The sequence below is a fragment of the Pan paniscus genome, chromosome 17, assembly GCF_029289425.2.
Source record: "Pan paniscus chromosome 17, NHGRI_mPanPan1-v2.0_pri, whole genome shotgun sequence".
Taxonomy (NCBI): domain Eukaryota; kingdom Metazoa; phylum Chordata; class Mammalia; order Primates; family Hominidae; genus Pan; species Pan paniscus.
Window position 1 is genome coordinate 39,587,204 of NC_073266.2, and position 71,461 is coordinate 39,658,664.

Here is a 71,461-nt window from a genome sequence, read left to right on the forward strand (position 1 = left end):
TTACCCGCGGCGCAGCGAGTACATTAAGTCACGTAAACAGCGCGGAGAGGAATGCCACCGCGGTGACCTTTCGTGCGTCGCCGCCGCTAGCCCACCTCCGCGCCGTGCTGGCGGCCGCCGGCGGCGCACGGGGGTCGGCCGGGGGCTGCGCCGGGCAAGGGGCCTCCGGGCCGGGCCTGGCCTGCGCAACGCGCCGGGCCTCGATTCCGACGGACCGGGGACCCCGGCGCTGGCTCCGCGCGGTCCTTCCCCGAAGTGGCCGGCGGCGGGAGCCGGCGCTGGGGGTGGGGGCGACCTGCAAGTTTCCGCCGCCACCACCTGACGTTTCTAAAGAGTGTTTTTGGTTTCCCGAGATTTAAACTTAAAGAAAATCACCGCCAGGACTCTGGTCGACGGCCTACCGTGCAGTGCGGCCGCTGAGTGGGGGACACGCCGCCCGGAACCCACCACTGGCCCCAGACGCTGGCAGGGGTGGGGGGCTCTGAGGTGACCCCGGGTCCTTGGGTAAAAGCGTCCCGGAGACGGGAAGAAATATGGTATAAGCGAGAAGGCCTCATAAATCTGGGCTGTTAAAAATCTAAGTTAAAAATATGTTTTAAGTCAGAAATGCATTCTTTTTCCTTATGAAACATCGCCGAAGCAGCCAGTTTTGTGACAGGATCGTAAAATGAGCGTGAGTTTGCGGGGGTGGAGGTGCACGGGGACGCGGGTCCTTGCTGGGTCTCGCCGCTCCTCCGGAAGCGGCGCAAGACTGGGTCCCCAAACACCCTTCCCGTTTGGCAGCCAAGCCCCCGCCCCCTGCCCAATTGGCTGCAGTGTTCTGGGTGGATTCGAATCGCGAATAGTGGTGTGGCGCGGCCGAAATAAATCAACCCTGGGGACAGGCCGCGCCCGGGAGCCAGCCCTCTGTGAGGGTAAGGGGGACGACTTGCCCAGGAGGGGCCGCTCATTGGGTCTAAACAGTCCGGAGAGAACAGTTTCGTTCAAGATTAGCAAATCCCGAAAGAGGAGACATGCGAGGGTGAAAGAAAAAAAAAAAGGAAAGGAAGGAAAAGAAAAAATATATATCCCCACGAAGAAAACAATAACTTTTAAGAGCTGTCCGCGTACTTTGGACACTAGTGGGGGCCTTCTCCCCAGCTCTTGGGTTTCTCCCTAGTTTGGGGTGCACCTCTTCCCTCCAAACTTCCTAATTTGCCGGCCTTCCAGACCAGCTGGGGCGCGCCCAGGAAGCTCCACGCGCGGGTCTGGGGCTCATGGGAGTGGCTTTGAAAACATGCTTGTCTTCCCCAGAGCGGTCCCTAGCGCCAAAGATGCATTGGGGAAAAGGCACATTGGAGACGTCAGGCAGCCTGGTTTTCTGTCTGAATCAACTGTACGAGTTAAACAGTTTTATTTCGAAATTAACCAACAACAACAACAACAACAACAACAACAACAACAACAACAACATTCACTACCCATTCCCTCGTTAGGTTGGAAAACCAGTCTGAAAAAATAAATACAATCTGTGACCATGAAAAGGAGCAATCACTTATTTTTCCCATATGTTTTGAACATTATTTTAAAAAATAGATTGGGAATCTGGAGGGTAAAATGCCGGGTCCCTTCCCGAGCCCTTAGAGCCCGAACGTTGTCGAATCGGTCAATGTCCACCCCGCTGCTCACCTCTGTCCCAGCAGCGCCGGGGCCAGCGCGCCCTCCCGCCGCGTCTGCGGAGCTGCGGGAAAAGCAGGTCCCCGGGGGGTATCGAGTGTCCAGGGATATCCACGCAGACATCCTTGTACTTGCAAATACAAAGAAACACACAGGACAGAGATCAGGCTCGCGCCAGGGCTCGATCTCCTCGGGGCTCAGGGTTGGAGGCCGTACACAGCCTGGACACAAACTGAGCCAAAGAGTTTATTTTTAGCAAATAAGATATGAGTTTTTAGAAAATTGCTTCGAATAGCAAATCCGAGAAACATTATTTCAAAACGTTGGAATCAAAGGAAATCAAATGCCCACAACCCATTTCCGTCAGTGCTTACAAATGAGCTTCTGCAAAACCCAGTCCACTTAAACATTTGGTCGGAACTCACGAAAAGAACCAAAAGCAAGGCATTCCGAGTCCTGGCAGGGGTTGAGCGGCCGGGCGGACGCCTGGCTATCTCTTCTGGGAGTCGCGCATTCGATCGCACTCAGGTTAAAATTTAAAGCCCCTGGATCCTGCTCCAGTCGCCAGCCTCTCCATTCCAGAGTTTTCTACCTTCAGCCTTTTCCAAATGCGGCCACGCTGAAACTGGGAGCCGCAGTGATTGGGGGAGGCAAAGTGGAATGTAATAAAAGTGACTAAATTGGATGAGAACGGTTTCTGGACCTTCTCGGTAGCAATTTAAAATTCAGAAGTGTTTAGAAGCAATTTACAACGAAGAATGAAAAACGAAGAATTCTCGCCAACTTCCTGAATTCCTTGCCCCCTCCCCCGCACTGCCAGGCCCTGTCCCGCTCCCCCAGGAGCCACAAGTTCACAACTCACAGTTACGTGCAGAGGAAACAACGCTTAGCTACGAGGTCTCACCATCTCTGGAAACCATACTTTACAAGGCACCTCTCCACCCCACTTCAACTCTGCACAGGCTCCTCTTCCTTCCCTAACTGGGAAAACACGAAAATAAAAACAAAACAAAAAACCAGAGCCTAAACGCTTTCTGGGAGACCGACCTTCAGAAAATCATTTACTTGGATTTACCTGGGCGGGGGGTAGGGGGTGGGGTCGGGGTAAAGTATAAAAATTCATTCTCACAAAAACAACGCCTCTTGTCCTAAAGTCTCCCTCGGCAGCCTTCTGGGGTCACGTCTGTCGGAAGAAATCCTTTCTGTAAGCGAAAGGGAGCGAGACATATATCACGGCTCCTGCAGCGGACGAGCCTGCGGCCGCGCGAGTTGCCGCTGACAGATCGGCGCTGATAACCCCGCGACGTTCATTTCCAGTCCCTTTTGCCCGCTAGGGACCGTATCAGTTTGTACAGAGTTGTGATAACTGTTTGGAGGGAGCGAAGAGGGGGTGTGTATATGCACGTGGGGGTGGGGAAGCAGCATTTAGCGCTGGGTCCAGGGAAGGTGACACCCCCTCTTCGCAGTGACTTATCTGTGACTTACCTGAAACTCTCCAGGGAAATATCAGAAACTCTCCAGGGACATCGAAAGTTGGAGAGCGTCCTCGGACACGACTGATGTGGAAGCCCTTTTCCATTCTGCGTACCCCATAGACTACCTTTCCGTACATGACGACCCGAGTTAAAGTTCCCAAAGGTCAGCTGGGGAATGTTGTCTTGAGGTTCCCGAAACCACCACGACCTGAGCCGTAGCATCCCGAGATAGGGTCGGAGAAAGTTTAAGGTCGGTCTCACACAACTTCAGGGCAAAAAGCGCATTTGCTGTGAAGGGGCTAGGCGGGGGTTGGGGGGCGGGGGGGCGCAGAGCACGTTCCCCCTTCCTTCTGGGGGCGTGCTGACCCAAGGTCTGGAGCGCCCCTCCCGCCGCGGCGGCGGCGCGGGGCTGTGCACTGCCAACTCCTCCCGTGCCAAGGCTCCCTCCTCCTCCCTCGTGTGGGTGTGTGTGCGACTGCGGGAGCGGGAGGGTGCACCGCCGCTGGATGGGTGCGGGTCGCTAGCCAGGTCAGGCTTTCTGTGGCCTCCGCCCCTCCCCCGGGGTCCCTGGGCTCGGTGCCCCCCGGGTGGACTCGCCCCCACTCCGGGGACAGGGCTCGCGGCTCAGCCCACGCCCGCAGGCAGCGCGGCTCTCATTGTCTGCCTGGGCGGCGCGCTCCCCTCCCCCCTCGCCGTCCCCTCCCCACCCTCTTTTCTCTCCTCCCCTCGATCCCTCCTCCTCCTCTTCACCTCCAGCGCCCAGCTGCTCGCTGAGCGCAGTTCCGACCCACAGCCTGGCACCCTTCGGCGAGCGCTGTTTGTTTAGGGCTCGGTGAGTCCAATCAGGAGCCCAGGCTGCAGTTTTCCGGCAGAGCAGTAAGAGGCGCCTCCTCTCTCCTTTTTATTCACCAGCAGCGCGGCGCAGACCCCGGACTCGCGCTCGCCCGCTGGCGCCCTCGGCCTCTCTCCGCGCCTGGGAGCACCCTCCGCCGCGGCCGTTCTCCATGCGCAGCGCCCGCCCGAGGTTCGGCTGCTTCCTCCTCGCGCGATCTCCCCGCTTTCCTCCCCTCCACCCCTACTCGTCGCGGGCCCCTGGCCTCCGGCTCTCCGGCCCTCTCCAGGCCGCGGTCGGCTCCGACGGTGTTTCCCTCCTCCCCTCCGGGCGGGCTGAGGCGGCTCCCAGGCTCCCGGGACACCGCGGACCAACTTCTAGTCTCTTTTCCTCTCCTCGAAGCGCTTATCTGCGCGCAGCCTTATCTCCGAGTTATCTCGGCGCAAAGGGGCGGGAGCCGGTAGTTAGGCAGGCAGAGAAACTTCTTTCTTGCTATCTAGCCAGGTCTGTGTGTGGGCATTAATTTTAGTGTGGTAATCTCCGATGAGCCGAGGCGATTTGGAAGAGCAGCCTGGAGGAGGCCAGCCCGGCTGCATTTCACCTCCCTCCCCCACTCCCTCCGAGTCTCCCTGTCATTCTTCCTGCTCTCCCATTTGGGGTCGCCTCGGCTCTGGGGCGGTCTCACGCGCCCCCCCCAGCCCGTTGCGTTCCCCCTCCTTTTCTCTGCTCTCCGCTCCACCCCGCTACGTCCGATTCCGGAACGGTCCGGCGTTTCTGCTGCTGGAGATGACCGCGGGGTGGGCCGGGTGGCCCGGCCGGCGTGAGCGTGCACGCTGGTGGCTGCAGGCGCGGGCCGTGTCTAAGGTGTGCGGCGCCGCGGGGACGCCGGTGGGGCTGGCGATTCCTGCCCCACAAGCTCTCCGCATTGCCTCTGCTGGGAAGGACCCAGACTGCTGCCCCCGCCCTGGCGTCCCACTTTCCCTGGGCCGAGTTGCATTTCTCTCTGGGGCTCGCGTTCGGGCTGGTCAGCGCAGTCCGGGAAGCTCTGGGAGAGCCAATATAGGAGAACGCGGCGGTTTCGTTTTCGGGGACAGGTTGCCTTCCTTACGCGAAGGGTTTTCCCGTGGGGAACCCTCACCCCGAGGCATTTCGGGAGAGGGGCATCCGCAGAGAGGCGGGATGCGGCGGTGCCGACACGCACAGCTACTTAAATTCTTTTGTGTGTCATCAGCCCGGGGGAGACACTTTAGGGCGGAAAGAAAGCCTCAGCCAGCTTCTGCAGATCACTCCTGGGATCTGGCGCGCGCACGGAGAAAGGATGCGGCCGAGGGAGTGGGCGGGGAGGACGCGGGGACCGGAGCGGTGCCTTTGAGGGAGGGCTGGTATCCCAGCCCTTCCAGGGCCCTGTGGCGGCTGCGCAGGCTCCATTCCCCTCCCTTGTTGATCTCCACGCCCGGGGCAGAAATAGGATCTTTGAGAAGTCTCAAATGGGATCTTTGAGAAGTCAGATCCCATTTGAACTAGAAAAAGGAGTGGAGGCGAGGTAGTGTGCAGCCTACGCTCTTGGTAACCCGTCGATCTCCTACCATACCCGTCTCCCCCACCCCACCTCAGGAGCTAGACGTCAGCTTGGAGCGGCGCCGGACCGTGGATGGCCTTGACTGACGGCGGCTGGTGCTTGCCGAAGCGCTTTGGGGCCGCGGGTGCGGACGCCAGCGACTCCAGAGCCTTTCCAGCGCGGGAGCCCTCCACGCCGCCTTCCCCCATCTCTTCCTCGTCCTCCTCCTGCTCCCAGGGCGGAGAGCGGGGCCCCGGCGGCGCCAGCAACTGCGGGACGCCTCAGCTCGACACGGAGGCGGCGGCCGGACCCCCGGCCCGCTCGCTGCTGCTCAGTTCCTACGCTTCGCATCCCTTCGGGGCTCCCCACGGACCTTCGGCGCCTGGGGTCGCGGGCCCCGGGGGCAACCTGTCGAGCTGGGAGGACTTGCTGCTGTTCACTGACCTCGACCAAGCCGCGACCGCCAGCAAGCTGCTGTGGTCCAGCCGCGGCGCCAAGCTGAGCCCCTTCGCACCCGAGCAGCCGGAGGAGATGTACCAGACCCTCGCCGCTCTCTCCAGCCAGGGTCCGGCCGCCTACGACGGCGCGCCCGGCGGCTTCGTGCACTCTGCGGCCGCGGCGGCAGCGGCCGCGGCGGCGGCCAGCTCCCCGGTCTACGTGCCCACCACCCGCGTGGGTTCCATGCTGCCCGGCCTACCGTACCACCTGCAGGGGTCGGGCAGTGGGCCAGCCAACCACGCGGGCGGCGCGGGCGCGCACCCCGGCTGGCCTCAGGCCTCGGCCGACAGCCCTCCATACGGCGGCGGAGGCGGCGCGGCTGGCGGCGGGGCCGCGGGGCCTGGCGGCGCTGGCTCCGCCGCGGCGCACGTCTCGGCGCGCTTCCCCTACTCTCCCAGCCCGCCCATGGCCAACGGCGCCGCGCGGGAGCCGGGAGGCTACGCGGCGGCGGGCAGTGGGGGCGCAGGAGGCGTGAGCGGCGGCGGCAGTAGCCTGGCGGCCATGGGCGGCCGCGAGCCCCAGTACAGCTCGCTGTCGGCCGCGCGGCCGCTGAACGGGACGTACCACCACCACCACCACCACCACCACCATCCGAGCCCCTACTCGCCCTACGTGGGGGCGCCACTGACGCCTGCCTGGCCCGCCGGACCCTTCGAGACCCCGGTGCTGCACAGCCTGCAGAGCCGCGCCGGAGCCCCGCTCCCGGTGCCCCGGGGTCCCAGTGCAGGTAAGGGTCGCGCCTCAGGTTCGGGGTGCGGGTCCAAAGCGCTGGGGCGCACGGGGGACGTGGAGCAGCTGCTCCACTCGGGCCCTGTTTTCAGGACTTTCTCGTCCGGGTGCGCGGAGGTCGGCCTGGTCCCAGGAAGGATTTGCAGGCCTGTGGCTGGGTAACCGAGTCCGGTAGCGCTGAGGCGAGTTGTGCCAAGACTTGAGTCTGTTGTGCCAAGTTCCTTTCCACGGATGAGACTAAATGCACATCTGTACCTTCGTGCCTTGGGGAAGCTCAGGGCCTTGATGAGTAGTGAATGGCATCTGCTATTGGGGAAAAACGAGGCTGGGAGGGAACTAACAGCGCTTGAGCCCCATCGCAGACCCTACTTTGGGTGAGTGGAAGAAATTCCACGATGGGAGTAAGTTTAGGAGAATGGCGGGCACTTGATCCACCCCCAAACAGACACACAAGCACATGCAGGCTCACCCAGTTTAACTCTCCAAAGGGTGCGTGTTTGTGTTTTCCTAGAGAAGGGTATTTAGAAGAGCACAACAGAAGAACCTAGATGTTCCTAGGGAAGCTAGTTGGCGTGTCCTCTCCCACAAGGGAGAGAGGGAAAGAAGAGAGGGCACCTGGAGTGGTCAGACTTGTGACTTCATGGTGAAGGAGAGCTGGTGGATAGGCCCTTGGGCTTGGCATCAGCTGGGCCTTGGTCTGGGGCTGCTGCTCACATGGCCAGGCTGCAACTCAGGGATCCTGGAGCTGGGGCACCTATTCTCCCTTCGAAGTTTAGCCCGCCAATTTTTCAGTTTCCAATTTGACTCATTTTTTCCTGTGTCTGGGAGCCATTAGGGGGTAAACCGTGAAAACGCTATTGTCAAAAATACCTGGAAATACCTCGTTTTGAAAAGTGTTTTGTTTACTCCAGCACAGGAGTGTGGGAGCCCTGTTAGGCTGTTTTTCTCAGATGCAACATTCTGCGTCCTTGGTGATTACAACTGGCTTATCTTACCTTATATTTCACCTGTTTGATAATCTTTCTAAGGAAACAACATCTTTTTTTATTGTTGTTTGTTTGAGGGGAGGTGTGGGGGAGGCCCCTTGAGTCACAGAGGTGGCAGAGTGGAGGAAGGCACATTACTCCAAACAGTCCTACCCCGGTGTCTTGTGTATCCCAGGTCTGTGCTTCTCGTGGGAGCCTCGACGCTACCTTTAGGACAGCAAGTCAGTCCTAGGGGCCAGGATTCCTTAGGATAAAATGGGACATTCCCAACCTTGTCCGCAAAAGACACGCTGGAAATGCAAGTGGTCTGAAAGAGAGGGAACCAATTTGAACAGCTCTCTGATAGCCTGAGTTCTTTCTGTCTTCTTCCAAGCGCTGCAAGACTTGGTCTCAAAATTCCCTCTTTTTAGTTTTGTTCTGTCGCCCAGTCTGGAGTGCAGTGGCTCACTGTAATTTCTGTCTCCCGGGTTCAAGCGATTCTCCTGCCTCAGCCTCCCGTGTAGCTGGGATTACAGGCGCGCGCCGCCACACCTAGCTAATTTTTGTATTTTTAGTAGTTTTTGCCACGTTGGTCAGGCTGTTTTTGAACTCTTGACTTCAGGAGATCCATTCGGCTCAGCCTCCCAAAGTACTGGGATTATAGGCGTGAGCCACCGCGCCCAGCGAAATTCCCTCTTTTTGCTTCTGCTGCAAAGCTGGTCCTGGAGACCATTTTTCCCGTGTGTGTGGAATGGGATCGGGGGACCCTGTTGAGATTTGCACTGTTGGCTTGGGACTTGAGAGTCAGGGCTCTCATCCTTACCTCTGCATAGGGACCCATGTTTGGCTCCCAGGAGCAGAGAGATGGAGAGGCTGGGAATCTCTAAGGAGGTAATGGTTGGGTGTGAAGCTTCTTTTGTCAGTCGGGGAGTTCTGTAGGGAATGTGCAAGGGTGTTGTGAGTTGGGTGAGGGGTAGTATCTGCAGATTGAGCCAGCGCCTGCAGCTCTGCCTATTTCTTGACACACCTTAGCCTGATCTCCAGGTTCCTTTCCTCCAATCTTCCAGCATTTCATATGGCTGAGAGAGTCTTTTGATGTTTACAGTAACTGGTCCTGTATGAGAAATCCTTTTAGAGGCAGTATGGGGCAGTTGTGGGCAAGTTAATATGTTTCTTTTTGTTTTAAATTTAGCCTACACTTTTCCTAATTTTTTCATCTTCTGGGCACACCACAGTTACAGGAATTTTCTGTAGACCCAGAAGATTTGTTATTTTTTAAAGTATTTTTTAAAGTATGTTTTAAAAAATGGGAAGGGATTTGGGAACACCCAGCTTTTGCATAGAGTCTGTTAGGAAATCAGGAAGTGACTGGGACCAAGCCAGTATTGGGGTGAAGGGTGGGGAGTGAGTGACCCTAACTTTGCTTGTCCTCACAGGTATTCTGAGGCCAGCTTCCTAGCTAGATTTCCTGTTTCTTAGATTTTTTTTTTTTTTAAACAAACCGTTTTTGGAGACAGACACTTTAAACACCAGAGCTAAAACCTGAGTGCTGAACTTGATCAACCCGCACAATTTGGAGGCTTCTGGAAACCCACACTATGCACCTCTCGCTGACTGGGTAGATAGGGTGAGCTTACTCTGGGGTGAGCTCAGAGTCCTCACACTCCTTTATTTCCTGGGTCCTACACCCTCCTAAGCGCCTGCAGAACTGTGAGTCCCTGTGTCTTGGTACCACACACAGAAAGACAGGTGGTGGTGCCCTTCTCCCCTGAATCTATCACTCCCCAAGGGCACCGCAAACAGCCATGTTAGGAGAGAAATGGTGAGTTGAAAAGGGGAAACTTGGTGAGCAAGCCCCCAGCTTTTATATCTTATAGCTTTTATAAAGACAGCATTTTTTTTTTTCCTTTTTAGTCACTTACAGGATTATAGCTGCCTGGTGGGTTTGGGAAAGAGGTAGGGAGGGAATGAGAGAGATTTTATTCAACTAAAAATAAGCAAGCTTCCTAGGTTGTATTTATCCAAAGTGGACTTTTAATTAAATTTTGTCTTTGGGTTTTCAGATGACTAAATAGTTCTACCTGGGGAGTTCACACTGTCTTCTAATAGGATTCTTATTGTTCCCAGTCATAGGACTGGGTTTTCCAGGGAATGCCCCACTCCTCTATCCAGAGGGGCTCTGATAGGTAACATTTTAAAGTCAACAACAAAGACAAATACCTTGTTTAACTTCAGTGTCCTTGAAGTCCTGAGCATTTTACTGATTACCGTAGTCAATAGTGGCTTTTAGGGCGGAGAAGAATAAATCTTTGTGATGTGTTATAAGTTGCAGTATCCCCATGACAACTTTGAACTCGGGTTGTGTAGGATGCCAGTTTCTTTAAAACTTAATAAGAAATGAGAAAAGAGACTTGTTTTGTAAATAGTATTAATGGAATTAAAGTTTTTATGCTAAAGTCATATTTAAATATCGTTACCACACAGTTGATAGTAGACACAAGCAATAAACTGCAAGGGGATGAGAAAGAACCAAAAGGTTCACTAGCACATAATCTTAAGCTAAAACTCTGAAGTGTAATGTTTATTTACTTTAAAAAGTGATTCAGGAATGCTTCTTCAATAATGCAAAACTAGGACATTTAAACCTTCTATAATCTAAAGAACCTTAAATGGTGGTCTATACTTTTTTTTGGTCTATACTTACAATAAGTACCTTTCTCATTTTTAGAGACATTTATTCTTCCATATTTAACCTTCTTGAGAAGTAATAAATGTTACATTTACTCTTAATTAGGATTTGTTTTTATTAGCAGGTTTAGGTTATTGTGAATTCTGAAAACTAACCAAAGAATAATAATAATAAAATTATGTAAAATAAACACATTTTAAATAGATTGCATAACTCAAAATGATCACTGGGAAGGTCTTGGTAATTTTCTCAATCAGTAAGGTATCAACCTTATATAAAAATTTTGCAGATAGAAGCAGTTGGACCCACTTCTAAATCGGGATTTTAGCATTTGATCTTTGTGGCATGAAAATAAAACTCTGTGCTTAATGTTAGTGCATTTTTCCCCTGAAAAGATGAGAGTAATCTCATTTCTAGTTTCTAACTAACGTAGGTGCCTAAGAATAGTACTTTTAATTTCACTTGTGTATCTTTAATTGGAGAAGAGGCACATATGGACGGGTGGCAGATGTAGAAAATACTTTTTTAAATTACTTGAGATAAAAGTGAATGAGGCAGCCTCGCTGTGTCCCCGGATATTTGTGGGTTGCAGCGGGGCTCAGTGGTCAGTATTTCTGTGTGGCTTGCTCGGGTTTGGCAACGACGTACTGTAATGATGATGGATTTCAGTCTTTAAAAGCTCCGGGACAGCCTGAGAGTAGGGGTCAGGGGACTCAAGCCGACCTCCCCACCGCTCATCTCGGACTCTGACGTCCTCTGCTTCCAGCACTGTCTCTTTCCCGGGGTCTCTACTGGGGCGCTCCGGGTGTGCAGAAGTATTGGACAAATGGTCAGTGGAGCAATAGTGACGAAATAACCCTGCTCCTGGCTTTGCGGCCAAGGAGAAAAGCGCAGCCGGGAAGGGCACGGGCAGGGAAGCCGGGCACCGGGGCTGGGGGCCGGGGTCCCCGGGGTGACGCGGGGAGGGACGGGTCCGGCGCGCCTCTCCCGCCCTCACGCACCGCTGTCGCCGCAGACCTGCTGGAGGACCTGTCCGAGAGCCGCGAGTGCGTGAACTGCGGCTCCATCCAGACGCCGCTGTGGCGGCGGGACGGCACCGGCCACTACCTGTGCAACGCCTGCGGGCTCTACAGCAAGATGAACGGCCTCAGCCGACCCCTCATCAAGCCGCAGAAGCGCGTGGTGAGTGTGACCCGCCCTGCCCCTGGCTCGCGGCCGGCCCCGGGCTCTCCTGGCCCGGCCGGCCCCGCCCTGGCTCGGCCTGCCTTGGGCGTCCCCCTCCCAGGGGACAGGTGCGGCCGCTGCGGTCCCACCCTAGCGGTGACCCAGCGGTACCATCCTGTCCCGGCTGTTCCAACGCCCACCCGCTGGCGCCCAAGTAGAGGTTACCCCGAAACTGGCGTCTGGGAAGCCAAGATAGCCTTTCCCCATGTTTACGCGCAGGGGATGACGTTCGTAAATGACAAAAACAAAAACAAACAAAAAAGGAAGGTGCAAAATGTTACCATGTTTTAAGCAAAAAAAGAAAAAATAATCTATATATCTCTAGGTGTACTTGCCAAAGCACCGTAATAATTCTGGTAAGATAGGCAAGAAATTGGTGATGGTAACCCGAGGAGAAAAACAGTAGACCTACCGAGGCCGGGCGAAGGAAGACTTTTTTCACTGTGTATGGTTTAGATTTTATGCTTGAAAAACCACGCTCACTTATACCATTCGTCCCCCAAATAGAATATGCCAGAAATCCACCCACTCACGCCTCCTCACAGCCACATTCTTTTGGGTGCCGTTTACTTTGTCCTTTCCACCTTCTTGGTCACTTCTACCTCCTATCCTCAGGTGTATCCCCAAATACCATATCTTGGATTGCCCTTGAGCCTGGTGAAAATTTATTTGCTCTAACTTTTGTTATTTCAAAATCAGAGAACTTTGTAGAACTTGAGTAAAAGTGTGGTTTGTATGTTCTTAAGTTGAGCATTTTCCCCAATTCGCACACGTTTTACTGTTTTTTTTTTTTTGAGACGGAGTTTCACTCTTGTTGCCCAGGGTGGAGTGCAATGGCGCGATCTCGGCTCACCGCAGCCTCCGCCTCCAGGGTTCAAGCGATTCTCCTGCCTCAGCCTCCCGAGTAGCTGGGATTACAGGCATGCTCCACCACGCCCGGCTCATTTTTTTGTATTTTTAGTAGAGACAGGGTTTCTCCATGTAGGTCAGGCTGGTCTCGAACTCCCGATCTCATGTGATCCCGCCCGCCTCGGCCTCCCGAAGTGCTAGGATTACAGGCGTGAGCCACCGCGCCCGGCCACCATGTTTTAAAGTAAGGGAATCCTGATTTCAGGGATTAATCTCGTATTGTCATTGTTATGTGTGCTTCCTAGCCGGAGAGAGTATTTACCGCTGTAATGGTTAGAGAAAATAAAGGAAAGCTTTCACCAGTCCCACTCTAAGGTTAACATTTGTTTAGCGAAGTACTCATAATCTAATAACCCTTTAAAGCTAAATATGTTACAGTTAGATGCCAGACGTCTTAAGTATCCCAGTAATTTATTTGTTATACTCTAATTAGCAGGAACAAATGCTACACATGTTGTTTGTGTTAAATAGATTAGAGTGAAATTGCATCACAATGTAAGTCTGACACCTTAAAGAGAAGCAATTAGTTTTATGGTTGGTTTTGTTTTAATGCATGTAAAATAAAGTGGCCGAGGTTAATTTAATGAGTGTATGTGCCTTAAACTCGTTACAACCTCCCACAGCTTAAAATTTTCTTTAAAGGGTACCCTTAACTGCAGTGTGTGACTGTGAGTTTCATTTTTTCTTAAATGCATCATATTAAAGAAGAAAAAGTAGTAACTGGAAAATATCCCACAGAAGTTCCTTGTTTTCATATAATAGACAACACATGAACAATGAAACCGATTTATTTTTCTGGAAAGGCACATTGAGCTGAGTACTAACCGAACTTTCAAAGGTAACATTTTCTAGAGATTGAGCAAAAATTTGGTGGAATAGTAGTCATTTAGGTTCCAGTTGCATTATAAATTTGATCTAGTAACATTTAGATAGTGCCATTTGTTTTGTGCATGTACCAGTAAAAATAACTTAGAAGAAAAAAAAGAACAGTTTTTAGCATTTCTGAATCGTTAGCTTTCTTTGTGCTTAGCAGGTGTCTTGGCCATAACCAAGGTCAGCAAATATGCTTTGTAAATGGGTTATAAATGATACCAATTGAAGGGTGTGTCACTATCAATTAGGTCTCCTTGTGGGCTTCTTATTTATGGTTTTGATGGATCTGGCTTAGTTCTCAGAAGCAGAATGTTGAACTCAAGTTTGTTTAGCCAGCACTATAGAACCAATCACTGTGAATCTGAACTTGCAATACATTGCAAAATAAGAGATTTATGGTGTAACTTGAATTCCTTGTCAGTGAGGAATATGACTGAGATCACTTGTTACAAGGAACTTTTATAACCCATTCACCTGCATTTCACATGTTTATGAGGACTGGCTTCACTTATGATCTGCAGTTGACAGTCATAAAGTCCTTTGTTATAATGGCAAATTCTGATAAAAAGTTTGCTTCACATTGGCTCCAAATTCCACTGGAAACTGTCATAAATGGCTGGTTTATAAACTGAACCTTCCTGTCCCTTGTTTACTGATTTCACATTTATGAAGAGAAAGGAATCCTTTCCTAAAAAATTATTTTCTTTTAACCACAAAGAAAGAAAAAAGAAAAGCCTGGATGTGTAAAGTTTTGTTAATATGTTGTCATCATTTTAGCAAAGCAGTTTCCCAGGTAGCTCTCCTGTGAGCCAAGCATACTCATTTCAACTAAAGGCAAATTGATTCTTAGCACTGACTTCCTAGAAATGTTGTAGTGCTAAAAGGTTTGCCAGTGTCTCTGTTTATAACTTCTCTGTAGAGTGATGCTAAGTAATGCAACCGGATGTAAACCATAAATGCAGATTTTAATTTCATCTTTTAAATTTCCCAGCAAAGGTTTTGGAAGTCTCTGTCCTGTAATCTGTGAATATTCGATACATACTCAATTTACATTTCTCTTCTTCATTCTTTACAATTGATCTTAACTTCCCAAATTTTGTAATTTTCAACTTGATTTGGTCCTGAATCTTTCTCTGATTTTTTTTTTTAACTATGGAAAGCTTCACGAATTTGGGTGTCATTCTTGCGCTGGGGCCATGCTAATCTTCTCTGTATCCTTCCAATTTTAGTATATGTGTTGCTGAAGCAAGCATCCATTTTTTTTTTAACTGAAGCTGTGTCACAATTTTTAAAGTAATTTACAACATTTGAAAGGAAATCTAAGCTTGGCAACTTAAAAACAAGTTTTATATTTTGCCATTCTGGGTAAGAAGTTATATTAGCTTATTATAATTAACATGTAGTAATCTAGAGGTAATAAATTCCCTTTAAGGCTGTTATGGGCATAAAGAAAACATGGAAATGGGAGTGACAGTGGCAGACAGGTGGCCTTTTACCTTTCCTGGTAATACCAATTAACCCTTTGCATGAACGAAATTGAGAATAATACTGATAGGGCAAATATATTAGTATCACTGCATCTAAGACAGTGGCAGCATTAAGATTATGCCATAAAATTTGCTCGTATCCTTTGTAAAATAGATAAAACAAAAATGCAGGCAGCAGGCAATCATGATGGTAATTATGGAATGTATTCAAATATATTTCTTTAAAAAAAAAAAAAAACTTTTACCCCTCTTCTGAAATCCATTTCTAATAATGTACTTTCAAAGTTTCCATTAACGTACTTTCAAAGTTTCTGGTTTACTCCTTTACATATATCTGAGAAATAGACCTGGTGATCTCCGGTTTTCAGGGGAAGTGGAGACTGCCCAGAGCCATTTAGCACATTAGCAAGTGGCTTGTGATTGCATTTCACGACCTAAATCTTAGACCTGTGACTATAGTGCATGGCCAATTGCTGTCCACGGTGGGGGGCGGGCGGCGGGGAGGTGGGGCACTTTCATGTTAATGTCTACTTGTGTTGTTACTTCTGGTGTGTTTTGAGTATAACTCTATTTGGCGGGCAGCGGGGAGGTGGGGCACTTTCATGTTAATGTCTACTTGTGTTGTTACTTCTGGTGTGTTTTGAGTATAACTATTTGGCCAACTTTTAGAAAATCTTTTAATTCCCCTAAAAAAGATACCAGTAGTATCTGGGAAACTCTAAATTGGAGAAGAAACCATGGGTGAAACTCTCCTTGATATGATGCTGGTAAAAGCTTTGCATGAAGTTATTGGCCAACTATATGACTGCTCCCGGGTATTCTTGAATTCACGGAGACAGGCTAGCTGGAGAAGTAAATCAAATCTATAGGGTCCAGCACACTATGCAAACCTCAAATTTCTTGGCCCAGAAAAGTCAGTCTAAGTACACTGCAATTTTTTTTCTCAAGGACCATTTCATTTATAATAAAACAGATACATACTTGTTGATGACAGGGACAAAATACCTTAATGTATGTATGTAATATATATATATGTCACTTATATTTTTCCACTTATGTTCTTGTACTGTTTCTAGCCTTCATCACGGCGGCTTGGATTGTCCTGTGCCAACTGTCACACCACAACTACCACCTTATGGCGCAGAAACGCCGAGGGTGAACCCGTGTGCAATGCTTGTGGACTCTACATGAAACTCCATGGGGTATGCCATGTATTCTGCTCACTTGTATATACATTTAGTATCTGGTTTGTATGTGATATCAGTTACAAAGAATCAGCAAATGAAAGATACTCAAGTGAAAATTTTGAATGCATATAATTTATTACTGAATATGTTTAATATATTCAGTGTACATACTGAATATATTTATTGAATTGAAGGTGCTTTTAATTATAATATGAAATATTACCTTATGCACCAGTAGGAAACAAAAAATGCCACCAGTTGAACTATTGCAAACGTTCACTTAAGACACATTCCACTTTTAGAAATGTGAAAATGTGAAAAGTGTGTATTTTAGAATTGGTAATATGGTAGTAACCGTTTTTTAAAATGCACAATTAAGGAAATCAATCAAAAATGCACAATCACTAGTCTATATCTCTTAAAAATTTTGAATGTAATCAGACATTTGTGCAAAAGAGTAATGCATTTAATAGTTATAGTTTGAAATATTTCATAGTTCATTTTAAAGGATTGCACAAAATATAATAAACAACTCAATCTTAAAAAGAAAAATAACCTTGCATCTGTAGGAGGAAGGAAATACATGATCTCTTTGAAATAATACTTCTTCAATGAATAGCTACTCATTTCAAACAATAAACGTTAAGTTGAAGGAATTAAATTCTCCTTGGCAAATCATCTCATTCTTTCTGAAGGAATCTCTGCATTTGATGAGGAAAGTGTAGTCTTTGTGCACTTGGGATCTTTTGAGTGTGTATAAAAATTGGATTGAAATTTATGCCAAGTTCTTTTTTTTTTTTTTTTTTTCTTTTTCTTGTTTTGAGATGGAGTCTAACTCTTGTTGCCCAGGCTGGAGTGCAGTGGTGCTATCTCGGCTCACTGCAACCTCCACCTCCTGGGTTCAAGCGATTCTCCTGCCTCAGCCTCCCAAGTAGCTGGGATTACAGGCATGCGCCAACAAGTCTGGCTAATTTTTGTATATTTAGTAGAGACGGGGTTTCGTCATGTTGGCCAGGCTGGTTTCGAACTCCTGACCTCAGGTGATCTGCCTGCCTCGGCCTCTGAAAGTGCTGGGATTAGAGGCGTGAGCCACTGCACCCGGCCGCCAAATTCTTTTAAATGAGAGCTTTTAGTGCCAATGTTGGGTCTTTGGTTTTTCTTCAATATAATATTAAATTTATGGCCTATGTGAAAATTTTTTAGGTGCCCAGACCACTTGCTATGAAAAAAGAGGGAATTCAAACCAGGAAACGAAAACCTAAGAACATAAATAAATCAAAGACTTGCTCTGGTAAATATACTAAAATGACGTTTGACTGTAAAGTATTTGCCAACCTTAACAGTAGAGCATATGTATATTTATAAGGTTTATTTTGATTGTTGCAGGTAATAGCAATAATTCCATTCCCATGACTCCAACTTCCACCTCTTCTAACTCAGATGATTGCAGCAAAAATACTTCCCCCACAACACAACCTACAGCCTCAGGGGTAAGTGTTAAAACAGCATAGACTCCTAAATTACTGGGCTGCTCTCTAGTAAATTATCTCAAATTTTATCTTATCTGGTAGTACAATAATCTAAACCAACAGTTCAGTTTAGTTAGTTGATACCTAAGAATAGTTTTTAGAGGAAATTACATTTAAATGTCAACAAAATGACAAACTTAAGTACTTTACAAACCTCTTAATTAAGATCGGTATCATTTTTTTATGGTTAAATTAACCCAAGTAAAAGCAAGAAGTTTTGGTTTAAAGTGTTTTAAATTGTTTTATTTCCAGGTTTTTATCAGAGTTGCTATATATATTATATGTGTATATTTATGTATTTCCGATGTAGATCATAAGAACTATGAGGCCAGTGGTTTCATAGATTACAGTGCCCGTAACAGTTAAGTAGCTTTTGTTTATCCTATCAATTCCAGCCTTTTTTTCTTTATCATCCACCCAAAGCAAAGCTCATCATAAAGTGTTATGTGCTGCTGTATTCACTATTTCCTTTGCCCAATTGTGTTCTTGCTGGGAGAGCTTGCCTTCTTCTAATGTACCTTAATTGTACTGGCGTTTATTTCAGCTACGACAAAACCTAGGAGTGATTTGTGCCACTGTGGACAGGAGATGCCTGGGTCTTCGTGAGGATTACAGACTTAGTTTCTTGTAAAGCTGTGACCAAAACTCAGTTTGCCTCTAGTAAAGAGCATTTTCCCACCCTAATGTTTCCCAAATTTATCTGGAATGCCCTTCTAAAAAATACTGGGCCTTCCCTCAGACCTCAGTGAGCTCCAAGGCAGGGCCTGCGGCAAGCAGGACTTTAAAATGTGTCCTTGTGACCCTTGGGACTACACTGAGACAAGATTAGGACTAAACACCAGCATTTAAATGCCTATTTACTTAGTAATTGTTTTCTACATTTAGTTTTCTCCTGAAATTATTTGGGGTACTTTAAAATACTACAGATTCCTGGGCCCCACCCTGGATTTTCCAAGTCAGAGTCTCTGGGTGTGGGACTTGGATATCTGTTTTTGAACAAGTGCCCCAGGTGAAATTGGAACTACTGCCCCGGAGGTGTTTGGGAACCACAGACCTGGTTTCTTTCCACTGTATTTTTACTGGCTTTAACAAACAAAAATTAAATATTTAAAACAAAATGTTTAAACTGTGCTTAAAATTATATTTGATATTTTTCTTTGTCCTCCTACCCAAATTCTTTTGAGCCTTTTCTGTAATGAAACAAAACGTCTTTTCAGAGTTTCACAAGGGAAGAAGCCTTTTAGTTGTTTTTTTTTTGCAGACTCATGGTAAAGAATGTTTCTAGGCTTTATAAAGGTGGACTCCATGCTATGGTGTTGTGTTTTACAGGCAGGTTAGATGTAACTGAGGATTGAAAGTGGTAAATAGAACATGTTTCTTGGGAAATGAAAAGATTATTTAAAAATAATTTTTTTTTTTTGAGGCTGAGTCTTGCTGTCACCGAGGCTGGAGTGTGCAGCGGCGCAATCTCGGCTCACTGCAACCTCCACTTCCCGGATTCAAGCAATCCTCCCACTTCAGCCTCCCGAGAAGCTAGAATTACAGGCATACACCAACTCACCTGGCTAATTTTTTTTTGTATTGTTAGTAGAGACGGGGTTTCACCATGTTGGCCAGGGTGGTCTCGAACTCCTGTCCGCAAGTGATCCACCTACCTCAGCCTCCCAAAGTGCTAGGATTACAGGCATGAGTCACCGCGCCTGGCCTAAAAATATCCTTTATTATGCGGTAGTCCTCAGGAGCAATTATGTAGCTAGAGGCAAAACAATTTGGTTTTCTAAAGCAGGGAGGGAGCCGCCTCTCTCCTAGCTGAAATGAGGACTGCTGCCAGCTCCAAGACACTTTTGTTGGTGGTACAGTCCAGCTTAAATGTGGCAAAAAGACTAATTTGAATGATAAATTGCACTGAAGTCGATATATACCCAACAATGGGCTTCGGGGACTTGGAACCATTGTGGGTGGAGTCTTGTGATTTTGTGACGTAAAATTTCAAAATTTGCTATTAGCAAGTCCTATCAGTTGCCGTCCAGGGAAAGGAGTGAAAAGCCAGTGAAAAGGGCCATGGTCTGGCTAGAAGAAGGGCCTTGGGAGTTCCATCTCTGGTCCTAGGCTTATTGTCCCAGGAACTCTCACCAGGGACAGAGCAGATGGAGGTGGCTTGCTGGTCAATGCCCTTCAGAGGAAAGATTAGTTCCCCACCAGAGGCCAGGAGGCAAAGCAACAAGGATGTTAAGGATGGGGTTGGAGAGTACTAGTTTCACACCAGGTCTTCAGCTGCAAGCTTCCATCCCTGTGGTAGTCTAGGCAGCCTCCACGGGGACTGAGAAGCTGGGAGTGGCTGGTGTGAGCTGCAGCCAGGGGGCATCTCTCCGATCTCTCCAGCCTCTGGGCTGCGCTGCAGAAACGCTGACTGCCATTACCAGGGCAGGGGGTAGGGTTGCTGACCTGCCTACCAACCTCCCCAGTTCCCCAGGGACTGACTCTTGGCCTTGTTCCGAGGGCACACGGCTGGTGCCTGGGCTTGCAGGGTTTTATTTCATGGATGTCTCCAAAAGCCTCTACCTGCTGTGGCCATTGTGGGGAAACAGCTACTCGTCTGCTGGCTGCCTTTGGAAGCTGTCCTCCTGTAAGAATACCTGTAGTAGGCTTGAGTGGTGTCCCCAGGTTGTTTTCATGGCGTGCCCGCGTATAACTGTGGATCCCTTCGCACTTTTTGATGTCCTCTCTGGGTGGGCTGAGCCTTCATGTGTATGGCATGGCCCATGTGGCAGCCGAGTAGCTGTGAAGAGTCTGCTGGAGGAGCCATCTGTGAGCAGCTGGTAGAAGCATTTTTAAAAGGTGGCTGTGTTGACAAAGGTGTGTCATTTTCCCATTTTGGTCACAGTGCATAATGTTACAGGGCAGCTGGCTTTGTGACTGATTGCCTGTAGGATTTTGTGAAATGCTGTGGGTGAAGAAAATATCAGATCCATATAGCAAGGTTGTATCTGGTGTTTACAAAGTATATGTATTACATACACAGCACCGAGGTTGGCTTGGAGTTTAAGTCTCCTAAGGTAATGCGTCCACCCCACGGATCTCCAGTGCTCCCTGTGACTGACTGGTAGAAATTAGTAGTGCAGGGTGACCCTCGTTTGATGGGGCCACGGAACTACAAAGCAAAGGGCTATCTTAGGCACCCTCCCAGCAGAAGGTGGAACTGGGGGCCACATATCCCTCCATTTAGAGATGAAAGTAGCAGTATCACTGCCTTTCTTTAATGACTGTGAGTTATAGCAAGGAAGTAAAAAACTGTTCCAGAGGCCCACATGAAACATGCTGTTTACTTTAATTCCCCACTGAAAAATCAGTTGTAGGAGATCACCGGTAGGCATTCCCAGCAGGCTTATTTTAAGTCCTGGGACATGACAGGAACAGGGTTCTGACCTGCCTTTCACGTGGCCATTTAAGTGATGGCACCAGGACCTTAGCATGACACAGAGTCCTGAGCTCTCTTGGCCAGGACGAAAGGAGCCACAGGAGCTGAGTATTGTGGAAGGGGTCTATCGTGGTTGTCTGCTTCTGGGAGAGGGGGCTCCAGGGCTCCCCTCCCCTAGCAGGAATGAAGGTGTGGGCATAATTCCTAGTGCACGGCATTCTTCCAGGATAAGTTGTCCTAATGCCACGAAAATTTTTGTGCTGCTCTGAAGCCTCATGTCTTAGCTTTATATACTTGTTAATCTGTGCTTTCATGAGACCTGTGTCTGGGCAAAAAGGAGACATTCCTTCAGATAAGAGTCAGCAAGTTGATGACCTTGCCACCTTATGACTCAGTTTCTCTTGGTTATAGGCTGTGCGTGTGCTGGAGGCACAGGGAGGGCAGTGTGTTTCTGTCTGAGATCAGGAGGACTCACGGTCATACAGCCCTGCTTAAAATATTGCCTATTTTTTTCTTTTGAAATTATTTTTGTTTATTAAAAATGTATGTTAAACTTAAATTTTTGATAGATGGTTACTTTCTGTGGCAAAAATAATCTTTCTTTCTGGCTAAGAATTTTCTTATCCATGCAGATTTACTAAAAAATGTATATTTAGTTGATCTAAATAGATATCAGATTTTCTTTGGGCTGGGTGCGGTGGCTCACCCCTTTAATCCCAGCACTTTGGGAGGCTGAGGCGGGTTGATCACCTGAGGTCAGGAGTTTGAGACCAGCCTGACCAACATGGAGAAACCCCGTCTCTACTAAAAGTACAAACTTAGCCAGGCACGGTGGCGCATGCCTGTAATCCCAGCTACTCTGGAGGCTGAGGCAAGAGAATCTCTTGAACCCAGGAGTTGCAGGTCGCAGTGAGCTGAGATTGCACCATTGCACCCCAGCCTGGGCAACAAGAGCAAAACTCTGTCTCAGGAAAAAAAAAAAAAATTTTTTTCTTTGGCTTTTATTCTCTATGGATTGTAAGAATACTAAAATCTTTTTTTTCTTGAATTCTGTTTATTGACTGAATTGTATTTTACAGTTTTTTTTTGGTTGTTATTTAGGAGAGAAACATGGTAATGTTCTGTTTCTGCAATAAGATTTAATAAGTAGTCCACAAATGGTCCTACTCCTCCTATTTCTCCTCCTATAACTCAAAATTTGTAAAACTGGAGGATACTTTATAGCTCAATCCCCAAATTTTATAGATAAAAAGTTTTTTTCTTAATTTCTTTTGTAATAGGAGGGATTAACTTGGAGATGAAATTAGCAATAATATCTGAAAATGGCAGCTACAGAAAAAAAGAAATTAGCAATAAGACAATGTCTGAGAACAAGGAGTCACTGAACATATTTTGCCTGCCTAAAAATAGTTTCTATAAATAATTACTTTAAAAATTAGGCCAGGTGCAGTGGCTCACGCCTGTAATCCCAGTTCTTTGGGAGACTGAGGCTGGAGGATCACTTGAGACCAGGAGTTTGAGGTCAGCCTGGGCAACATAGCAAGATTCCTGTCTCTATTTCTATTTTTTTAAAAAAATGAAAAAAAAGTAAACCCTACATAAGTTAATATTAAAACTACCAATATAATATTGAAATCATCATTAAACATAAAGTGTTGAAGTTAAATGGAGAGAGAAATATATATGACCAGCCCTTGCTTTACTGGTCTTTGTTCCATTTGAGTAAAACAAAGTGCCACATCTGGAATTGTTTAAAACATGGAGGTGGTAGGGGTGGGTGGAGAGAGACAGGTATAGATGTAGATCTTACTACTGGTCAGATTTGGACGTGCTTTAAAGGAGTGATAACTAGAGTTGGAGATGGCTCCGCAGAGTAGAGGAAATTACAATTAGTTAGGATTTTTGCAGGTGAAAAATTGGATAGAGGTATCCAGGAAAGAAGAAGGCATAGGAATCTTTGGAGCTGAAGGGAAATAGTTAGTTCATTGTGACTGGAGTGTAGGGGGTAAGAAGCCAAAGGCAGGAAGTGAGGCTGGTAGAACCGATGGAAAGTAGATACTTGAAAATATTTCAAATCAACGATGGACTTTATTTAAATCCTGCTTCGGTGACAAATGTGTTTTCTGTCTGTACACTGGAGTCCAACAATTAGGACCTTCTTACTGGAGCATTCTGTATTTTGATAATTGATGTAAACAAATGTAGCATGCTCCTGCTTGTCAAGTTTACAAGCAGAGTTTCCTCCTCACAATTAGGGAGGAAAAACATCTGCCAGCTGATTCTATGCGCTGACCTTCTTTAGGCCTGCGCTGTAATTTCTCTGCCTCCAGGGATTCTGGGGGCAGGATGGTTGGAGTGGCTGCCTGGCTACCTCTTCTAATGGAAACATATTAGACATGGTGTATTAGGGATAGGAAATGTGTTTCCTCACCTTTGTGGGGCATTGCTGGCGATATATAACTTCCACAAAGAGAGGTGGACAATAGACTGAGAGATAGAGACTTAGGTTCCTCGCCGGCTGCATCTGGGCCTGGATGGGTGGGCCTTAACCACTCTTTTGGTCTGTTTCTTGCTAGTAAATAGGCGTCATCGTTCCCGTCCCCTGTGTGCTTCTGGGACACTGTGTGCTTAGCTAGACCTATTTCCCTACTGTAGTCACTCCTGAGCTGCGTGGTCGTTTGAAGGAGTTAAGCACCCATAAGTGCTTGTGGCCAACAGCAGTGATCTAGAGACTGACTCAAGTTAAGATTATTTGATGTGCTCTATAAGGCCTCTGAAGAAAGCTTAGGCAGGTAAATATTTTAAATTGTTTTCATAGATTTTATTTCATATATAATATTTGCATCCTGTGGTGGAAATAGAAAAACACCTTAGTAGGTCCTGTAGCTTACTATGCATTTTCCAGTGCAGGGGGGTTCTTTATTAGCAGATTTACACTCCACTGTCTTTTTCTTCAAGTAATGGAATTTTTTTTTGATTTACTGTGCACTATGGTTGGTCACAAAATTATAGTTCCTGTGAAAGAGCTGAAAGGAACATTTGTGAAGGACTTATGCTGTGCTTATACTGTTAAGTTGCTCAGAGGAACGTATGAAGGCGAGCTCTGATGCAAGAGCCTGCTGGGGCTGGAGCAGAAAATTACTGCTTCATTTTTAACTTGAATATGCCACAGAGCTTCTAGAGGACTCGAGAGCCAAACAGTGGTGGATTGGTCTTCGATTTTCTCATAGTGATCTTGCTTTGAGGAAGTTTTTCCCTTTCCTAATACTCGCTCACTTATAAGATAGTGAACATAGGGAGGCAGGAAATTAGTTTCTATCAGGTACCTTTTATGTGCCAGGTGCTTTAGATACATTTTATTTTTTACTCCTCCTTCTAAGTGAGACGCAGAAGGTAAAGAACAGTTCCAAGGTCACGTGTCAAATTGAGACGCGTGGTTTCACGTTGGCCGCAGGTCTGGCTGACGCGGTCAGTGTTGTTGCCACTACAGCGTGTTAGATTAATATGCGATATTAGTTCATTTCTTTGAAATCTTCAGAGAGAAGAAAGAATGTTTTCTTAAAGAAATTTGACTAATTTGATTAATAATTTTAGCATCACATATCCTCCCACTGAAACAGGTGGGAAAACAGTGTGAGAAGTTATTTGCTCTTGACCAAGAATGTATTTAAGACAGTTAATGCAGATTTTCTTATCAATGTTATACTTAGAAATCAAATGTGTAATGGTACTAAGAATATGGCAGTTGGGTAACATTAAGTTAAAAAAAAAGTAGTAAAAATTACTTTTGTTGACATACCTAATGTGGTTATAACAAGGTTCTTTTAAGAGAAACACAAGATTGCCATACTGAAATCCTTCTAATGCTGCGATTTAAATCCATACACAAACAAATGCTGTTTTGGAATTTTTCGGAATGTTAAAATTGTCTTCAATGAATGTTTATGAAGAAATTACTGAAAAAGCATTTCTTAATAGTGAAGTGCCTGTTTTTTTTTTTCAGAGTCTATCGTCCAAAACACTCTTTTCTAAATGAGTAGCAAAGGGGTTAAAAAATCATTAATCTCCCAAAGGGTCTGTGAGAGAGTTATGTGGTTAGGTATTATTATTGCCTCATTTATAAACCAAGATCCGGAGTGACTCCTTAAGGTCACAAAACAAGCCAGTGTTGAAGCCGGGACTGGAACCGACGTCTCCTGCCTCCCAGTCCAGGGCTGTTACCACTCCCAGGGAGTTGACCAATCATCACAGTTATTAATATCCCACTTGCCACATGCTACAAGCCATGAACATAAATATTTTGTTGGCATTTTATCTTCATGCTCCCTATGTGCCAGGCTCCCTTTCTTTCTACGTTCACAGCCCCTTCTAATAACTCATGTTCTTGTCTGACCACATTGGCCTTCGTGTGAAAGTCACACGTCACCCCGGCAGGGAATGTTCAAGCATGCGGATTTGCATACTTTCATTCTGATCTCAAGGCTTTTTCTAGACTTCCTTTTTTTTTTTTTTTTTTTTAAATCTCTGTGTGTGTGTGTGTGTGTGTGTGTGTATGACAGGGAGGATGGTAAGAAGTAGTTTAAAAATGCATTGTGTGCTACATCAATATCCAATGGCTTTGTACATTAGGAAACAGTAAAGCTTTAAATAGTTTGTAACATATGTCCACATAATTTATCACAGAATTGTGGTTTATTTAATAAGTGACTCATTATCACTATCTGATAGCCAGAATACTGGATAAAGAATAAGTGTGGGCAGAAGTTATTCACCATTTCTTATAGCCTCATCCCAGAACACAGCTCTTCTTTGCAAATTACAGATTCTTTGCAGTTTTCTCCCACCCGCCCCCCAACGCCTCTATAAGAATATACAAAATTGTCAGAAAACATGAAATAATGTTACGGGAAAACATGGCCAAATTTAAGAAATCTGGCTTAGATTGCTCTGAAAGGTTATTGCTAAATGAATCTTCGAAGAAAACGAATTCCTTTACTGGAACAAAAGTAATTTATTATGCATTTCATGGGTGTCTGCCAGAAGAGTTACTAGCAGTATGAAGATCCAGTGGATATGAATTAAGTACAATCTGTTAGTTCTGTTCATGTTTAGACCTACCTGTTAATTTTCTCTGAAATTTTAATAATTTAAAAAAGCATCTCCATAGATAGGTGTTGGCAATGTGACAATTCACCACTCAGCTACCCATCACATCAGGCTTTTTTAAAGGCCCAGTACTCAGAATTTGTGAGACTGAGCACAAAGACATTATTTTATTGACCTCATATTTTAAGAATGATTTGAACAAATACATAACTAGGCATTGATTCTAATGTCCTGTTGGGGTCTTACGAGTAAACGGTTCCAAGTCAACATCTGACGATGCTTAAATCATGATCCGACTTGATGGTGTGCTGCCTGTTTTGGTTGTTGGCCTGGCACGGTTTCACCAGAGCTGGGCCACATGCTGCAGAACCATATTTTTATTTTATTAAACACAAGTATTTTACATTTAAAGCTCTCATTAAATTTAGTTGCTTGATTCGTGGTGAAGCCTGAATATGGTCAAAAGTTTATTCTGGGGGTTCACGGATTAGCAGCTGGGAGGAAACAGATTCCAGCAGCTAGGCGCTAGCTCCAGCTCTGTCTGTGTGAGTATAGCAAGCTGCCAAGGTTCTGTAAAGCCTCTGTTTTCCTCCTTCTACTAAAGGGGAAAAGTAATTCCTACCATCTGGTCCTTAGGAGTATTGTGTAGAGTGAGTGGGAGATGCCTGGAGACCTCTTTGAAGTTTAAGAAGAATAGCACTACTTAAATACGGGTCTTGGAAGTTAATAGTAATCAGCTTTATTTGCGTGGCATTTTTTTTCATCCCAAGATATTAGAATAAGATCCTCACTTTCTTAGTGGGGAAATTCAGAGATGTAGAGTTATTGTGTTAAGAAAGTAACCACATTTTAGAGATTTGTATTTCACTGATAGCAAATTTTTTATTCCTTCTGATACTTAGTACTTTCCTAATGCTTTTTGTGGTTTAAGTGCATTGTAAATGCTTCTTGGTATGTTTTCTGTAATTAAGATGGAGAGATTAAGATGCTCATCCATCTCCTGAAAAGTCAGTTTTGTTATAAAAATTAAGATCATTCACCAGGTTTTAAATCTTGCCTCAGGATTCTGTCCCACTTAATTTGAAGATTAGAATAGTGTAATTCATTCTGATTCATTTAGAAGATAAGCTTTTTCTTTAGGGTCCTCATTGACTTCAAGTTGTGGGACAAACCCTCTCCCTTGCAATTTATATTTGTACATCAGTATTTTGGTGATAATCCCAGAGTACTTATAAAGTTTGGCACCTTTCTTCACCACAACATGCTTGCTGTTGAGTGTGCACAGATACATAAAGCAATTTGCTCTTTTGTCCAGAATAGATTATGTGCATAGAATTGCTTTTGTCTTCTTGAAAAGGGCAGCATCCCTTGGTGTGGCTATAACCTTGCCTACTCAGGCCTAGAAGGGGCGAGAGGGGTATGGGTTGGGGCAGAGTAGGGGAGCAGCCGGTGAAATTTCCAGTAAGGAATTTGTTTGCCGAATTAAATATACAAAACTATTCTGCTGAATAGTTAGGTCATCAGTTGAGGTGACGGTGACTCTCTCTCTAGAGAAAAGGTGTCCATGTTCTTTTGTTTTATTAAGCTGTTAAGAATTCGAGAGTTTCATTGTGATTGGTTTTCACGTGTCCTGGTGGAGACAGAATTTGTGTGTGTTCATGTGTCTTTCATGTGTCACCTTCTAAACTATTACTGTCACTTTGTGTCTGGTCTTCTGTTACCTCCAGCCAAACTGAAATGATCGTAGTTTATATAGTGGAAGTTACGATTTGCAGGAAAGCATTTCCCCTTTGTTGGAATTTATACAAAGTTTTTAATTCCTCTTTGGAGGAAGGCAGCTATAAAGCACCACAGGAGTCTAACCTAGAGGTTACAAAAGCAGAGAAGAGCTTTGGCAGTGAGGGACGGCTGGCTTCCCCTCACACAAGAAAAAGCCGTAAGCACAGTCTCACTCAGATGTGTAGGAAGGACGGATCAGAGGCTGGGGGAGCCGACAGTCTGCCTTGCAGTGAAGGAGGCATGTGATCACCATCAAAGTCTTCTGCTCTGGGAAGGATCACACAGTCGTCCTTCAGCCTGCCTGGGGCGCAGTGTTTTCTTTCTTCAGACCGAAACTGCATGAAGAGAGATTCCAGCAAGGAAGATAGAGCATGCCCTGTACACTCCTCTCTGGTTTTCTTCCTCAAAGGAAATTTATGCATGTAATCCACAAGCCGAAGAACCCATGTTTTTCTTTGGAAAAGGCTACGCCCTTTCAGGGTTTCCTTTTCTCGGCTGTGTTGCCTTCCCATCAGAAGCTGTCTCTTGCCCTCCCCATTATGGGATGTGCGAAATGAAGGAAAACAGAGACACTGCTGGGCATTTGTCTCCATGAGTTGATCCAATCAGAAATCTTTGACTTTTCAGATATGTGTCCAAAAATGAGTGAAGGCTCCTCACAGGAAAAAAAAAAAAAAAAATTCCAGGTGATCTAAAGATGAACTGTGGCTACTTCTCAGGCTAGCGGATATTTTCCATGTCCCAATCTGTAGCAGCCCAAGCTCTCCCTGAAGTCATTTACTCCTTTAAGAGAGTTTTCCAGCCCAGCTGCTCTGCCTGTCTCCCACCTAACCCGGCCAGCTTTCAGTGCTAAGCCCAGGCTGGGTCTGGCCCTGATAACACATTCTTTCAACAGGAAGTGCCTCCATTTTCAGTTGTCTGTGGGAGGGTGGAGGGCAGATAAGCCTTGAATGGAAACACAGAGCCGATTTCTGCTCCACCCTCCTTGCACTTTGATCAGGGAGGGAGCAGGGACCTCCGCCTGGCCTGTGCTGCCTGCCCGAAAGGAGGGAGGATGGTTGAGCTGTGGGCATTCCGGCGCTCTCCCTCCCTTTTGTTCAGGAACGTTTGTTTAGGTTGGTCTAGGTTAGTGAAGTGCCTGCTTTTGCAGGGTTGTGATGTCTGCGATCTGAACTAAAGTCCTTTGAAGGGTTGAATTATTTGTGGGAAAATATATTAACCAATTGAAATTTATACGTGTGTTTGTATGTGTGTGTATTAGGTCCAGGATCATAGTATATTTTTCTCTGATTTCCCCCCTCCGCCCCCCCCCCCAACACACACACATCGTATTGATTCTCAGTAGGCATCTCTTGACTATCATCAGTGAGGGAAAGGGACTTAAAAGATGAACAATAACAGGACAAAGCCAGGCTTCTTAAGAAGAGTAGCTGTGCCAACTCTGAACGCCTTCTACTTTTAGAATATTGATTTAGAGGCCAGGCACGGTGGCTCATGCCTGTAATCCCAGTACTTTGGGAGGTCGAGGCAGGCGGATCACTTGAGGTCAGGAGTTCGAGATCAGCCTGGCCAATATGGTGAAACCCTAACTCTACTAAAAATACAAAAATTAGCCGAGTGTAGTGGTGGGCGCCTGTAATCCCAGCTACTCTGGAGACTGAGGCAGGAGACTCACTTGAACTCGGGAGGCGGAGGTTGTAGTGAGCCGAGATACCACCACTGCACTCCAGCCTGGGCGACAGAGTGAGAGAATATTGGTTTTGAGAGCTGAAGTTACGCTGATGCATGGAGCTGACGTGTTGATTGTTTTAACTTGTATAGAACTGTGAGATTCACATGTGCGTGGCTGGCCAGGCCCTGGCCTGTGCCAGGTGGCAGGGAGATGATTTCAGGGGCGGATGGGGGCCCTTCTGACCCGCCCTCCTGTTAGTGCCCCGACTCTGGTTCCCTCCTATTTTTTCAAGCCACTTTCTGATTCCATGAAGGTTGGCTTGTCCCTCAAGTGCCTTGTGTTTCTGGTACTCATGTCTCCTATTCATCCCCAAAGTTATTAGGTTGGTGCAAAAGTAATTGTGGGTTTTGTCATTACTTTCAATGCCAAAAACTGCAATTACTTTGGCAACAACCTAAATAGATTTACTATGCAATTCAATTTAAGTATTCAAAGAAAAATATTCAAAGAAAGGTATAGATGGCTAATAGACTTGGCCCTCTCAGCTAGTCCCCTGTTTCTCCCCTCCTCCCAGGGGACCTTTGTAATACTTACACATGTGCATGGATAAATTGCAGTTATGACGTGTAATTCATATCTTGCTGTTTTTCACTTAACATGGTATTACAGGATTTTTTCCATTTTGCTCCATGATCTTATTATTTTTAATAATTGCATAATAGTTCATTGAGCGGATGTGCCCTGCTTTTCTAAACCGTTCCCATATTATTAGACATTAGATTGTTTCCATAGTTTCTACTATTAGAAGTAACCTTGCAACGGTTGGCTTCCTTTGCGGAGCCTTTCCCTTCTTTTGAATTATTTCCTTATAATACATTTCCAGAAGTGAAATTACAGGGCGAAGTAGGGTCTAAACTTCTGGATGGCTCTTGACATTGCAGCTAACTGCCTTCTGTAAGGTGGGTGTACCAGAATTTAGCTCCGCCAGCCATGAGTGAGGGGACTGGTGTTACCATGTAAGTAACATCAGCCTTTCTTTGCAGTATTTCATGTTTAAATATTATTATATCTACACATAAAATAAGGCTACCAAGCATTGGGCACAAATACTTGCCCCATTTTTTTTCTGACAGGCTCAGCTATTGCTTTTAATTGCAAACGAGCAGATTTATTTTTAGGAGTGCATCACTCGTGGAATTTGAGATCTGTCTGCCCTTTGATAGCAGGACTCTTGGCCTGCCAAATAGCTTAACATTTTGTCTGAAAAAAAGACAGGTTATTTTCGCCAATTGCTTTTGGGATTGTTATTCAGGTGTAAGAATAACATTCAGGGTGTTAACATTTCTTTAATGTGGGTTGTTGAAAAAGAGTCAATGAGTCACCAGGTGTGGTAGCTCATGCTTGTGATCCCAGCACTTTGGGAGGCTGAGGCAGGTGGATCCCTTGAGCTCAGGAGTTTGAGAACAGCCTAGGCAACATGGTGAAACCCCATCTTTACAAAAAATACAAAAATTAGCTGGGCATGGTGGCACATGCATGTGGTCCCGTCCAAGTTATTCGAGAGGCTGAGATGGGAGGATCTCTTCAGCCCAGGAGGTGGAGGTTGCAGTGAGCCGAGATCACACCCAGTGCACTCCAGCCTGGATGACAGAGCAAGACCCTATCTCAAAAAAAAAAAAAAAAAAAAGTGCAAAAGAGAAAGAGTCATGAGACTTTTGAATGGCTACAGAACACTTTGATTTATTTTTGTGAAGAACTGTCAGTGACAGTTTGAATAGGGTCATTCTGGAGGTGGTTCTCTTTGAGCTCCAACTGTGTTCCCACTGCTTCTGCCCCTGCCTGGTGATGGGGTAACTTGCTTGGGCTGAAGGATAGAATGAGGAGAATAAATTAGATCCAAGCCTCTTAACCTTAACAATAATAATTAGATAACAAGAGTAGCTTATACTGACGTAATCTTTACTGTTCTCAGACACTGTTACAAGGGCTTTACATATATTAGCCAATTCTTTTTTTTTTTTTTTTTTTTGAGATGGAGTTTCACTTTTGTTGCCCAGACTGGAGTGCAATGGTGCAATCTCGGCTCACTGCAACCTACCTCAGCCTTCTGAGTAGCTGGGATTATAAGCATGCTCCACCTTGCTCGGCTAATTTTTTTGTGTCAGTAGAGATGAGGTTTCACCATGTTGGTCAGGCTGGTCTCAAACTTCTGACCTAAGGTGATCCACCTGCCTCGGCCTCTCAAAGTGCTGGGATTGCAGGCATGGGCCACCGCGCCTGGCCTAGCCAATTTAATTCTTGCAATAATCTTATGACATAGGTGCCTCTTTTTATCCCACTTTATAGGTGTGGAAACTGAGGCACACAAAGCTGTATGTCAGGCTTCTGGTTTACCTCTCCCGCGTGGTCTGTTCACTCTTTTGCTTCATCCTTCTGTTTTTCAGCTGGCTTTTCTTCTGAACAGGCCAGGTGACCACCTCTCTTCATCCGTCCTGCCTCCCATTTTGAACATCCTTCTCTCGCCAATAACAATAGCTTCCCTTTACGGAATGTTTAACATGGCAAGGCACCTTGCCTTCGCTTTTACAAACATTAGCTCATTTAATTGTCGCAACCATCCCTGAGGTGGGAAATGTGAGGACCCAGGCACAGAGGAGGCTCAGGGGGGACTGCAGTCAGCAGGAGACTGAATCAGGACAGGACTTGAGAGTCCAAGCTGCTTCCCCTCCTTCTCATACTCCTGTGTGGGCTGCCTTTGGTTCCTCGCCCAGGAGTCCTTGCCCTCTGCTATTCCTTTTCTGACTCTTGGTCTACCTTCCTGTCTCAGCCACTCATTTGTTGTTCATGATAAGCAGCCAACAGTCGACTTTCTAATGTGTATGGATCCTGGCTCCCCACAAAGCCTGGGAGCTCCTGGGGCAGTTGACTATCTTTCAGGCTCCTGATCTAGTGTCTGGCTGTCAGTTGTTGCTTTGCCAATATTTCTTTTTTTCTTCTCTTTCTTTCTTTCTTTTTTTTTTTTTTAATGTTTACTTTTTAGAGACAGGGTCTTGCTCTGTCCCTTAGGCTGGAGTGCAGTGATGCAATCGTAGCTCACTGCAGCCTTCATCACCTAGACTCAAGCAATCCTTCCATCTCGGCTCCCCAAATAGCTGGGACTACATGCCCAGCTAACTTTTGTATTTTTTGTAGAGACAGGGTCTCCCAATGTTGCCCAGGCTGGTCTCAAATTCCTGGGCTTAAGTAATCCTCCCTCCTCGGCTTCCCAAAGTGTTGGGATTAAAGGCACGAGCCACCGTGCCCAGCCTGCTTATGCTTCTTGTTGCTGGCTGTGGTGGTGGTGACAGATCCCTCTGCTGTCTTGGCACTTCCCTGCCATTTGAGATGGGCTATTTCCTGGGCCAGTTCAGGAACCCTCTCCATTTCAGAAAATAACACTTGTTGCGGTGAAGTCAGATTTAGTCAGAGGCATATGCTGATGTGCCTGTTTTCGAATAAGAAAATCAATGCAAAGTTGGACGTGAGATGTATCATTATAAGGAAGCTCACTCTAATAGTTCCTTTCTAAATAAATAATTATTTTGTAATTGAATATCATCCTTTTGCTTATTTCTTTGAGGGTTAAATCTGGATCCACACTGGATTTGCTTCTGGTGGAGTCTCTGGAATTAAGGGCTAAAGTTAATCACTATGTTTATAAGTATAACCAAGTTTATGGCATTCAGTTTGTTGGACAGGATTATTTTAGCTTTTTCAGAATTGCCACAAGAATCCATCTGAAGCTTTAGACATCTCACTGATTTTGTGAAATTTGCTTTTTAATGCACCTAAAACCCTCAGTTTAAGTCTTTACATTTGTGTTATGTAAACAAAAGTTTGGGTGTGGGGCCAGTGTTGTTGCTGGATTTTCATAAAACCTCATTTCTGCTGGGAAAGGGAAGGAGTGGTTACCTGTGGAGGGGTCGGGTTTGGTCTGTCTGGTTGGGAGGAAGGAAGTTTGGGTGCTTAGACTCAGAGGGCTTGCTCGCCTGAAGTCCTGCCTCCCAGCCTCATGCCCTTATGGTGAGGGTTGAGAGCAAACCAGATCTTGTTGGAAAACGAGTAGAGTTGGACCTCATTCACTTGCAGGCCGTGGAGGCTCGGCACACTTCCTTTCTGTTCCGCCTGTGTCTGGTGCCAGAGAAATGCTGTTTTAAGGATTTAATGGGATTATGTATGTAAAAAAGAAATTCTTTGAAAAGTACACAATGTCCTACCTCTGTCAAACAACAAGTATCTGGTAATTTATAGAATGGAGCCCTGAAAGCTTGGAAGGAATAAGAGCTCCTGAACTTTTAGAAGGAAAAAGGTGATTTTAAAAAGTACATGATTATGGCGAAATTTTTCAAAAAGCTTCTCAAAAGCAACTTTATTCAAACTGTTGTCTAAACATATTTTAGTTATTTTGGTTTGATTTTACTAAATTATATGATGTTTCCTATTTGGCCTTTTTCATGTGAATGGGAGGAATGGGTGGAACAGGGCAAAGGTGAACTTGTGCTTCAAGAAATCATTGTGGCCAGGCACAGTGGCTCATGCCCGTAATCCCAGCATGCTGGGAGGCCCAGGCAGGCAGATCACCTGAGGTCAGGAGTTCGAGACCAGCCTGGCCAACATGGTGAAACCCTGTCTCTACTAAAAATACAAAAATTAGCCAGGTGTGGTGGTGCATGCCTGTAATCCCAGCTACTCGGGAGGCTGAGGCAGGAGAATCACTTGAACCCAGGAGATGGAGGTTGCACTGAGCTGAGATCGTGCCACTGTACTCCAGCCTGGGAGACAGTGAGACTCTGTTTCAAAAAAAAAAAAGAAAGAAAGAAATCATTGCCATGATCATGGCAGATAGAGGATGTTAGCATTTTCTTTATAACGTGGTCTGCTTCAGACATGGACTGTTCTTGTAAAGAATTAAGGTAAATGAGGTAGATTTTAAAACCTGTATATGCATAGGTTTATTTTCCATGAAGTCAATGTTCAAAAATTTCACTGATCAGGGAATGTTGAACTGTGCAGCTTTTCTAAAAAGTCTAAAAAGACTTTGCCATCACTGGATAAGCCTTGTTAGAGGTGTGTGTGTGTGTGTGTGTGCGCGCTCTGCATCTTCTCTTTGGAAATGATCAGGTTGTGTGTGCATCATTAATGCCTATTCACCCACACAGTGAGGTTTGTTTCACAGTCAGAGATCTTAGAGCTTGGCACTTTTTACAAATAGGATTTCTTCAGTTCCCCTTCCTTTTGTCCAGCTTTGCATCTTGCCAGTGGCTCCTGCCCTGAGTTCTAAAGTTTCGAAGGCTTAAGTGGCCAGGGTCAGGTCAGTGGCACTGTGTGCAATGCAGGGAAAGGCCCCCACTTGCTGGGGGCAGGGGATAGTAACGCCGGCTTCATTTCTCCTGCCCTGGGTCTGCCCAGGAGCAGCTTTGGCCCTGGCTGCACAGACCCGTTCATTAGCTCCCATGTATTTCACTACCAGGATTGTAACCGCTTCTCGCCTTCTCGTCTCTCCTCTGTGTCCCCCTCTTCTGCCAGGCGGGTGCCCCGGTGATGACTGGTGCGGGAGAGAGCACCAATCCCGAGAACAGCGAGCTCAAGTATTCGGGTCAAGATGGGCTCTACATAGGCGTCAGTCTGGCCTCGCCGGCCGAAGTCACGTCCTCCGTGCGACAGGATTCCTGGTGCGCCCTGGCCCTGGCCTGAGCCCACGCCGCCAGGAGGCAGGGAGGGCTCCGCCGCGGGCCTCACTCCACTCGTGTCTGCTTTTGTGCAGCAGTCCAGACAGTGGCGACTGCGCTGACAGAACGTGATTCTCGTGCCTTTATTTTGAAAGAGATGTTTTTCCCAAGAGGCTTGCTGAAAGAGTGAGAGAAGATGGAAGGGAAGGGCCAGTGCAACTGGGCGCTTGGGCCACTCCAGCCAGCCCGCCTCCGGGGCGGACCCTGCTCCACTTCCAGAAGCCAGGACTAGGACCTGGGCCTTGCCTGCTAAGGAATATTGAGAGAGATTTTTTTAAAAAGATTTTGCATTTTGTCCAAAATCATGTGCTTCTTCTGATCAATTTTGGTTGTTCCAGAATTTCTTCATACCTTTTCCACATCCAGATTTCATGTGCGTTCATGGAGAAGATCACTTGAGGCCATTTGGTACACATCTCTGGAGGCTGAGTCGGTTCATGAGGTCTCTTATCAAAAATATTACTCAGTTTGCAAGACTGCATTGTAACTTTAATATACACTGTGACTGACGTTTCTCAAAGTTCATATTGTGTGGCTGATCTGAAGTCAGTCGGAATTTGTAAACAGGGTAGCAAACAAGATATTTTTCTTCCATGTATACAATAATTTTTTTAAAAAGTGCAATTTGCGTTGCAGCAATCAGTGTTAAATCATTTGCATAAGATTTAACAGCATTTTTTATAATGAATGTAAACATTTTAACTTAATGGTACTTAAAATAATTTAAAAGAAAAATGTTAACTTAGACATTCTTATGCTTCTTTTACAACTACATCCCATTTTATATTTCCAATTGTTAAAGAAAAATATTTCAAGAACAAATCTTCTCTCAGGAAAATTGCCTTTCTCTATTTGTTAAGAATTTTTATACAAGAACACCAATATACCCCCTTTATTTTACTGTGGAATATGTGCTGGAAAAATTGCAACAACACTTTACTACCTAACGGATAGCATTTGTAAATACTCTAGGTATCTGTAAACACTCTGATGAAGTCTGTATAGTGTGACTAACCCACAGGGAGGTTGGTTTACGTTAATTTTTTTTTTGAATGGGATGTCCTATGGAAACCTATTTCACCAGAGTTTTAAAAATAAAAAGGGTATTGTTTTGTCTTCTGTACAGTGAGTTCCTTCCCTTTTCAAAGCTTTCTTTTTATGCTGTATGTGACTATAGATATTCACATAAAACAAGTGCACGTGAAGTTTGCAGAATGCTTTAAGGCCTTCCTTTCAAAGCATAGTCCTTTTGGAGCCGTTTTGTACCTTTTATACCTTGGCTTATTTGAAGTTGACACATGGGGTTAGTTACTACTCTCCATGTGCATTGGGGACAGTTTTTTTAAGTGGGAAGGACTCAGTATTATATTTGAGATGATAAGCATTTTGTTTGGGATCAATGCTTAAAAATATTCTAGAAAGTTCAGATTTTTTTTCTTTGTGAATGAAATATATTCTGGCCCACGAACAGAGCGATTTCCTTTCAGTTTTTTCCTTTTGCAACGTGCCTTGAAGTCTCAAAGCTCACCTGAGGTTGCAGACGTTACCCCCAACAGAAGATAGGTAGAAGTGATTCCAGCGGCCTCTTTGTATTTTCTTCATTGTTGAGTAGATTTCAGGAAATCAGGAGGCTGTTTCACAATACAGAATGATGGCCTTTAACTGTGGCTCCCTGAGTGTACAGTATTTTTTACTTCTTTTCATGCACTTATTACAGTCATTCTATGGGGTTCAGTCTGAATCTTTCAAGAGAAGGAATGTCTTCCTTAGTCCTGGTGAATGCTACTCTATAGAGGGACAGTGTCCATAGCCAGTGTGTGTGTGTGTGTTTCTGGGTAATTCAGTAAGGCCCACGTGCACCCTGATATCATAAGGTGGGCCAGAACAATGGTTAAGAGTGTTGGGTATGCAGGCAGATCACTAGGCTTCAAGTCCCTGCTTGGCCGTGGATAAGCTCTGTGACCTTGGGCAAGTTATCCAGCTCTCATCTTTCTAATATAAAATAAAGGCAAATAGTATATAAATCACAGGATTAAGTGAGATAGTCCATGCCAAGTGCTTAGCACAATACCTGGCACATATTAAGTACTAACTTAACTTTGAAAGAGAGTGGCATGATTTGCAACATAGATCCTTTGAATAATGTCTGACTACCTGGAATATCAGAAGTTTATGGTCTGTAAGAGTCTGATGCCCTGTGGGTCACCTGTGCTTCTTCAACAAGGCCAAGAAGAGTGAAATGAGAGACTCCCTCTAATCCAGGGGGTTGCAGAAATGGAGGGAGGATGCATGAGAGCTGATTGTTTTATAATAGAACAAGGCTGTTCTGACAACAGAAGAAAATTATTATCCCCACGAACTGATGTCTGTTTTCCTCCCTCCTTTTATGGTTCTCATTACTTTGAGTGCTTTTTGGTGGGTTGGGAGTTGTTAAAATTAATATGGTTTGATTGGAAAATGAATTTTTCTTTTTGGGGCTTCCAAATGACCCTTTTTCTGGGATAATCTCAAATATTGCTCCTTCCAATTCTAAAAAGAATTCTAGTTTTTATGAAACAAATTACAGTGGGCAGAAGACAGAGGGGGCTTCTTGTAGCCTGTCCTAACACAATGAACTCCACTATCTGTTTTTAAATGATTACTTTCTTACCTATGATTGCATAAAGAAGTTTGTTAAATTTGCTCCAAATACACAATTTCAGCACTCCTCTCCCAAAGTATGACATGTGCAACTGAACATGACCCAATCATTTCTCAGAAGGGAATGCATTCAAATAGATGCTGCACCTCAGCTTAAAGAATCCCCAGACCGTATATCGTGGACTGGAGAATTTATGTCTTCTGTCACACATGGCTGATTTGAGGCCATCTTAAATAAGTGAAGGCTCTGTCTGGGGTCTCTTTTCAGGGTCACTTAATGTTGTTTCCTGGTGCTTATGGGAGGGTCAGGAAAGCAAAGGGAACCATTCATTTCCCAGTGCAAATAAATTAACTTCTTGCTCATGGGAAATCTTTTTCACAGTCCTTGGAAATTTGATGTAATTTCAGATCACAGATAAATTGGCTGCTTTGCTGGGAGGGCAACCCAGTGAGTCTTCAGTGCTGTGCCAGATTCCAGGGTGAGTTCAGGTTGGAGCAGTGTAGTGGGGAGAAAGGTGGCAGGCAGAAGCAAATATTTTCAGAATCAGGCAGTGCTGGCTTATTAAGATGCTTCTCTCTCTCTCTCTCCCCCTCCCTCCCTCCCTCCCTCCCTCTCTCTCTCTCTCCCTCCCTCTCTCTCTTTCTCTTTCTTTTCTTCTTCTTTCTTTCTCCGTTCCTTCCTTCCCTTCCCTTCCTCCCTTCCTTCTTCCCTTCCCTTCCCCTTTCTTTCTTTCTTTTTCTTTCTTTCTTTCTTTCTTTCTTTCTTTCTTTCTTTCTTTCTTTCTTCCTTCCTTTCTTTCTTTCTTTCTTTCTCTCTCTCTTCCTCCCTCCCTCTCTCTCTTTCTTTTTCTTTCTTTCTTTCCTTCTTTCTTTCTTTCTCCCTTCCCTTCCCTTCCCCTCTCCTCCCCTCCCTCTCTCTCTCTTTCTTTCTTCTTTCTTTCTTTCTTTCTTTCTTTCTTTCTTTGAGACAAAGTCTGGCTGTGTCACCCAGGCTGGAGAGCAGTGGCACAATCATAGCTCACTTGCAGCCTCAACTTTCTGGGCTCAAGTGATCCTTCCCCCTCAGCCTCCCAAAGTGCTAGTATTATAGGCGTGAGCCACTGCACCTGGCTAAAATGCATTTTGTTTCTGGGTTGAAATACTAGCAAGTCAGTGTGGCAATACTAGTTATCTTCTGTTGCTTGGGAGCTCTAATTGGCAGTCAGATATGCTTTGATTATTTTAAATGGGAAACATATTAATAAACTTGCTAGACCAAATCTTTCAGAACAGGGTCTGTGGGAAAAAATGTGGTACCTACAGGTCTGGCTGCTTGAGGCTCCTGGATGGATTCTGTGTGGCTGAGCCTTCAGCAGCTGCATTCTGAGAAGGCCACTTCGCTTATGACCTTCTGGTGGGGCTGGGATCAGGCAGGAGAAGGTGATAGACATCAGTAGGACAGGCAGAAGAGGAGTCAAAGGGTGTTTTCAGTTGGTTCAACTTCAAGATAAAGGATGCCAGAAAGTCTTAGTTTATAGGGACTTTGGATAAATATATTGTGGTTGATAGTTCCAAATTGCTTCTAAGGAAAGTTAGGACGTTGCAGGTGCATGTCTGCACCTCTGAGACTCATGTCAGAGCAAGCACCCATGCTCCTCCGAATATTCTCCAGCATATTCCAAGTCTGCACTAGGGAACCAGCGTGACGACGGGTGCTTCACTGCTCTTGCCGCCTGGTAGCTGTTACAGGGAAGTGACCATTACACAGTTGATGTCACTATTTTGGCTCAAGAGATACTTATTTTGCTAGGTGGCTTTTTTTTTTTTTTTAAAGAAAGAATCTTTTAAAAATGACTAAATTATAGTAATTAAAGAATGTTTAATGAGGAGAGGCGCTTATATTTCAGTTATCAGTGGTCTGTCTGTCAAAATAATCATCTACATATCCTATAGCTTTGGGGCAAGTTGTTTGCTCTCTCTGGATCTCAGTAGCCAAAAAATGGCGAGATCTGGCAGTTGGGGTCTAGAAGTTCCCTTCTATCTGTTTACATCCCACAGTCCCATGGGCAGACTGTATGCAAGGTGATGGCAGGTCTGTGGCTGAGTTTGAGGGGCTCGCAGGGACCCTCTGTGAGTAAGGAGGCTGGTAGATTTACAATCTCCTCTCTTCCTGTCTCCTCCCCACCTCAGATCTGGTCTCTGGAGGCCAAGTCCTCCCATAACCTTAGGCCATAGAGGGTGAGAGTTGCAGTCATATTCATGAACCCAGGGGCTTAGTAAGGGCTGCCACTGCTCCCTAACGCTGAACCTGTTTGGTCTGCGTCCCCCATATGAAACTGAGACAGCGATACGAATCCAGACCGGAAAATGGAAAAGTCTGGCATTGGAGCAGTCCGCAGAACAAGGAAAAAACAGCTTTGCTTTGCTTGGCCCATTGCTTCAGTATCTTATAGTTGGTTTTCTATTTCTTGGAAGCAATCAACATTTCATTGTTGTTTGCCTTCTGTGTCTTCTCTTTAGCTACTACACAGCTTTCCTCTCTGTCTCATCACTCTCTTCCAGGGTTTTTACCCTTACTTTTGTGAATTCTATTTCTTTAATGCTCCAAGACTGGTTCTGAGATAGGAACCACACATATTTATATAGCACTATGTGCCATTTTCTATGCAAAATGCTTCACATATACCCATTTATCTAATCCTCATACCAAGTAAATGGGGTGGTACTATTCCCATCTTAGGGATGTGTCTACGGAGGCACAGAGAAGTTAAGTCACTTGCCCAAGTTTGCACTGTGGCAGAGCTAGGATTTCAACCCCTGCAGTGTGGCTCCGGAGCACACGCTCCTAATCACCACATCATGTTGTCTTTTCATCTTGATTTAAAGGCAAAAAAATAGGATGGGCACGGCGGCCCACATCTGTAATCCCAGCATTTTGGGAGGCTTAGGCGGGTGGATCACCTGAGGTCAGGAGTTCAAGACTAGCCTGGCCAACATGGTGAAACCCCATCTCTACTAAAAATACAAAAGTTAGCCGGGCGTTATGGTGCATGCCTGTAATCCCAGCTATTTGGGAGGCTGGGGTAGGAGAATCACTTGAACCTGGGAGGCAGAGGTTGCAGTGAGCTGAGATCGTGCCACTGGACTCCAGCCTGGGCAACAGAGTAAGACTCTGTCTCAAAAAATAAAATAAAATAAAATAAAATAAAATAAAATAAAATAAAATAAAGGTGAAGAAATAGAAGAACACAGAGGGAAGCCATCGCTGTCTGAGAGCAGAGGCTATGCTTTTTCTTTCTCCCCTCGCATCTCAGAAATACACAAGTATCATTTGCAACACAGGTATGCCTAGGTTGAAGAAACTGAGTAAACATGCATATTTCTCACAGTTAGTTCTTTCTTTAGAACATAGAAGAGAGTGCCTAGTTGTTAGTTGGAAAGTTTAGAGGTATCATTCTATTTTTGGAGTGAGTCCCTTCCCCTTTTCTTGTAACTTCAAGTGCAGCTTATTATGCTCTTATCTAGCTCAAAAGATTAGGGTAAAGCATTTTGTAAACTGTAAAAAAGCTGGTGAAATGATGAACAGTGGTTAAAACTGAACACGAGAGGGAACAAGGAATACCTTGTTGTGGTATAAAGTCTCTGTGCTTAGCTGTGCCAAAGAATTTTTTTCAGGAAAACTTGCACAAGATCTTGGCAGTGGTGTCTTGGGCTTTATCTTTTTAAGTAAGTGTTCATTACTGCTTACATCATTGTTGCTATTATTATTTTGATAAGTGTGCATTGCCAAGGATGCTCTGTGTCAGGGGTTCTCCAACTCCCATGTGCACGAGAATCACACACAGGGCTTGTGAAAATCGCAGAGTCCATAACTCCCCCAGAGAACTGGATTCTGCAGGTCTTGTCTTGGAAGCTGCAATTTTGGCCTTTGCATTAATTAAAATTTCTTGGCTAGTACAAAATCACAAAGTTGTAAGTTAGAATGCACTAAAAAATATTGTTCTTTTCACCCCTCTACCTCAGTCAGTTCCTCTCCCAGATGTTACTTCCTTCTTTTTCTCTTTCTTCCTTTCCTTTCCTTCTTTCTTTTCTTTTCTTTTTCTCCTTCTCCTCCTCCTCCTCCTTCTTCTTCTTTCATTTCTTTCCTTTCTTTCCCTTCCTTCCTTCCCCCCCCTTTTTTTTTTCGCTAGAGTCTCCCTCAGTCGCCCAGACTGGAGTGCAGTGGCATGATTTTGGCTCACTGCAACCTCCACCTGCCAGGTTCAAGTGATTCTCCTGCTTCGGCCTCCCCAGTAGCTGGGACTACAAGCATGCACCGCTACACCCAGCTAATTTTTGTATTTTTAGTAAAGATGGGGCTTCTCCATGTTGGTCAGGCTGGTCTTGAACTCCTGACCGCAAGTGATCTGTCGGCTAGGCCTCCCGAAGTGCTGGGATTACAGGCGTGAGCCACCGCGCCTAACCATAACTTCTTATTTCTTGCATAGATTGTATGCATTGACTAGGGACACACAATATATTCCAGTTTTTTGACATATAGGATAGCGCACTATACACATTGCTTTGCATTTTGCTTTTTTCACTTAGCATATCTGGGTAGGTCATTATTTAATCAGTGCCATATTTAAGTACATTTGTTTCCAGCCTTTGGTTTTTTTGAGTAATGCTGCAATTAATATCCCTTATCTGTGTCATTTCACGCAGGTGCAAATATACCTGTAAAATGAATTTCTGGAAGTAGCATTACTGACTCAAGGGTATCTACTTTTCATTTTGATAGATATTGCCAAATTGCTCTCACAGAGGTTTCCCCAATTTGTACTCCCACCAGCAATGGACAAGAGTGTTTTTTCTTTGTCACACAAGTCTGGTGTCAAACATTCTGATCTTGTCAGTCTTGATTCTCTGAGTTTTGTTTTGCATTTCTCTTATTGTGAGTGAAGTCGAACATATTTTCCTATGATTAGGAGCCATGTGTAATTCCTTTTATGTGAACTTTTTGCCCATCTCTGTCCATTTTCTTTACTTATTTTTTCTATTGGGTTATCAGTCTCATTGATTTGAGAAGTTCTTCGCATGTTAAGGAAAGCAGCCCTTTGTCTGAAATATACTTGAAATATATATACATATATTCTGGCTTTTTGTTTTACTTTGTTTATACTTTTTAAAAAGTCATGATGATCTTTTCTTTCATAAAGTAATTCAATTTATTGGTCTTTTCTTTTATGACTTTGGAGTTTTGTATAATATTAGGAAGGCCTTCCCCACCATTAAGATGATTTTTTTAAAATCCCGTGTTTTCTTCTAGTATTTTTATGGTTTTATTTTTGAGGTTTGCATTGTTTTTTAAATCTGGAACTTTTGTTGTTGGTTGTTGTAACATGTAGAATATATATTCAACATTTGTCCAGATGGCAACCTTATTGTCGCAGCATCATTTCCTGAAAAATCCATTTCCCTCCCACTGATTGAAAATAGAAAGTCAAAATCATATAAATTCTCATATGTATATGTACTCTTTTATAAATTCTTATGTGGATATATATTTAATATAAATTTACATATACATTTGGGTCTATTTCTGGGTTTTCTATTTTGTACCAATGATATGTTTATATATGTGTCAATCTCATACTTTTTTTTGATTATTATATAAGCATGCCTCACTTAGTGACAAGAATACTTTCTGAGAAGTACATCAGGCAATTTCATCATTGTGTGAACATCACAGAGTGTGGTTACATAAATTTAGATGGTTTAGCCTACCACATACCTAGGCTATAATGATATAGCCTATGGCTCCTAGGCTACAAACTTGTACAGCATGTGACTCTACTGAATACTGTATGCAACTGTAACACAATGGTAAGTATTTATGTATCTAAACATATCCAAACTTAGATAATGTACAGTAAAAATACAGTATTATCATTTTATGGGACCACCTTCATATATATGCAGTCCATTTTTGACCAAAATGTCATTGTGTGGTGCATGACTATACTTTGCATGTATTTTACTGTTTAGAAGGTCAGCTCCTTTTCATTGATCTTATTTTTTAAATAAGAATTTGATCACTATTCTTGCTTACTTCTTTTTCCACATAAACTTTAGAATTAGCTTGTTCCTTTTCAAAAAAATCCTGTTGGTATTTTTATTGGAATAGTATTAAAATTTTAGATTAGCTTAGGGAGAATTAATATCTTAATTTTGTTAAGTCTTCCTGTCCAAGATGAAGTATGTCTTTTTTGTTTGTTAAAATTTTTTTTTCTGTGTCCCTCATAAGCATTTTAACCTTTTCTTCCTGAAGATCTTGTGCATGTTTCTGGTTAAGTTTATTCTTAGATGTTCAGTACTTTTTGATGTTAGTTTATTCTAATGGATTGTCATGTTCATTAAGAGTATAGTAAGCCTCTTTCCCAGAACCATTTAAAATTCTCATTTTTTTTTCGGTCGATTCTCTTGTGTTTTCTGAGAGAATATGCAGTTTCTATTTGTACTGCTGGTGGTTCAGGTGTTGGTGGAAACACTTTTCATGGTGTTGTCTGATTAAGGAAATCTAGGTACCTCACACTGCATTTATTCACTTAAATCATCGATTCATATAACTTTAGAGATGGAAGAGACTTGACTGAGGTCCAGCTGAGGAAACTGAGTCTCAGAAAGGTTGGGTTGTGGTTCGTCAGTATAGAGCTCAGGTTTCCAGGCTCGGGGATCCATGACCTTGATGCTGTGGGCTAGGCTAAGAGGTCCCTGAAGGAAATGCAAGAACCAAACACTGTGAGCAAAAGCTTGGACTTTGGCAGAGGCTATAACTTCTTTTTACTCTGAGTAATGCTTCATTAATCAGTTTAGGAATTAACAAGATACTGAGACTTGGGCCAGTATGGGTTTTCAAAGATTGCATGTGTCTCCAAACACCACCTCTGAGTTCCCTCCAGGGAGTAGCCCACATGACCATTGGTCTCCAGTGAATCACCAGGCCACATTTGCTGAAGTAAATGGAAGCATTGCGAGAGCAGAAAATCAGGACAGACACCTATACTTGCTAACCCAAACAACCGCCCTTTCTGAGCCACTGGAGATCAGTTATCGCCAAATGGACAGATACACTCAGCAAAGTTTTTGCAGGCTTCACAGCTTGTAAATAAGAGACTGCATTCTTCATGCTCCCTCTTGTTGAATCTGGCAGAGGGAAGACCTCTGGCTCTAATCAGCTGGGCAATGACCAGTAGCTGGGCTGGCAGGAAAGAGTGATGACTCCATTTGAATAAACTTTGTGAACCCACTATAGTTAATTCAGAGGACCCATATACCAAGAACACAGGGCTTCTTATCCATGGAAAATCATCCTGGGAACACCGGTTGCATGTTACTTATAATTTATAATGGCATACCAAATACAAATTGGCCTGTGTGGAATACATTGGCATAGATTTAATAATATTTAACATTTCTATAATTCAACATTCTGTTCATTCTTTCTTATATTCTTTTTTTTCTCTTTTTTGCCATGGAGTCTCACTGTGTCACCCAGGCTGGCGCTATCTTGGCTCACTGCAACCTCCGCCTCCCGGGTTCAAGTGATTCTCTTGCCTCAGCCTCCGAGTAGCTGGGACTATAGGCGTGCACTACCACGCCTGGCTAATTTTTGTATTTTTAGTAGAGATGGGGGGTTCATCACATTGGCCAGGCTGGTCTCGAACTCCTGACCTCAGGTGATTCACCTGCCTGGGCCTCCCAAAGTGTTGGGATTACAGGTGTGAGCCACTGCACCCGGCCCATTGTTTCTTATATTCTTATTATTCTTTGTACTTTTACCAGGACTTCCTTCTTTGTAGCTTTGTTTACCCTATTCTTCCATTTACATTTTACCGATCACTTGAGTCTCCAAAAAAAATTTCTGACTCTTTGATATCACTAGGCATGATTTCCAGTTGAGTCCTTCCAGGAGAAATTTCAGAAGATGCCTCCTTTTCTTTCTAAATGGGTCAGAGATACCTTTATTTTGGAACTGACCATGGGAAGCCTTCAGTTGTTTATATCTTGAATTCGGGCAGCAGATGGAGCTTTTCTCCCCTGTCCCCAGCACCATCCAACCTTCTTTCCTTGACCTCTTAGAAGCATTTGACATTGTGGCCCTCTCCATCTTACCTGAAGCCTTCTCCCCCTTTTGACTCCGGAGACATCATAGATAAATCAGGGCTGTGGTGAAATGGAAACACTGTGCCTTCAGAGTCATGCAAATGGGGGTTTGAATCTTGGCTCCACACAGCAGCTCTGAGGCTTGAACAAGTTCTGGAATCTCTCAAGGCTGCAGTGCTCTTATCTCAAAAAGGAGGGTGACATAATCTGCCTCGTATGCCAGTCTTCAGCCTTGAAGCCTTATTCAACTTCTGCTTTTTGAGGGTAGGGGCAGAGTTTGTACCCTGGAACATGATGCTAGCATAGTGCCTTTCACAAGATGGGCACTCACTAATTTATCTGCTTTCCACTTCCCATTTTCAGCCTAGAGTCACACCATTCATTCATGCTCCACGTGTTAGGGTTCTCCAGGGAAACAGAACCAACAGGATATATACATATATAATCCATATATTGGATTTTTGATTTTATATATATCCTTGCATATATATAGAGAGAGAGAGAGAGACAGAGACAGACAGACACAGAGAGAGAGACAGAGAGACAGAGAGAGATTTGTTTTAAGGAATTGGCTCATGTGATTGTGAGGGCTGGCAAGTCTGAAATCTGTAGGGCAGGCCAGTAAGCTGGTGACTCAGGTGAGAACTGATGTTGGTCTTGAGTCTGAATTCCACAGGGCAGGAGTCTGGAAATGCAGGCAGGGTTTTTATGATGCAGTCTTGAAAATAATTCCCTTTTTTTTTGAGACTGAGTCTCACTCTGTCACCCAGGTTGGAGTGCAGTGGCTTGATCTCGGCTCACTGTAACCTCCACCTCCTGGGTTCAAGTGATCCTCCTGCCTCAGCCTCCCGAGTAGCTGGGATTACAGGTACCTGCCACCATGCCTGGGTGATTTTTGCATGGGGTTTCACCATGTTGGCCAGGCAGGGAAAAGAATTTCTTCTGGGGGAAACTTCAATCTTTACTCTTTTAGGACCTTCTACTGATTGGGTGAGGCCCACATACATGATGGAGGACAATCTGCTTCAAGTCCACTGATTTCAGTGTTAGTCCCATCTAAAAAATACCTTCACAGTGACATCCAGACTGGTGTTTGATTTTTTTTTTGTTTAAAGTTGAGGTCTTGCTCTGTTGCCCAGGCCGGAGTACAGTGGTACCATCGTAATTCAATGTAGCTTCAATTCCTGGGCTCAGGGATCTTCTGCTTCAGCCTCTTAAGTAGCTCTTAAGTACAGGCCTGTGCTGCCATGCTCAGCTAATTTTTTTGTTGTTGTTGTTGAGACAGAGTCTCGCTCTGTCACCCAGGCTGGAGTGCAGTGGGGGGATCTCGGCTCACTGCAACCTCTGCCTCCCAGATTCAAGTGATTCCCCTGCCTCAGCCTCCCAAGTAGCTGGGACTACAGGTGTGCACTAGCACGCCTGGCTAATTTTTTTTTAATTTTTAGTAGAGACAGGGTTTCACCGTGTTGATCAGACTGGTCTCGGACTCCTGGCCTGAAGTGATCTGCCCACCTCAGCGTCCCAAAGTGCTGGGATTACAGGCATGAGCCACCACATCCGGCCTAATTTGTTTTGTTTTGAGACGCAGTCTTGTTAGGTTGCCCAGACTGGTATCTAATTCTTCGAGCCATTCTCCCACCTCAGCCTCCCAAAGTGCTGGGATTACAGGCTTGAGCCACTGCACCAAGCTGTGGTGTTTGATCAAGCAACTAGGCACCAGAGCCTAGCTAGGCTGACACATAAAATTCACTACCGCTCTCCACACGCTTGGCCACTGATCCTTAGCAACTGGGCCTCAGTCCAAAGTTAGAGAGCTTAATTGAAGAGGACATTGTGATGATGAAGCTTGCCGGGGGCCATAGGGATCTCTGTTAGAACTCCCTCAGGATCGGAATTCTATGTTATTGCTGGAGGCCTCTCTGAGGGTTCTCGGGGAAGTTATGTAGAAGGTGCCTGTGCTGAAGTCCTGGAGCTGACCACTCCCACCGGCTTGGCTCTGGGCTCAGCTCTGTCATGGTTGAACTGTATGACCCTGGGCAAGTCATGGGCTCTTCTGGGCCTCAGTTTACTGTCTATAAATAGGGACATTTGGACTTGATGTACCTTAAGTTCCCTTCTTGCTTTTAAACAGCTTCTCAGCTCCTTTTGTTTTACCACTAGCTTTGCAGAGACTTGTTAGGAATTTACAGCTTGTGATTGCTTCACTTTTTTGGAAATGGCTCTATGGTTTCAAACAACATTAACTTTAAAAAATTAACAATGCTGGGCGTGGTGGTTCACGCCTGTAATCCCAGCACTTTGGGAAGCTGAGGCAGGTGGATCACCGGAGGTCAGGAGTTCGAGACCAGCCTGGCCAACATGGTGAAACCCCATCTCTACTAAAATACAAAAATTAGCTGGGCGTGGTAGCACATGCCTGTAGTTCCAGCTACGGGGGAGGACAAGGCAGGAGAATCACATGAACCCAGGAGGCGGAGGTTGCAGTGAGCTGAGATTGCGCCACTGCACTCCAGCCTGGGAGACAGAGTGAGACTCATCTCAAAAAAAAAAAAAAAAAAGAAAAGAAAAGAAAAGAAAAGAAATTGACATCATGTGTTTACTGACTAGATGCTTTTTTTTCTTTTAATCACTGTGATGTCATTCATCTAGTGAGTGCTCAATACATGTTTTTTTGGATTAAAACGTATTTTAAAAATTTATATATCATTAAAAAGACATTTGCACTACAGAAGCTCCTGGGTGATGATAGGTAGACCCACCCTCTCCATTAACTATCTTGTAGTTTAGAGGACTCCAGAGTATATTGGAAAGAACCAAGGCTTTGCAATAATACAGACCTGGACTTAAATCCTGAATTTTCTACTTGTCAGCTGTGCAACCGTGGTCATAATTCTTAATTTCTCTGAGACTCAGTTTATTTATCTGTAGAATTGGAGTAATGGGATATCTCCCAGAGTTGTTGAATGACATGTATGTGAACTGCAAAGCATAAGGCTTAATAGAGTAAACTTGAAATAAAAATGAGGTATTTTTTGTTCTCTTCCCTTGGACTGTGTGTGGAGTCCTGGAGCACTGTAATGCCACTAGGAAGTTTGAGGCAAGAGGCTCTCTTCCAGAGATGTCAAGAAACTTACTGCTTTTTTTTTTTTTTTAATCACATCAGATGGATGTGATTACCATCTGAGTGTGTCCCATCCAACAGAACGGGGTTAGGCTGTGAAGTGCTTTGCTTTTAAAACAGACAGTCCTGTACTCTAGGAATCAACAGTTCTTTCCTTTCAGGAAGAAGTGATGAATCATTACAGGAAATATTGTGTTTTTTTTTTTCCCCTCAAGTATCTTACCAATGAAAGTTATTAAAAATAGAAGCTTCGGTTGAGAACAACTTTGGGAGGAGTCAGAGTGGAGATGAATTTACTAGGGTTGAAGTCAACATCTTTGAGTGAGTTAATCTGGGGTTTTAATCCCTGTCACTGTCTCTCCAAGGCCTCAAATCTTGGATCTTGAAAAAAAATTAATTGAAATGCTACTTGACTTCAAAAGACTTAGAATACCACTAATGATAGAAATAATGGTAACTTCTAAATAAGTAACCAAAATAGGCCTCTATTGGTAGCTGAGAAAAGCTCTTCCAGCTGCGGAAGACAGCGTGCGGCAGCGTGGGTGCTGGCGGAGGCACTGATTTGATTGTGGCCATGATCATACCACGTATACATACATCAAATCATCATGTGGTACATCTTGAATTAGTCAATCTTTATTTGTCAATTAAATATTTTTTAATTAAAAAAAAAGCAGACCGGTCGCGGTGGCTCTTGCCTGTAATCCCAACACTTTGGGAGGCAGAGGCGGGCGGATTGCCTGAGGTTGAAAGTTCGAGACCAGCCTGGTCAGCATGGTGAAACCCTGTCTCTACTAAAAAAACAAAAAGCTAGCCAGGCGTGGTGGCAGGCTCCTGTAATCCCAGCTACTCGGGAACCTGAGGCAGGAGAATTGCTTGAACCCAGGAGGCGGAGGTTGCCGTGAGCCGAGATCGCACCATTGCACTCCAACCTTGGCAACAGAGCGAGACTCTGTCTCAAAACAAAACAAACAAACAACAACAACAAACAAAAAAAACACCACCACCACCACCACAACAAAACAAACAAAAAAAATGCAAGCTGAGTGTGGTGGCTCATGTCTATAATCCCAAGGAGGCTAAGGCAGGAGGAGTGTTTGAGCCCAGGAGTTCAAGGCTAGTCTGGGCATCAGAGAGAGACCCCATCTCTGATTTGAATGAATGAATAAATAAAGAGGAGAAGACAGCAGAGGAGGTGGCTGTGTTGCTCAGGAGGTGAGACTGACCCACACCTGCCCTCCAGCAGCGGTAAGCCCAAGGGAGGGTCTGACCATCCTTTTTACAACATCATTTGTGCTGGAGCAGAAAGTACTCACTCTGTCATTTCTCTGGGTTTCATTCAAACCCTCAATGGCTGTTAATCACCATTAACCAGTTCCTTTAAACTACTTTGCATTTCAAAGAAGATGGGTTCTCTAACTTATTCTTTCCTTCAATTATGGCTGGCTGGAGGTTACTTTACTACCATCTACATTCTTTTTTCTTTTTATCTATTTACTTTTTTGCCTATGACATAGCCTCAGGAGGTCCTGAGTACGTGTGCCCCTCTTTGTTTTATTATTATTACTTTGTTAAGCAATGTCTTGCTCTGTCATCCAGGCTGGAGTGCAGTGATGTGATTAAGGCTCACTGCAGCCTTGACCTGCCTGCTGCAAACCATCCTCCCATCTCAGCCTCCCAAGTAGCTGGGACTACAGATGTGCACCACGATGCCCAGCTAATTTTTAATTTTTTTGTAGAGACGGGATCTTGCTATGTAGCCCAGGCTGGTCTCAAACTCCTGGACTCAAGGGACCCTCCCACCTTAGCCTCCCAAAATGCTGAGATTACAGACATAAGCCACCGTGCCTGGCCTCTACATGCTATTTTAATTGATACTCCCCAAATACCTGCAGTTGGCACTTGGTGGCATGCATGATCTTAGCCTCATCTCCTCTGAGCGGATTCCTCCACACTAGCTGAGCTCACACAGCCACTTGTCTCAGCTCCACTTTCTCATGGACTCAACAAAGCTGTTTCCAACAGGGCTGATTTTAACCAAGGGCTGGGGGTCTCGGGTTCCTGCTCTTCTTTTCCAGAGTGGAAGGTGAGTTTGTTTTTTGCCTTACTCGGGGCCTTTTCCCTGCACTGGATGCTTCCTTACCTGTCAAGCCCAAGCAGCTTTTAGAACTGATTGCTGACATTTGTGTTGACAGAAGAGAGAATGAAAAAGAGCGGGCTGCGCGTTGTGGCTCATGCCTGTAATCCTAGTACTTTGGGAGGCCGAGGCGGGCGGATCACTTCAGGTCAGGAGTTCAAGACCAGCCTGGCCAACATGGTGAAACCCTGTCTCTACTAAAAATACAAAAATTAGCCGGAAATCACTTGAACCCGGGAGGCAGAGGTTGCACTGAGCCGAGATTGTGCCACTGCACTCCAGCCTGGGCAGCAGAGCGAGGCTCTATCTCAAAAAAAAAAAAAAAAAAAAAAAGAGCAAGCACTACAGAGAACTCGAGCAGGCTATTTCTGGAGAACCTGCTCCCTGTCACCCCTTTTAGTGCTGGGCAGGGCTGGAAGAGATTGTCATTTGTTGACTGTCCTTAGGCTCTTGAAACGGAGTCAAACAGCTTCGTGTCTGCGACCCAGACCTCTGGTGGTGGGTCCCAGGGAGGGATGGCTTTGTTCTGTTCATCTTGTCTATCCCTCCATTCGGGCCACGGAGGGAAGGGAGTCTCTGGCCAGCCTCACTCCTGAACACACGGAGGCTGAGGCGGGCCTAAGTTCTGTGGCAGGCGAGAGCTGTTCACAGATTGTGTTCTTGGAGGTTTGCTGCTCACATTCCAGCAGGGTCAGGAAACAGGAAGCCAAACAAAGGAAAGAAACACAGAGGAAGAGACCTAAAGGGACAGAGACAAGAAGAGGCACTTTTTTTTTTTTTTTTTTTGAGACGGGATCTCACTCTGTCCCAGGCTGGAGTGCAGTGGCATGATCTCGGCTCACTGCAACCTCTGCCTCCCAGGTTCAAGCGATTCTCCTGCCTCAGCCTCCAGAGTAGCTGGGATTACAGGTGGGTGCCACTACGCCTGGCAAATTTTTGTATTTTTAGTAGAGACGGGGTTTCACCATGTTGGCCAGGATGGTCTCTATCTCTTGACATCGTGATCCACCCGCCTCTGCCTCCAAAAGTGCTGGGATTACAGGCGTGAGCCACCGTGTCTGACCAAAAGAGTGACACTTTCAAATCCGATCCAGAAGTCTCGTCCTACTAACTTGGAGTAGAGTTGGCAATGGGAATGGAGACTTTTAAAATTAAATATTTTTATGTTAATGAGACATACAAAAAAGCAGAAGATTTATCTTACATATGTACAGTTTAAGGAATAATAATGCAGCCTGACCAACATGGCAAAAACTTGTCTCTACAAAAAACACAAAAATTAGCTGGGCATGGTGGCATACACCTGTAGTACCTGCTACTTGGGAGGCTGAGGTGGGAGAATCGCTTGAGCCCAGGAGTTCAAGGCTGCTGTGTGCCATGATTGTGCCACTGCACTCCAGCCTGGGCAATAGAGTGAGACCCTGTCTCAAAAAGAACACAAATCCTCAGGTCCTCACCACCCAGTTTAAGAAATAGAGCACTACCAGGATCTTAAAACCCCTGTGGGGCTGAAGGGGCCATTTTCAGGTACCTATGGCTATCTAATCCACTACCAAATGTCTGAATTTACCATTCATCTACATTTAAATATGGCAAATTAGCACCTTTTTTGGCATTCTTGAGAAAAGAATTGGTTTTAATGACTTGAAGGATTCCCTACTTCCCTAACACCCTATCATTTGCCTTTTCCCAGCCCTGAAACCATTAAGGATTTTCCTCAGCTTTTGTCTGCAAAAAAAGGGTTGTTAATGCACCCAGGGAGACCTGTTCCTGTTAATAACATCTGTTTAGCCTACCTCATTCTTCCTAAATGCTATAGATATTAGAGCCAGGCATCGGTACAGACTTAAGGAAAGAGCAACTGAATCCATTTGCAACACAGCTAAGATATACAGTAAGGTATACTATAAACTACTCTACAGTATTTTATGGGGTGGGAGTGAGGAAGGGATAGGTAGGTTGCAAATTTGATTTTCTTCCTTTTAATATACAGGCACTGAAGGCAAGGAAGATCTTCCTTCTTCTTTCTCTGGCCTCTCTTCCAGAGAGGCCAATATCCCTCTTCCAGAGGGATATTGTAGAACGATTTCCTGTGTTCTGCATGATGACCTTGGGAACCACAGCTGGGGTGGGTAGCTGGATGGTGCAGGTAGGTGTAGATGGAGATTGTCTTTATTGTCTTTTTTTTTTTTTTTTTTTTTCCTGAGACGGTCTCACTTTGTCACCCAGGCTGGGGTGCAGGGGTGTGATCTTGGCTCCCTGCGGCCTCGACTTCCTGGGCTCCAGTGATCTTCCCACTTCAGCCCCCCAAGTGGTTGGGACTACAGGCATGCACCACCACCCCGGCTAATTTTTTTTTGTTTGTTTGTTTTTGTGGAGATGGGGTTTTGCCATGTTGCCCAGGTTGGTCTCAAACTCCTGAGCTCAAGCGATCTGCCCGCCTCGGCCTCCCAAAATGCTGGGATTACAGGGGTGAGCCACCTCTCCTGGCTGAGATTGTCTTAAGACAGATGCTGCTGAGAAGCCTTGCTGAGCTGTCTTGAGTGTCTGCCGGCAGCTGAAAGTCAAGAAGCATCTTACATCTTTGCTTGTTACTCAGAAGCAAGCTGTGATGATGTTTCATGCACATATATCATGGTTTGTGTGTACCTGTCAACTCATCATTTTCTGGATGTCACCAGCCTTTTCTTGGACCAGGATTTTTAGGTACCTTCCACCCCATTTTTACATCATCGCTCGCTAAGCTGGACCTGAGCCAACTTTCATCTCGGCTACCTTTTCCTGCCTCTTTGGCGGGGCCTGGAGAGGAACCGTGTGAGATCCGATGAACCGTCTCCCTTGGCCAGGTTTCAGAGCAGCCCTCCCTCTTCCCAGGCTTATTGCCCAGAATTCCCATGATCTGACACCACCAGGTGGAGCTTTTTGGTCTTGAACCCAGATGAGCTTCTGGGCTTGGGGCTTTGGGGGATCTTTTTGGATTTGGCAGTATCACTGATGGTCAAGGTCTGGGCAAAGGAGAAGAAGCTCCTTCTTATTCTCGTTTATGAAGATTCATGCCACTTTACAGAAGACTAATCCCGAGAGCTTCAGGCCCTGAATGTGGGACCTTCTTCTGAGTCTTGTTATTTTTTCCCGCCTAGAGACAGGGTCCTGCTTTGTTGCCCAGGCTGGAGTACAGTGGCGCAATCATAGCTCACTGAAGCCTGAAACTCCTGGATTCAAGTGATCTGTCCCCACCTCAGCCTGCAGAGTAGTTGAGACACAGGTTCATGCCACCATGCCTAGCTTATTTTTCTTATTTTTAACTTGTTTTTTTTTTTTATGTAGAGATGGGGTCTTGCTCTGTTGCTCAGCTAGATTCTGAGTCTTTTCTACCTTGCACAGGACCTCAGAACAATTAAGGATGACCAGAGGGTGAAGTCACTAGTCAGGCAGAGACCAAGTCATCAGCTAACAGCAGGTGATCTTGACCTTGGGCCTGCCAATGTGTGGACTTACTTGTAAAATTTTTATTACATTCCATTTTTAAAGTTTTATTTTAGGTTCAGGGGTACAGTGCAGGTTTGTTCTATAGGTAAACTCATGTCACGGGGGTTCATTGCATAGATTATTTTGTCACTTGAGTACTAGGCCTAGTACCCAATAGTTATTTTTTCTGCTCCTCTCCCCCCTCCCACCCTCCACCCTCAAAGAGGCCCTATTGTCTGCTGTTCCCCTGTTTATGTTCATGGGTTCTCATCATTTAGCTTCCACTTGCAAGTCAGAACATGCAGTATTTGATTTTCTCTTCCTACATTATTTTGCTAAGGATAATGGCCTCCAACTCCATCCATGTCCCTGCAAAGGACATAATTTTGTTCTTCTTTATGGCTGCATAGTATTCCATGGTGTATATGTACCACACTTCCTTTATCCAATCTGTCATTGATGGGCATTTAGGTTGATTCCATGTCTTTGCTATTGTGAATAGTGCTGCAGTGAACATATGCATGCATATGTCTTTATGGTAGAATGGTTTATATTCCTCTGGGTATATACCCAGTAATGGGATTACTGGGTTGAATGGTAGTTCTGTTTTTTGCTCTTTCAGGAATTGCCATACTGTTTTCCACAATGGTTGAACTAATTTACCTCCCACCAACAGTGTGTAAGTGTTTCCTTTTCTCTGCAACCTCACCAGTGTCTGTTATTTTTTGACTTTTTAATAATAACCATTCTGATTGGTGTGAGATAATATTTTGTATGTATATAGGTCTGCACATTTTTCTGGGGAAAAGTTCATTGCTTTCATCAGATTCTCAAAGGCACATGTAATGCAAAGTAGGTTAAGAACAAGGGATCACTTCTGATTGCTTGGTTTGTAACAAAATAAGAAAAATAAGGAGATACAATTCAGCTTCTCATAAAGCTACAATTCTAAGAATGCCTTTTATTCTGGGATTATGCCCATTCACTGTCTCTCTCTTTTTGCTATTAGGTTTTCTTTTATGGGATGATGGTCTAGTGAATTGTAATTACAAAAAAAAAGTTTCTCTCTTGACAAAGCCTGAAGTTGGTAAAATCTTCAACTAAGAGTTCTTTCTTTTTTTCTGGCTTGTGAAATCCCACATCCTGGAAACCACTAATCTAGAGGGTTGTCTTTCTATCTGCACGTGATTTAGGGGTGTGCGGTTGTACACCATTCTTCCCCTCACACTCCCCCATGTATATGAAGGTTGTCTTTTATTATGTGCAAACCTTTCTTAAAGAACATGATATAAACATAACTCTTCCTGGCTCCAAAAAACATAACTATCACTTTGGGCAAATAATCTAATCTTCCTGGGCCTCAATTATCTTATTAAAATGAGGAAGATGGGCTGGGAGCTCTGAAGGTTCTGTCCAGATCTAACATGATGTTATTGAAGTGAATGCATGTGAGGCCAGACAGGAAAGGCTGAAGTACAGATCAGGGCCTTGAGGGAGGAGATCAGAGGCAGGGGGAGAACCCTGTCTTTTGATTTTCCTCAAAAGCAGAGTAAAAGAAAAGATTTTGGATGTATTTAAAATTTTGGTCTACATGATTCAGTGAACTCATATGCTAATTTATTTATTTATTTTTAATTTCACAGCCTAGACCTTACAAGCTAATCTGGTTTTATGAGGTGTTCTTTGTAAGATTATGTAAAATTAATGTAAAATTTAATGTAAAATTATCCAAAAGTGGATAATATGCTTTTTGAGACAAAGATGGGTAAAGGAAAACTGATCAAAATCAGCTATAAGAATAATGAAGCTGGGCATGGTGGTCACATCTGTAATCCCAGGACTTTGGGAGGCGGAGGTGGGAGGATCACTTAAGGTCAGGAGTTTGAGACTAGAGTGGGCAATATAGGGAGGTCCTGTCTCCACAAAAAATTTAAAAAAACTAGCCAGGCATGGTGGCACACACCTGTAGTCCCAGCTCCTCAGGAGGTTGAAGTGGGAGGATCACTTGAGCCTGGGAGGTTGAGGCTTCAGTGAGCCTTGATTGTGCCACTGTACTCTCACCTGGGCAAGTACAAAAACAAGAAGAAGAAGAGTGAAGAAGAGTGATAATAATAATAGTAACAGGCCAGGTGTGGTGGCTCATGCCTGTAATCCCAGCACTTTGGGAGGCCAAGGTGGGTGGATCACTTGAGGTCAGGAGTTCAAGACCAGCCTGGCCAACATGACAAAACCCCATCTCTACTAAAAATACAAAAATTAGCTGGGCGTGGTGGCACATGCCTGTAATCCCAGCCACTGGGGAGGCTGAGGCAGGAGAATTGCTGGAACCTGGGAGGTGGAGGCTGCAGTGAGCCAAGATCATACCACTGCACTCCAGCCTGGGCAACAGAGTGAGACTCTGCCTTAATAATAATAATACTAATAGTAACAAAAAGGAGAGTAACAGTAGTTACGCTCAGGTCATTGAGTGCCAGCTCGGAACTGAACTTTGCATTCATTGTCCTCTTGAGTCCTGCAACGTAGGTTTGATCATCACATTGTTTTAGATCCAGCCATTGGCAGAGGTATGATTTGGCCCAATCCACTCACTTGAAAGCTCCCACTCCCTGTGGCCACTCCTTTAAAACAGAGCCTTGCTCCTCAAAATATGGTCTGATCACCTGCAGCGTGGGCATCCCCTGGGAGCTTGTTGGAGCAGCTCAGGCTCTGTCCCAGACCTATTCAAGCCAAATCTGGATTTAGCAAGACTCTCGAGGGATTTGTATTCAAGTAAAAGTTTGAGAAGCACTAGTTTAGATGATTCTGCTTTAGAAAAAACTTTCCCTACACGTTAATACTTATCAAGTGTTCCCTTGCTTTATGGCTGAAGAAGGAAAGCATCACACTAAGGATGGAGAGAAGGCTGTCCTGGTTGGGGAGGGTGGAGTCCTTGCTCTACTGAGAGGGTGTGCATTTCTGAACCCTTGTTGCCTGTTTCTCTCCTTGAAAACTGAATATGTCATAGGATGTACAACACCAAGGGTGAGCCCTAACATGGACTATGGACTTTGGATTGTAACCAACGTAGCACTCTGGTGCAGGATGTGGGGATGCGGATAGTGGGTGGGGCTGTGCGTGCTGGGGGAACAAGGGGTCTGTGAGAGCTCCCTACTTTCTGCCCAATTTTGCTATGAACCTAAGACTGCCCTAAAAAATAAGGTGTATTCAAACCTGAACACACCTTAATGTATTCAGGCTGTGGGCCTTGCTGAAGATGGGACAGCTAGTAAGATAATGCCTGTTAAATTCTTTTTTAAAAAAATCATTTGGATAAAAGTGCTTTTGAAAGACAGGGTTTTGTCAAGTGCTATGATCTCATCATCTGGCAGCCCCAGCGGGCGAGGAGTCCAAGGGAAACCCAGGGCGTTGACAAGTGGGTGACTCAGGTGCCGGCACTGCTGGCGGTGAGCAACTGCGGGGTTGGAACCCGTGGGAGGGGCAGGGAGATGTGCTGAGCTCCTTTCTGGCCAGTGCTGATGTCATCAAAGCCCCAGGGCTAAGGCTGTGCTTTCCACCTGCCCTCAGAAGCACCAGTACTCCTGGTTTCTTATTTATTTATTTTTTCTCTTCTCTCTGGTTTTCTGGGTTGCGTTTTCCCCTTTGTTCTTAAATAGATGGTTGGGACCTGTGGTAGCTCTTTCAAGGGCTCTGCTAACACAGGACAGCCCTGGACCTTGGCTTATAGGGACTTTATGTCCTCATTGTCAGTCCCTGGGGCAGTTAATATGCCTGAAACGCCCTCCACTCCCTCTTAAATGTGTGTGTGTGTGTGTGTGTGTGTGTGTTTGGTTTATTTAATACTATTCTGTAGCATAGGTAAAAGCCTTTTTAAAAAACCTTTTCTGCTATCTCATTTGATTCTAAAGACAGTGTCTGGTCAATGGATGGGTGATGGTATTAGGAAGACAGGCTGGGTGTCAATCATCCTCCAGTTAATGCAGAAAGAAGGATTCATTGAGTGAAGTGACTTGCTTAAGGGCACACAGCTCTGTGCAGGTGGGCAACGTGGGAAGGCTCCCAGGGCTCTCCCTTACAAATCCCCAGGCATCTGGCTTCCTAAGCCTGAGGCCTTATTTGTGCTGCCTAAATACTACTAGGTCAGCAAAACTTGTTAGCCATAAAGAGAGAACACTAACCCTGTGTGTCACAGGGGATTCAGGATCAGGGTGGTAGAAACCAATAGGGCCATTTTTTCCTCTGGGCTGTGCTGTTTCTGCCAAGCACCTTCTTGTTTTTATCCATAATAAAAATAAGTGCTAAGTTTTTCATTTTACTTATTTTTTAGATTTTGGGTGTGTTGCCTAGGCTGGAGTGCAATGGTGTGATCATTACTCACTGCCGTCTGCAGTCTTGACTTTCCAGGCTCGCTACAGCCTCCAGAGCAGCTGGGATTACAGGTGCACACCACCACAGCCGGCTAATTGTTTTTTTTTTTTTTTAGAGATGAGGTCTTGCTGTGTCACCCAGGCTGATCTTGAACTCCTGGCCTCAAGTTATCCGCCAGCTTTAGTCTCTCAAGTTGCTAGGATTATAGGCATGAGCAACCAAGCTCAGCTGGTGCTAAGTTTTAAGAAATAAAATAACCAGAAAAATTAGGCCAAGTGAAATAGTTCAACTTAGCTTAGCAATGGCAAGCTCAGGTCTTTTCCAAATAATGAGGAAACCTGGTGAAACCACAGTAACCTCAGTGAGCTGTGGCCTTTGCTGACAAGATGGGTGATCAGAATTTGAGGCAAATGGTCCAAGTAGCTGTTTAGCGTCTTCAACTTTCACAGCTTCCATTCCAAGCCAATAACTCACTTCTGGGCCCCACAAGTGACCTGTGTTCTACACCTCTAGCAATTTTCCCCGAGGTGACTTATTCATTAGCAAATGTGAAAAATTACTAATTAGCACCCCTTCCATGTGAAAGCAGCCCAGACTATTGGTGGGTGTTTAAAAAGGAAGACAACTTCTCCCATCCTCTTGCCTTCTGAGATACTTGGATTTACACAGGAAGGATGTCTCCACTAATGAAACTACCACAGCCTTAGAGACATTTTAAATGGAAAAAGTGGATATAAAAAGAATGCTAAAAAAGTTTGAAAAGGCACACTGACAGCAATGAGGTGAAAAAAAAGGTCTGAAGAAAATGTAAAAAACCCATAAAACCCATAATACTACCATCTTCATATGATAGAAGCATTTATATATTTTCATATTTTCTAGTTTTGGTCCACAAATAAAGACACATTTATTTGGCATTGTGGCAAGCTCATTGTAACATACTCACTGAATATTATCCATTCCTCCCACCTATATCCTATGTTTATACATTGCCTTCATAATGATCATTTTTGATGTCTGCATAATATTGATCATGTGGACACCCTGAATGTACTAAGCAAACTCTTGATTTAATTTTTTTTTTTTTTGAGATAGGGTCTCCCTCTGTCACCCAGGCTGGAGTGCAGTGGCACAATCATAGCTCACTGTAACCTTGAACTCCTGGGCTCGAGGATCCCTCTTCAGCCTCCTGAGTAGCCATCACTACAAGCATGTGCCCTCATGCCCAGCTAAAATCTACTCTCTTGGCAAATTACCAGTATATAATACAATATTATTAATTATAATCCTCATATTGTACATCAGATCTCTTTAACTTATTTATCCTACATAATTGCAACTTTGTACCTTTTGACCAAAGGAAATGAAATCACCACCTTATAAAGGTATCTGCATTCCCTCGTTCATTGCAGCATTATTCACAATAGCCAAGATCGGGAACCAACCAAAGTGTACATAGACAGATGAGGGGATAAAGAAATTGCAGTATAGCTAGCTGTCTCTATACACATATAATGGAATATTATTCAGCCTTTACAAAGAAGGCTGGAAATTCTGTCATTTGAGACGAAATGGATGAACTTACAGGACAATATGTTAAGTAACATAAGGCAGGCACAGAAGGAAGAATACTGCATGCTGCCACTTATGTGTGGAATCTGAAAAGAAATTAAATATGGGAAGGAGGAGTCAGGAAATGGGAATGCTTAAGTCTAACCAATCCCTTTGGTGGACATTTTGATTGTTTCTGGATTTTCTGTTATTGATGGGACCAGGAACATTTTTGCATGTAGATACTTTGAAATTGTTTTCTTAGGAAAATCTCAGCAGTAGCAAATGAAGACAGGACTTCAGGAAGAGGGGCCACTCTTCTACCTCTGTCCTCTCTGGAGGGAGACACACAGCACTTTCAAGCCATCTCACAGAGGGCGACTGGTTGTGCTTTCTCAGGCCCTTTAAATACCTCTCCTCTGCTCCTTCTGCTTCTGCCTTCATTTCCTCCCACTCTCCTTCTCAGTGCCTTTCCTCAGCCCAAAGCTGTCCCTTGGACTCCTCCTGAACATCTGTCTCCCCCAAAGGCTCTCGTCTGAATGATCCAGCTTTTCACTCCTGGCTCCTTTCTGAAGATCTGTCCTGAAATGCAGGAAGCGGGGAGGGGAACAACACATATTTGAATCCTATCAGCCTCTTGATCTGGTGTCTTATCTAAATATTATTTCTTGTCCTACTTACATCACAAGCCCATAAGGCATAGGCCATGCCTTTACATGTGTCATAGAGAACAGAGAATGCAGTTGACTCTTGGCAAACGTGTGTTGTTGTTGTAAGTTGTTAATAATTGGAAGATGTGAGTAGATGTTCTGGGGAGGTAAAATCAGAGCTAGAAACAAGGGGGGACTTTCTGGGAAGATCATTATGGAAAGTCTTCACAAAAAGGGGGTGATTCTGAACTTTCACCCATGTTTTCAGAAAAGTGCCCAGGGCTTTTGCTCCTGGGAGATATTGGCATTTGGATGGGTGCTTGAACGGAGTGCTGTCCACTTGAACAAAACTTCGTGGGGCATTTTGAACCCTGCCAAGTTAAGTTCAGGGCCATAGAAAAGACAGTGACAGGCAAATACCTCTGGGATAAGCCTTTAGTGACTTTGGGTAATGGAACTGGAACTCTCATCAATTCCTACGTTTTATAATTTGTAGTTTGGGAATGGAGGTTAAACGTTAGAGAGGATTTTTCTTTTTTAATTTTTAATTTTTATATTTTCTTAGAGACAGGGTCTCACTCTGTTGCCCAGGCTGGTCTTAAATACCTGGGCTCAAGCAGTCCTCTACCTTGATCTCCCAAAGTGCTGAGATTACAGGCATGAGCCACTGCACCTGGTCCAGGATTTTTCTTTTCTTTCTTTCTTTCTTTTCTTTTCTTTTTTTTTTTTTTTTTTGAGACAGAGTTTCGCTCTTGTTGCCCAGGCTGGAGTACAATGGCACGATCTCAGCTCACTGCAACCTCCGCCTCCTGGGTTCAAGTGATTCTCCTGCCTCCGCCTCCCAAGTAGCTGGGACTACAGGCATGCACCACCATGCCCAGCTAATTTTTTGTATTTAGTACAGATGGGGTTTCACAATGTTGGTCAGGCTGGCCTTGAACTCCTGACCTCAGGTGATCCACTAGCCTCGGCCTCCAAAGTGCTGGGATTACAGGCGTGAGCCACCGTGCCCAGCCGGTTTTTCAAGTATAAAACATAACATTGGGTCAAGCCAGTGGGCTGGACCATCCATTCATTCTCCATGGCTTCAACAAAGGGTAAATATTTTGTCCTTTTTGATTTTATCATAAGATATTAGTGATAACCTCCCTTAATAACTTTAGCTAAGGTCTTCATTAGTAAATAGAAATCACATTAAGTAGATTAGAAACCAAAATCCTGTCTGGTAAGGGCCTTTCACATCAAATGTTAAAACAATTTAGGTGAGTAGGATGTTTCTATAAATGGGTTATTTCTAATGCAGAATCTGTTTTTACATTTGAAATGTGGTGATGCTTATTAATTTACTACTATTTTTATACAGATTTGCTTATGAGGTATACCTATAACTATTTACATATTGTTCTACAGTTTAACAAGTGGGTTTTTTTTTTTTTTTTTTTTGAGGCAGGGTCTCACTCTCTTGCCCAGGCTGGAGTGCAGTGGTGCAATCACAGCTCACTGTAGCCTGGACTTCCCAGGCTCAAGTGATTCTCCTACCTTACCTAAGCCTCCCAAGTAGCTGGGACTATAGGCATATGCACCATCATGTCCAGCTAATTTTTAAATTTTTTAAGAGACAAGGTCTCGCTATGTTGTCCAGGCTGGTCTCAAACTCCTGGGCTCATGTGATCCTCTTGCCTTGGCCTCCCAAAGTGCTGGAATTACAGGCATGAGCCTATAATCATGAGCTGACAAGTGCTTTAACATTTTTTCACTGGGCATGGAGGCTTATGCCTGTAATCTTAGCACTTTGGGAGGCAGGGGTGGGTGGATCGCTTGAGCTCCAGGAGTTCAAGACCAGCCTGGACAATATGGTGAAACCCTATCTCTACAAAAAATGCAAAAATTAGCCAGGCATGGTGGCACATACCTGTAGTCCCAGCTACTCAGGAGGCTGAGGTGGGAGGTTGACTTGAGCCCAGGAGGTGGAGGCTGCAATGAGCCAACATCAAGCCACTATACTTCAGTCTGGGCAACAGAGCTAGATCCTGTCTCAAAAAGCAAGCAAGCAAATAAACAAACATTTTCTCTTTATTCTCACAACTTGTGAAGCAGACAAAGATCTGCTTCTGTTTCACACAGGAAGACACTGAGGCCAAAGAGTTTAAGTGATTCAGTAAGTTGTTGAGTCAGGATTGAAAGGCAGCATTAGATATTTGTCCAGTGTCGTAACTATCTCCCTGATATGGGAAATGATGATGATTTCAGCCTTTTTTGGTCTGCGTGAGTATTCTGTAATTTTCTCCTGTTGGTTCCTTATTGTCTTTCTGTCTTGTGGATATCGTTCTTGTGTTGTTAAAATTCCAGAGAAACAACTGGACTTTGAAATAGTCAATAAATGAGGCACAGAAATGGAAACCTCAGGTATTTTCATAGATCTGGAAGAGGGTAGGGAAGAAAGACCCAGTTAGTTGAAAGTATCCGTTAGACACCATGGGAAGCCCACATGAGGCATTTACATGGAAGTTCTGGCGTGTGAGCTGAGGAGAGGTGACACTTCTAGGTTGTTTTAGAATGCTGTATCTGCTCCAGAAATGCTCAAAAACTGCAGTGGTAATGCCGATTTGAGTCTCCAGTAGATTTAGGCTCTTCTTGGTACATTTTGGTGCCCTAGCAGGAGAGAGAGGCAGAGAGAGAGAAAGAGAGAGAGAGAGAGCGAGCGACAGACAGACACTAATCATTTTTGTAGATTGCCAGTAGGTAAACACAAGTGTTTTATTAAACTATGTATCAAGGGCTAGGCAGGAGGATCACTTGAGGATAATTTGAGACCAGCTTGGGCAACAAAGCAAGACCCTGTCTCTACAACAATAAAAAGTAAAAAAATTAGCCAGGCGTGGTGGTGAGTGCCTGTAATCCCAGCTACTGTGGAGGCTGAGGTAGGAGGATCGCTTGAGCCCAGGAGTTCAAGGCTGCAGTGAAATGTGATTGCACCACTGCATTCCACCTGCGTGACAGAGTGGGACCCTGTCTTTAAAAAGAAACCCAAAACAACAACAACAATAAAACAAACTAAAAACTCTACATTAATGTCTTCAACTATTACCCTATTACCACGGTGTGTCTTTGGGAAAGTGGTATCCTCTCTCTGTGCCTCAGTTTCCTCAGTGTTATGGCACAAACTGAAATATTTAAATGACATTTAATATTAATGTCATGGATATTAATATATTAATGACATATTAATATATAATTAATATTATGTATTAATGTCATTCTATTAAATGACACAATATTGCACGAACTGAATGTATTTAAAGGAGCCCTAGTGATAGCTCAATAAATATTAACTATTATTATTATTGTAAAGACTAACTTGTCCTCTAATGTATTATAGATGCTGGGTTTACTCTTTAATTGGTAATAAAACTTTTTTTCTACTTTTTAAATTGTGGTAATATATACCTATATAAAATTTACCATTTTAACCATTTTTAGGTGTACAATTTAGTGGCATTACATTCAGACAGTCGCGCTGAATGCGTGTTTAGGCAGGGAGTGGACCCAGGCAGGGTGGCAGGGCTGGTGTGGGGCTGTGTGAGTCTCCCCAAGGCTTGGGTCGGCTCCAGGTCTGGATGCCCCCTGCGCCCTGCACAGTGCAGGGAGCAAGGAATGAGTGAGGAGGGGTGAGAGGGCAGTCACACAATTGTTGCCTGGCTGTTCTGTGAGCAACTGACTCAGACATTTATTTGTGTCATCTCTCTCCTCTGTTTTTATTTCACTGGCTCTTAGCCCCATCAGTTCATTTTCCCTGGGAAGCAAAGGCTGGGGTTCTTATTCATTTTGTTGATGTCATTCTTTTGAGCTGTGAGCGCATCAGTGGCCGAGAGAACCATTCAGACGTCCTTCGTACCATGATCGGAGGTTCATGACTCAGGTCTTCTGGCACGTGTGGATTAAGTGTAAACCTGAAGTCAGTGATTTTAATGCATTCCTTCAAATGAGTAAGGTCAGAAGTTTCGAAGGTTAGTCTCTGAAAGTCGTAAGTAGGGAGGACAAACAGACTTTAATAGAAATGGGAGGTCTGTATCCCCAGCTCTCTGAGATTGTTTCTTCAAGCTGCTGGTGGCTCTTGTCATTTATGGTACCATCACCATGAAGCTGGTAAGCAGGAGAATTGCTGGAAAAGTGACCGGCCTGAAGCCTGGTGCCTGTGTTGGCAAATTCAGTTGCAGAGAGATGGTTTGAAATTCATGTATTCATTCATTTGTTCCTTCAACAAACATGCACTGAGTGTGTGCCAGAAATTGTGGTGGTCACTGGAGTTGTAGTGGTCCCTGGAGGATGTCATCTTCTCCCAGAGAAGGTTTATTATAGGAGGTTTCTAATATACAACTTCTTAGGCAAATGACTCTTATCCCTAATTCTGAATTTTATTATTTAATTCCTCTGAACCTATTCAGCTTGCAGGCATCAAACAGGCACAAGTTTTTAAAATATCTGAAAGCTCTGGCCAGGCACAGTGGCTCATACCTATAACCCCAACACTTTGGAAGGCCGAGGCAAATGGATCGCTTGAGGTCAGGAGTTTCAGACTAGCCTGGCCAACATGGTGAAACTTCGTCACTACTAAAAATACAAACATTAGCCAGGCATGGTGGTGCATGCCTATAATCCTAGCTTCTTGGGAGGCACCTGTAATCTTAGCTGCTTAGGAGGCTGAGGCACGAGAATCACTTGAAGCTGGGAGGTGGAGGTTGCAGTGAGCCGAGATCATGTCACTGCACTCCAGCCTGGGTGACAGAGGGAGACTCTGTCTCAAAATAATAATAATAATAATAATAATAATAATAAATAAATAAATAAATAAAAATCTGAAAGATCCTAGGCTGGCTGACCTCTAAGTTACAGCTCATAAAGTAAACTATTGGCAACCTGGAGGTTTTCTGGTGGGCACAACTAGATGCAACCACTTAGGGGCCAGAGATTTAATTTAGCCATCTGTCCATCCATCCATCCATCCATCCATCCATCCATCCATCCATCCACCCTTCCACCCATCCACCCACCCATCCATCCATCTGTCCATTCATCCATCCATCCATCCATCCACTCATCCATCCATCCACTCATCCATCTACACATGAATCCATCCGTCCGTCCGTCCGTCCGTCCGTCCGTCCGTCCATCCATCCATCCATCCATTCATCCATCCATCCATCCATCCATCCATACATCTATCCATACATACCTACATACATACATCTATCCATCCATCCATCCAACAGGCATTGACTATGTTCGCAGGCACCGGGAATGTTTATGAGGGGAGACTCATATGTAACATTTCCCAGTCTAGTCTAACTAGACTAACTAGAATACGTGGAACCCCACGTATTCCATGGAACAAAGTTTGAGAAACACTAAAATGTAGGGGTGCAATACTCTTACCTTCTTTTTAGGACCCCTCTCATAAAACCTCACTTCACTAGGCTTTATATCTCCTAGGGTATTCTGGAAAGAGTGAGATTTTGGTAAACCATGGCTAGAATTTGTTATAGCCATGAAATGTCTGAAAGCTCACATTTCTCCAATGATTTGAGGAGTTGAACTTTTAGTTTTGATGAAAAGACTAGAGAAACAGGTATCCTGAGTATGCCAGTCCTCCCCTTCTGCGTTTTCTAGACAAACAAAAGCTGCTACCTTTCTTTCATGCGGAGCCACCTAGCCTCTGGCCTCACACCTGGGCTGTTTCATCTCAGGCAAGGTCTGAGTATCTGATTGACCTGCCTTTCCACTCTCTGCCTCCCACTCCCAACTGGGATCCGGGGATTTGTGAACACACATGTTTGGGGAGAAGGCAGGAGTTGCACTACCACCTGGAGGCTGGGCAGGCACACCCCTGTGGTGTTTGTGTTCGTGTGCCTGTGTCAAGGTCCTGGCCAGAAGCGCCTCTCCTGGGTTAGGTTTAGCGTGCTGGCAATGCCTGGCGAAATCAAGCTCCTTTTTTCTGGGTCCCCAGCTTTCATCCTCTCCATGAAGTCACTTTTCTTATCGCATCCTAAATGGAGTGATGGGATGGTAGGGGAGGGGAGGAGGAAGGATATGTCCCTTTGTGTGTTCCTGGAGGGTCACAAGTCTTAAAGGTCTCCTCTGCTGAGGGGCACTGCTTCCTGACACCTTGCTGGCTTTGCTATCAGGTTTCATAGCAGGAAGAAATAGCTTCTCCTGCCCTCCCACAAACATTCCAAGGTGTGGAGATGCTCTTAGCATACAGCTATGCAACAAAAAAGAAGAAGAGAATGGCTTCCAGCCCCTTTCTATTTAGAGGAAGTGGAAGTGTGAACCTACCAACCTTCCCTATACTTGTAAAAATTGCCTTAAAAAATACAAATGGCTTAGTGGTCCTGTTTAGTAACTTGCTGAGTGGAACGCTTAAAGAGCCACTTGGATTCCACCATTTTATTTTCATGTATGTGTGTGTGTACCATCATCATTATCGAAATTAGATAATATATGTGAAAGTGCTTTGTAAACAGCAGAAGAAGTAGGTATATGAGATTATTGTTGTTTTTGCCCTGTTACTAAAAACATCTCTTAAAGCTCTGCTTTTTGTGAGGCATCGTGGCAGATTCCTTTCTAAGGCTGGCTTTCACAATTAAATGTAAATAGATGCCCAGATGATGGAACTCTGCAGGCCCTCAAAGCCAAAATCTCTCTGTCATGTTACCTAAATTCCCGTCATCTGTCCTACTTTAATGTCAACTGGGATGGGATAACTATTAAGATGTTAATCATCATGTCTTTTATTTGAAAATTTAGCAGAGAGCAGAGCTTTGAGGCCCTGGGGCACAGGACAGGTGTGTTTTGAAATAGGGGAGTGGGGAAGAGAAGCAGATGACACAGGCCAGTGGTATTCCACAACACTGGATGCCAGAAACGCAGCACACAAAATAAAGGAGAAGGAAGAATGAAGCCCTCACTTGCTCTATGAATTTTCTCTGTTGTTCAGTTTGAGTGAATCTGACCAGATCATTGCCTTTTAGAAGCATATGACCAATGATACAATAAAGGTATCGGTAAACATATTGAAGACATTAACAAATACCTATGTTTAAGTATTTCCATATTGGAAAATGCAGTCTGTGGGGTGCTGAGTGATGGGGAACTCTGTGAAGTTCATATTTGGATAGGGTGCCTGAAAACTTTCCTGTTTCCTGGGAAATCAGGAATTGTTACCTGGACGCAGTAGACTCCAGGAGCCCTCAGAATGACAGCACAGAAGACACTTTTGCAGTCAAAAGTGTCTAGATGAGGGGCAGGGGATTCCAGGCATAGGGGGAGGCTAAAGAGAGGGCTTGGAGGGTGGAAGAGCAATCTGTAGGTTGATCACTGATCTATAGGGAAATCTTGCATACATCACCAAGACGCTGTTCTGTGTTTACACGGGAGGATAGTAATGTGTTGTAAGAAAGCCTAGCAAATATATTCTACTTTCCCTAAAATCAGCACAAATGACAGGTCCTTTAGTGCACTTGGAATCTCACTGAAGGCCTCAGGAGGAAGCATGTGCCTTCCGAGCAGGCTTTCCATGCAAGTGAAAGTGTAGTTGCTAAAGATCTGAGCCATCAAGTCTGGTATGAGTTGACACAGTGCTGCTGTGTGCTGTGATTTTGGCAAAGGCTCTGGATCCTTCTGAATATCTTGTTTGCAGGATAGTTCCTGAACCCATGCAGTTTACACCCCGTGGGAGAGGAGCTGCCACTCACCGGCTGGTTGCTTGAGTAAGATAGTTTTTATTTCTCTTGAACTTTGAATAATTTTTAGCTGAATTAACCTTGAGGGGGTTATTTCTTTAAAATTCATGAATATGTTCATTAAAAACAATTTCCAAATTCAATAAGACATTAAAAACCATCAAGATTCTACAAATTTGGGGGTTTGACCAGATTCTGCCTTTGAGGAAGTTTGTTTGTTTATTTATTTGTTTATTTATTTTGAGACAAGTTCTGGCTCTATCACCCAGGCTGAAGTGCAGTGGTGCCATCTTGGCTGACTGCATCCTCCATCTCCTGGGCTCCAGTGATCCTCCTATCTCAGCCTTCCGAGTAGCTGGGACTACAGGCATGCACCACCATGCCTGGCTAGTTTTGTATGTTTTGTAGAGATGGGATTTTGCCATGTTGCCCAGGCTGGTCTTGAATGCATGAGCTCAAGCGATCCACCTGCCTCAGTCTCCCAAAGTGCTGGGATTACAGGCGTAAGCCACCGCGCTTTGTCTAGGAAGTTGATTCTTAGGATTTTGGAGGATGGAGATGGAAAAGTATGTTTAAATTCTGAGGCTCAGAGCTGTAATTTATAGTCATGATTCCCAAGTGGTTAAAATTTCAGAGTATCCAAAGCTATTATTTTCATTAACTTATAATTATTTATTGATAGATGCCTGGGTTCAAGCCAATACTTCAGAGTGAATGCACAAAAACCAAGGAAGACCTAGCTCCTTACTTCAAGGATCTTATAATAACAAACCAGCCCAATGTTGAATACTCATTGAACTTCTGCCATATTTGCAGTGTTGCTGTGGGAAATACAAAAGAAATCTAAGTCTTTGTTTTCCAAGAATTTGTGGTCTAGTTGGATATTAAGATCAGTACACAGGAAACAATGGGGCCAATATCAGTTGGAATGCTTTTGAATGCAAGAAACAAAAATCTCAACTGAAACTCACTTAAACAAGTAGCTGGTCAAATATTGTAATTAAACATCAGAGGTAGAACTGATTTTAATCTAGTGGGTCCAGAAGTTCAAAAACATTATTGAAGACCCAGGTTCCTTTATTCATTTCCTTCTGTCAATCCCAAGGCTGCTTCATCTTAGATCGTAAGACAGCAGCTATAGACATCAGGACTAAGGCTCCTTCTTCAGGTCCAGTGGGAGACAGTGGGCATGTATTTTTTTTTTTTTCTTTTTTTTTTTGAGATGGAGTCTTGCTCTGTTACCCGGGCTGGAATGCAGTGGCGTGATCTCGGCTCACTGCAACCTCCACCTCCTGGGTTCAAGCAATTCTCATGCCTCAGCCTCCTGAGTAGCTGGGATCACAGGTGTCTGCCACCATGCCTAGCTAATTTTTATATTTTTTGTAGAGACAGGGTTTCACCATGTTGGCCAGGCTGGTCTTGAACTCCTGGCCTCAAGTGATCCGCCCATCTCAGCCTCCCAAAGTGCTGGGATTACAGGCATGAGCCACCCTGCCTGGCCAAGAGTGGGCATTCTATAGGGCATACAGAAAAGCAAGAAAATCCCTTTTCCAGAAATTCTCAAACTATCTGTTACCTTCCATTGGCCCTAATTAGTTACCTATCCATCCCTGACCAAAGCATTTTGGCAAAGGAAATAGGAGTACTCTGATTGGTTCGGATTGGTCGGGTCTCACCACTGGAGCTGGGATAAGGGTAGGATAAGGGAGGAGGGTAGATACTAGAAGGGGAACATGGGTACAATTGAAAAGGGGTGAATGGATGCTGATTGACAAACAACTATGCTCACTATGGGATCCAAGCAAAATATTAAGATGTCATTGGGGAAATTTTGCCATCTGTAACCACAACTGCCTTCTAACAATGGTGGGCATGGTTATATGGACAACATCTTGCTGGTGCCATCTTGGGAAACATGCCAGTTTTGGAATATGAGGTAATAGGAGCTGAACAGCCCTACAGAAGAATTTGAAGAGTGGGGGTTGGAAGAGGAAAAACCCAATGAGAAAGAGAGGAGCCAGCAGAGCTGGGAATTTCATGGGGCAGGAGCTGAGACAGAAATGCCTGGTGAAGTGGAGGTGGTGTGGTTGATGAGAAGGTTTCAGAGAAATGTCTAATAAAGAGTTTGAAAGTTGCTAGGGCTGGGCGCAGTGGCTCATGCCTGCAATCCCAACACTTTGGGAGGCTGAGGCAGATGGATCATTTGAGGTTGGGAGTTTGAGACCAGCTGACCAACACGGAGAAACCCCGTCTCTACTAAAAATACAAACTTAGCCGGGCGTGGTGGCACACGCCTGTAATCCCAGCTACTC

The 71,461-nt window shown here is 44.6% G+C and overlaps 1 protein-coding gene and 1 non-coding gene across 2 annotated transcripts; one reads left to right on the forward strand and one right to left on the reverse strand.

Moving 5' to 3' along the window:
- The first annotated feature begins 3,997 nt into the window (after positions 1-3,997).
- Positions 3,998-36,477, forward strand: GATA6 (GATA binding protein 6). The gene is made up of 7 exons (XM_034943569.4): positions 3,998-4,155; positions 5,578-6,746; positions 11,418-11,584; positions 15,972-16,097; positions 17,286-17,373; positions 17,469-17,572; positions 35,152-36,477. Exons 2-7 carry the CDS (start codon positions 5,615-5,617, stop codon positions 35,317-35,319), a joined length of 1,785 nt encoding a protein of 594 aa, XP_034799460.1. The 5' UTR covers positions 3,998-4,155; positions 5,578-5,614; the 3' UTR covers positions 35,320-36,477.
- Positions 14,555-14,659, reverse strand: LOC112437852 (U6 spliceosomal RNA). The gene has a single exon (XR_003026353.1). It is a non-coding gene; the product is annotated as a U6 spliceosomal RNA (small nuclear RNA).
- Positions 36,478-71,461: the final 34,984 nt, after the last annotated feature.

Excerpts from the sequence above, each read along its gene's own strand:
- GATA6 (XM_034943569.4), top strand. The coding sequence starts at position 5,615 with ATGGCCTTGACTGACGGCGGCTGGTGCTTGCCGAAGCGCTTTGGGGCC. Across the intron at positions 6,747-11,417 it reads GCCCCGGGGTCCCAGTGCAG|ACCTGCTGGAGGACCTGTCC; the intron begins GTAAGGGTCGCG and ends CTGTCGCCGCAG. Across the intron at positions 16,098-17,285 it reads TCTACATGAAACTCCATGGG|GTGCCCAGACCACTTGCTAT; the intron begins GTATGCCATGTA and ends AAAATTTTTTAG.